Below are 72,089 nucleotides of genomic sequence, written 5' to 3' on the forward strand. Positions count from 1 at the left end.
TTTCAACCGGCTACCTTTATCCTAACAAAAGCATAGTGCAACACCATTCCCTTCTCAACCCCTTGCTTATCCAATCTATAGCATTGCATCATAGCATTGTGTACCCAATCAGTTTAAACGTATGCTTTGTGGCTTGTCGATTTAATCAGACCATGCCCATCCGAAACTTGGACTGATTAGTTATTGCTTTAGCAATTGGGAGAGTTAAGGCGGATTTATCCAACCTAGGATACAACTTGTCATAGACGTTGCATCCAACACAACAACACACGCACTAGATTACATAATTCCACATTTATCAACATTGCATACATAGAACTCAACACCAACTTGTTCAAATGTATGCTATGTGGCTTGTCGAAACAATAAAACCCTGCCCATTAGAAATTTAGACTGGTTGGTTATCGCTTTGGCAAGTGGGAGAGTCAAGTCAAATTTATCCAGCCTAGGCTACAACTTGTCATAGGCATTGCATCTAACACGACACTACACACACTTTACATTATTAGAACACCAAAACCAATCATGATTCTTAATAGTTTGTTTGATCCTATTAAGTAGAGACTGTACGTTGTACAGGCAAAGCAGGTGTCTAATACCTTCCCTCTCTGTAAACATGATCCCTTACTCGAAATCCTCAATCGTAGATCAATGAGTCATTTTAGGACAATAAATTCTCGGATTCTCTCATAATGTTTCTATAAGGACTAACCGACTATAGAATCGAATTAATTAGCTAGTGGTGACTCAAATCAAACATAATAACCCTTTTACACTCAATGAAAAGCCTATAAAAAGATACCAGATGAGAGCGCAATCCACCGCCCACGATCTAACATCCACACACACCATTGGAAATAGCGATGATTGAACGCTCACCAGTAAAAACTTCTCGGGGGCACAAAAGTTTTGGATCAAGGTGATATTTGTATTTTCCCTTCGACCATGTCTATATGGCATGATCAACAAGTTGGATGGCAAATAAACATTACAATGGGCCCTATGAAGTCTATAATGGTCGGCGTTCAATTACCACTATTTTCTTGTAGTTTGGTCCACTTGCGATTTGGATCTTCCTCCTTTTTGGCCTTAAACACTAAAATAATGATCCAAAATAATGGACAACATGGATGAAACATAATATCATTGTAGGACCCATATAACACCATTCAGTAGCCAGGTCGCTACCAGTAGTGTCAATAACAATCCATGTCTGGTACCAGCCAAATATCGCCCTAATGGGAACGTGTATTGCCTACTGAGTAACTTAGTCCGCTATATTTTCCTAAGTAAACTCTATGGGGCCACCGTGATGTATGTCTTATCCACATTATCAATCAGTTATTCCAGCTCATTTTAGGGCATGATCCCATAATTGAAGCATATTCAAAGCTCAAGTAGACCACACTAGCAGAAATAGTGAGAATTAAATGACTACTATTAAAAACTTCTTGGGAGCCACACAATTTTTTGATCAAGCTAATATTTGTTTTTTTCCTTCATTCAGGTCTTTGTAACCTTATGACCAGATTGGATGACAAATAAACATCACTGTTTCAACGGTGGATGTCATTATCTCCATTGTTTCTTGTGGTGTGGTCCACTTGAGCTTTGGATATATATGCTTCAAATTTTGGGCCCCACAAAGTCTACTTAGTATAGTATAACTTATTGAGTTATATGCAATCCATGTCCTCTGTAGAAGTTGATGGTCATACACATTCACCTTTCAATTTGTACATAGAGTATAATGTCTCAAATTAAGTTATCCAAAGTTGATGGCTAGAGTTTATATGGGTCTTAAAAGGATAATTACACAACATATTCTTGTTGTTTAATCCAAACACACAACCACACATGTAGCAAATGACTTGATTTTGATTAAACATGTGTGAAAATGTTAAGTGTCGGACATACTAGAGTTGTAATCGACTCAAATTAAATTGAACATCTTGTGACACTAGGCCCCGAATTAGTCGGGTTAGGATCAAATTTGTGAAGATTGGACTGATTATTCATTACCAATTGTTAGAGTGATCAGCCAATTATGAAAGGGGGTGGGTGGGCGGGTTAGGCCTCCAAATGGATCTTTTTTTCTTGAAAACAATGACTTTTCTTACAACGGTGATAGCTTTAGTTGTGTTTCTCAACAAAATCGATAAAGATAGGAAAGCTGGAAAAAAATGGCTTGGTTGCCAATTTAATTAATATGAAAGTGTAATAGTATAATCCACAAAAATAAAAGTAAATAAGCAAAAAAGATTACTGACGACAGTATGTACTCATGAAATGACCATGGTCTTGACAGTGCTTCGGACTTGGACAATCATAGGAAATACCAAACAATCATGGTGTATGGTTAACAAATCATGACCAAAGAATTACTAAGGAATAATTCAAGAATTTCGGGATCCGGTGACAAGGTCGCGAATATTTACACTAACCGACCGGCATACAGTAGTGGCGAACTATACAGTAAATGAAACTAAGCTACGAAGATAAACTAAACACTTTGAGATTGTTGTAGCATGGCGCTAGATAGAAATGGAGGAAACTAGAATTAAAAATAAAAATAAAAATTGAGAAGATGTCCATAAGGGACAATAAAAATAGGCAACATAGAGTTTAAAGGTTTGTATATGATTATATTGGTGTCAAGCGTCAAGCACTTTTTCATGTGCTGCTTTTATAGGTTTGGAGAGGCAGTGGCCATGCATAAGATTCTGTAGCTTGTGCAGGGGTCCTCCGATTAAGTAGCAACCTTTATGGTAACGTGTCTTATTAGGATCTATAGTCCTTCAGGCACTATGCCACCGTGGGGCCCCACATTTTGAACCTATCAACATCTTATGTGGGGCCCACTAAGTTGTCTAAAAGTAAATACATCTCATCCATATGTTATGTAGTTTTAATTTCATGAGGTTGGCGCAAGTTTGAGGGCAAAACTCATCATAGATGGACCATACAGTAGAAAATAATTTAGAATTAATGCACTTCATTAGTGTAATTGGAAAGATCCTTTCGTGGGTTCATGGCTGTCTGATTAAAATGAATAGATTAAATTGGTTTAAAGGTGGGCCAAATTTTGACTTTGGGTGAGGCTACGTCCCTTTTTAAAAAGACCTTTTGAGAGCATGCCATACCAAGGGCAATTATTGTGAGATCATTTTTGTCATTTGAACAAAAAGTTGAATTCAAGTCTAGAATTCCTTATTTTCATCTGTACAAATCTCTTGCTACAACCATATCATCCTACCAGGCCACTTAGACCAAAAACCCTAACCATTGGCACGTTGGATTCAACGACAGATGGGACTTGCATTACCTAGTCTGGCACGGCCCCACCTACCCTACCGTCATGTATGCGTTAAATAGACACTGTCCATCAATTTTTTCAGATTAGTTTATGGCATGAGTTCGGAAACGATGGAAGCTCGAGTGAACAGCACCACAAAAAACAGTGGGATTGTATGCATTTCATTGAAAATCTCTTGGAACCAAGGAAGTATTGGATCAAAGCTGATATTTGCCCTTTTTCCTTCGTTCAGACCTGTGACACCTTATGAGCAGGTTGGATGGCAAATAAACATCATGGTGGGCCTCAGGAAGGTTTCAGCGATTGACGTCATTGTCTTCATTGCTTTCCGTTGGGTGGTCCATTTGAGCCTTAGCCTTATATCTGCCTCATTTTTTGGATCATGCCATGTGGCAAAATGGATGGACAGTGTGGATATAACACATACATGATGATGGGGCCAACAGAATATTGCCACGTCAACACACCACCAAGGTCGCAATCCCAGTCCCGACAGATGTATTCCAGTAATGAAAGAAATATTAATACGATGATCTTAACCCATTGATTTATGGCCTAGAGATAGATGTTTAAGAAATGAAATATAACAATGGTCTATGTTCATTGAACCAAAGTCTCCAAATTAATCGTTATGATCTTTCAGTCATTGACATTTTTTGGGGAATGGTCAATCAACAGTGGGACCCAACAGATAAATGGTCTGGATTACCAAAACATTGGCACCATTAGTCCTATTAAAAACTTTCATACATTACATGCATATATAGTATTCCTAGTTAATTAAATCTAATGTATAAGGAAAACTATAAAGAAGGGTGGTATTATTGTAGATATTAAAGGCTAAACAGTCCAAAACCTCCTTATATCCAATATAATACCTTTTCATATATAGTGCCTATGTGGCAGCCATATTCCTTATCATTTTCTTTTTCTTTTTTCCCTCTCAATTTTCTATTGCAATCTCTTCCACCCGGGCAGGGGGCCACTGTGGAAAATATATCCCATCCATCCGTTTTGCAAGATTATGTCAGGACATGGCCCCAAAAATGTGCAAATCCAACACTATTATGTCAAGACATGGCCCAAAAATGATGCAAATCCAAAACTCTAGTAAGCTGCCACGTGATAGGAAAAAGTGGGTAGGTAAATACCTACTACTAAAACCTCCTTGAGGTCCACCGTGAAGTTTATATACATCCATACCTTTCGTAAGGTCATTTATATTGGGATGAACTGAAAACACAAAAATTATCTTGATCCAAAAGTTTTTTGGCCCGACGAATGTTTCAACAGTAGATGTTGTTGTGTAGACTTCTTTAAGTTTTGAATTTATGTTTCTTTGGGCTCATGTCCTAACTTGATATGAAAAAAAAACAAAAGAAAAGGATAAACCAAATAAAGTTCTCAAAAACATTATGGTGGCCTTAACTAACTTTCCCATGAGGCAATCACGTGCGGAGCTGCGGGCACTTTTTTCAGGCAATTAATTTCCTAAACTTTGGACGGGGATTGCATCCTACCCAATAATCCCTAGCCACGACTGGGCAGATCGTTAGGGGGCCAACCGTGATGTATCTGTTTATCCTAGCCATTCATCTCTTTTCTCATATCATTTTAAGGTACTAGCCCAAAAATGAGGAAAATCCAACGCTCAAGTGGACTACACCAAATAGTAAACTTGAGTTGCATTTTGCATTAAATGAGAGTCATTTTTGGTGGGGTTCATTTGAGTGTTAAACCTGCTTCATTTTTGTACTCATGCTTTAAAATGTTATGAGAAGGTGATAGATAACGTAGATAAACAGATACATCACATTGCTTTAAAATAATCTCTGTAAGAGGAATTAGAGAATTAAGGTTTGAAAATCAGTAATTATTATTTTTTTAACATGTAATTGGAAGAGAAGGATTTACGAGGTTAGAGGGTTTCGAGAACATAAACACAAATTAGATGGAATTGTACTCGGGGAGGTGGATTAGCTACTGAAGTTGACAGAAGAGGGTGAGGATCACTGAAGCGACATCATCAAGTTCTGTGGCCCCCACCATGATGTATGTATTGTATCCACACCGTCCATCCATTTGTAGAGATTATTTATGATATGAATCCAAGAATAAGGCAGATCCAAATCTCTAGTGGACCCCACCACAGAAAACAGTGGGGATTGAATGCCTACCATTAAAAACTTCATTGGGCCACAAAAATTTTCAATGAAGTTTTTATTTGTGTTTTTCCTTATTCCATGTCTTTGTTAACTTATAAATAAGTTGGATCTCAAATAAACATCATGGTAGCGCTGGGAAGGTTTCAACAACGGGCACCACCTGTCCCCACTGTTCTCTGTGGTGGGGTCCACTTGAACTATCTTCCTGATTCTTTGACTCATGGCATAAAATGATCTCTCCAAATGAATGGATAATGTGGATACAACACATACATCATTCGGGTTCAGTAGCTAATCCGTGTGGTGTACTCAGTAAAATTTGTAGGCCCCACCATTATATATATATATGTGTGTGTGTGTGTGTGTGTGTCTAATCCATACCGTCCATCTATTCTACATGCTCATTTTATGGCATTATTCAAAAAATGAAGAAGATCTAAAGCTCAACCGGACCACACCACAGGAAAAAAAAATGAAAAACTTCAGGCCTATCATTGATAGTTAAAATGAGCCTAGGGCCCCACAGACATGCGTACCTATCATCCAACCTGTTCATCACTTCTCACAAATATATATATATATATATATATATATATATATATATATGGGAAATGGTACTATACGGTCAAGCGCATGCAAGGCTATCGTGAGGTCGAGTCGTGTCTCCTCGTCAGCCATAGGATAACATATTTGAAAATATAAGGGGAAAATATTTGTGCTGTGACATAAGCAAGAAGCGGAAAACCAGGGAAGCGGCTATAAGCAATTGAAATTTGTTAATTAAGTACCCTACTCTTAGTAGGTGTTACCTTATCACATAGGGGCTCACTTTTATGAATTTTTTTATATATCCATGCCGATCAGCCATTTTTTCAGCTCACTTTGGATAGTTATACCAAAACTTAAGCACATCCAAATCTCTTATGTACCACACCACAGGAAAAGATGGCGAATGACCATTAAAATTTTTTTAGGCCACAAAAGTATGGGATCAATCTGATATTTGTATTTTCCCTTCATCCAAGTTTGGTTGACCTTATCAATAGGTGGATGGAAAATAAACATTATGGATATGCTTTCAGTGGGTCTTGGTAAGCTTTTAATAGTGGGGGTTCAATCACTTTTCCTGTAGTGCATTCTACCTGACATTTGGATCTATTTAAATTTTGGTACAACATTCTAAAATAGACTGAAAAAAAGATAGACAGGGTGGATATACAACATATAATTAAGTGAGCCCCATGGTAAGGGTAACATGTGTAATCCGGTAGCACCTAATAGGATGTCCTACTACTCATGCGGATTGCGTGGTGTGCACAAGAGCTTAGTAGTGCTTGGATGTTATCAAGTTTTGTGGACCCACTATGATGCATGTGTTATATTCATACCATTCATCCATTTCACAAGATCAATTTAGCGCATAAGTGAAAAAATTGAGGTAGATCGAAATCTAAGTGAACCAACACCAAAGAAAGGATAAGGGACAATGATGCCTACCTTGAAACCTTCAAAGAGACCAGCAAATAATGTTTATTTGCCATCTAACTCGTTCCTAAGGTCACAAAGACTTGGATGAAAGGACAAAACAAATATGAACTTGATGCAAAACTTCCGTGGCTCCCAAGAAGTCCTCAATACTAAGCGTTCAATCCCCTACTTTCTATGTTGTGGTTAGCTCGAGCCCTGTATCCCCCTCATTATAGGGCTTATGCCCTAAAACGATCTCACAAAATGAATGGACCGTGTGGATATGACACTTATCATAGTCAGCTACACATAACTTACATTAGGCGATTCGTTTTTTATGCCCACATCTTGTCATCCATATTGCCTGCGGTAAGTTAAGTGGTCCACCATGATATTTGTGCAAAATCCACTCCGTCCAACCTTTTTGTCAGGTCATGTTAAGCCATGGGCCCAAATATAATCACATCTAAAACTCAAGTGGGATGTTTGACAAGAAAAAGTAGGTAGGGAAATGCTTACCATTGAAACTATTCTACTGTCCACCAAGATGCTTATATGCCATCCATACCATTCACAAGTTCATTCCTAATGGGACGAACCGAAAACTCAAAAATATCAACCTCATCTAAAGCTTCCGTAGCCCCGCGAAATGTTGAGCAGTGGAGGTTCAATCCTCACTTATTCTGTCATGCGGTCAATTTGATTTCCATTAATTAGACAACTAAGAATGTTAGGTCAGTGTTATTTTTGTATATGATAAATTAAAAATGAGACCCACAATTTGGTTGGTCTGGATAAATGTAAATCAGTGTAACATATGCAAAGAGGAAGACTGAACATTGAAAGTCTACAGGAGTTTACAGTACATGTGCAAACCGCAACCTCATTGGAGTTCTTCAAGTGGGACCCACATATTATTTATGTAAAATCCACCCCAACTATCAGGTGAATTACCTCAACTTAGGCCTCTCACCTAAAAATCAACTTCATTTGTGATTCAGATGGACTACACGGTTGGAAAGTGCATTTGACCATGCTTAACCTCTAAACTCTTTCTATGCCCGCAGCCCACCTGAATCATAGATGGACATGAATTTTGGAACCAGGCATAGGATTTATGTGGAATCTAATGGTTGGAGTAAATTTCATATAATTATTATGGTGGGCCCGTAAAAATCAAGCGTGGATGTTTATGCCAACATTTTTCTGCTTGTGTGACCCATTTGAATCAAAACACATCCGATCATTTGGAAAAGGGTCTAACATGGGATTATGCATATAATGGTTAGATTAGATCTCACACACAAAACTTCAAGAAAATATAATAAAAAATTATACATCCCATAATTTTTGTAGCTTCTTCTTGGAAGCCAATTGTTACCAAGTTTTGTTAATCCACAATTGTACTATATTTTTGAGTTTCAATGCTTGGTAATCAATTCCTATTGCTTCCTATTGTTGAGCTTTGGATCTGCTTCGTTTTTGGGCTCGTAGCCTAGGAACTTAGATGCTGGCAAAGGTAAAGAGGATGATAGAGTCGTACACGACTCTTTTCAATTGGTTACAGCCGTTTTTGCCAGTTTAGCAACTTGATTACACCGAGGGCATTTACACCATATATTTTCAAATATGTTATCTGACGGCTGACGAGGAGACACGACTCGACCTCACAATCGCCTTGCATACGCTCGACCGTATAGTACCATTTCCCATATATATATATATATATATATATATAAAGGGAAATCACAAATATCAGCTTGAGCTTGATCCAAAACTTCTATGGCCCACAAGAAGAATTGAACAGTAAATGTTCAATTCCCTTATTCCTGTGATGTGGTCCACTCTAGCTTCATATCTGCCTCATTTTTTGGTCCATGCGCTAAAATGAGCGGGAAAAATAGATAGACAACGTGGATCAAACATGTATATGATAGTGGGCACTACAGATAATTAGCAGATGAAAATCTGGTTTCCTTCAATTAGTAACTTTTCAAGCTTGTTATAGCTCTATAAGGTAAATACAAAGGTAAGTAATAAATGTACATAAATCGAAAATCAAACACTTCCTAAGGAGTCATTTGAAAGCTAGGAATGCAGGTGACAGAGGATTTGGAGAATTAGGGGTGCTTGGGAGCTTGGAATTAGAGGTGATTGGATAGCGCGTTTATGATCCAAAAAAAAAAAAGAAAAAATAGGCCTTTTGAAATCCTCTCCAAAATCTATGATTCATGCTGGGAAGGAACTGGAATCCTCTGCAATTGTTAGAATTTTTTACCGTTAAGACAGTTTTAAAGGGCATTCTCACCCCCTTTCAACAATATCTCTCCCCCCTTCGCCGGAATCCACAGTTCTCCTACCTACTCCAATGGAAATTTCCCTCTCTCCATGCAGCTCCCCATCGCGAGAATTCTTAGGGTGGCTGGAATCCTCACTCCCTGCGTAGCTTATGGTGGCGTTGATGACACAGGAGCATGCCCCTTCTCGTGAACCTCACGGCCTTAGCAAAAGAGGAGAAAGACCATTGTTGCTCTGGCAGCGGGATGGATGATAGGCAGGCACCTTAAAATTACTTAAAAATCACAAACATTCCATGCAAGCGATTCAAATTAAAGCGTCCAAAATTATGTGATACCTGATTATCATATTGGTGAACATTTTAGATGATTGGTAATGTAAAATATACAACAATCTTATTTCAAAAATCAAGTGTCTGGGAATAAAATATTAAGATTGTTCAACCAATCTTGATTTTGTCTGGGAATAAGCTATTAAGATTGTTCAACCAATCTAGATTTTGGTTGTAACTTTAATACAATATTTTATACAATTTAATCTGTTTAATGTAAGTTAATACATGCCACATGCACATTTTCCACACGCCTGTGTATCAAGCCTCGTAGATGACTTTCCTATAGAAGAAAATTGACCAATTTCATTCTTATAGGTACATTTTCATCCTGCGGCATTAGATTGATGACTTTACAAATGAAAAATGAAGACCAATTCCATCCTTAAAGGGACATTTTCATCATTTCCTGCAAATTGAGCACCTCTCTAAATGAAGATCAGAAAGCGAAACCAGTCATACATGGCCTTTCTCATCATTTTTTTTTCGTGAAGCAGATGAAATTTTTAATAAAGGATGGCGATCGGCTTCATCTGTACAGCTGTAATTTCATCATTTTGTGCTATCTGTACAACTATTGAGAAAAAAACCACCACTGACTTCATTTGTGTAAGGCCATTTTCCCCACTATGTGGAGAACGGATGACATTCAAAATGAAGAACAGAGAACAACTTCATCTACACATTGATATCTCATCATTTCCAGCAAACCAGACAACAAAGAAAAATAACATTCTTCATCCATATAGGAGTGTTTTTGTCATTTTACATTGAACAGAAACCTATTTTGTCCATCAGGTGCATCTTCATCATTTCATGCTCATTGCATGACTTCCTAATTGAAGGTTGACCAATTTCATCTGGCAATGAGTACATCTGCAAATGGGGTCCATGTGCGTGATGCCCATCAAGTGTAGACCTAACATGTGTGTACCCCAGCCCAAAAATCAGGCCAGTTCCTCATCAAGTAGGCCACACCTTATAGTGAATATTGACCAAAAAAAGGCGCATGATAAGGCACAGCATGGATAAGATTTTTTTTTCCTAATGGATATCCAAGTCACCTTTTTTTCTAGTAATTCACCAAAAAAAGTTTATATATATATATATATATATATATATATATAAAAGGAAACTCTTTTAAGTAGTATCCGTTTTAGAGTCTGATGGGGGATAGACTTCCCATAATGCCACTGTAGCATCTTCTGAAGAAGATGCCAATAGCTTACAGTCTGCTGAGAAAGCCACTGCATTACACTGCAGAAGACGAGGAACATGTGTCAATCTATGTAATCCGTGGTGACTCAAATCCAAATTTATAAATAATGATAGTTTGACTTTTGAAGGTGAATTATCAATTTTGGCAGTCTCAAATGCAAAAACACTTCAGATGTCAGAGTGGCCAAGTAGATGAGCATACAAGAAGCACATGAAATGACGATACAACATTTGTAAGAGGCGGTACAACAAAGAAAATAATGGCTTCAGGAAATGGGCATATTTAGAGTGAATACATGAGGTAGAAACAATTAAATAATAGAAAATAATACTTTGTTATGCCAGCATACCATAGCACTGTGATACTTCAGTATTCCAAGAGCATTTCCTTTGCGATAATCATAAATGCGTACCCTTAAAAAGAGAAGAAGAAGAAAACATAAACAATCAGATTGGAAGCAATTTGAAAATTTTCAGCAACGAATAATAAAAATGAAAGTTGATATCGAAACCACAAATGTAGAAGTTGTATGGTGTTGTAAACTTGTATCAAGATAATGTTGTGTGAATTGTGTTGGTAATGTATTAATGAGTTCTCTGGTATTTCGAGCAGCCGACTACTCATGCATGACCTTTCATGTAATGGGTTCTTCGTACTTAGCAATATGCCTGGCAACAGCTCCTCCATGAACCCACTTTGCTTGCTAACCTTAAGAGCTGCCCATGTAATTATAGTTAGGCCAGGGGTTAGGACTGGTCGCGACTGTATTGGCGTGTGAGTGGTGTCAATACGAGCCTCCGCCATTGCCAGTTCCAAGAGCCGTAAAAGAGGAAGGTTTAATGTCTGGTGCATAGCCGATCATGAAACATTTTGCCAATCTACAGTTTAAAAGCCAACCTCATATTGCTTAGAGAAAGGCTAAGATGGAGATGATGATGATCGAGAGAAATCTCTTTAGTTTGACCCAACAACTGTATTAGGTGGGGCCTAACCTTAGTTGGACAAACAATCTATGCAGGTGTTGCTCCTACTTTGCATCACACTATATAGCAGGCTGATCAGTTGACTCTTATTAACCTTCCTTCTTCCAACAAGACAGTTGATCGGTAGTTGAGCTAGGTTTCATTAAACCATGTGACAAGGGTCCAAGTGTGCGTGTAGATGTCATGAATGAATGTGACTCATTTTTCGTATTTGTTATTTGGGTGAGAAAAATTTAACTCGTATATACAAGTTGCTTCAAAACATCTTTACACTTCAACAAGAGGATAAGAGTGTAGGCAAGTATTATTTCATATTGCGGAGTATATGGGAAGAACTCAACTTATACCAACCCCGTCAACTGATTATGAGTTACGAGACCATGAGATGGCAGCAAGAGAAATTTGGTATCGCCAAATTCAAACCTGTGCGAGCTCATATTCTTGGAGGTAAATGAGTTCCACATACTGCAGAGGCATTTGCCTGTGTTTAGCAAGTAGTGATTGTCATGTGATCAATCGGCATTTATTTCTTCCTCTAGTAGGGTGATGGAGGAAGTCGTGATGGCCTAATTGTGGTGGAAGATTGGAAGGTAGACATTCAGGGAGAGGCTGTTTTGGTGGTAGGAATACTTGGGGCAATCATAGGGTAGAATTCAGTGGCAATCGGGGTTGTGATTGTGGAAATTGGTAGTGCTCTCATTGTGAGCATTTTAATCACACAGTTGATACGTGTTGGGACCTCATTGGCAAGCCAACTCGAGCGAATCACATTCGAACTTCTAATGACAGTTCTAAGGGCTATGTAGTCAAGCCCATCTCAATTCATCTCGAATCAAATATGGTATAAGGGTATTTGTTTTTCAATTCTCCCATGTAAATGCATGTAAATGGGTAATGATTAATTACCAATGTAGTTCCTACACTTTTTTCTATGTTGAAAATGACCGTTTGCTTTTTCAACACCAAAACCAAGGGTACGAATTTCATGTGGGGCCCACTGTGATGTGGCTTATCCACGCCGTCCATCCAGTTTACAGGATGATTTTAGGGCATGAATCCAAATTTGAGGTATATCCAAAGCTAAAGTAGACCACACCACACAAAACAGTGGATTAAACGCCTACCATTAAAAACCTTTTTACGAACACGATTTCCTATGGCGTGGATCACTTGAGCTTTAGATCCGCCTCATTTTTGGGCTTATGCCCTAAAATGTTCAGGTAAAATGGATGGACAACATGGATATGTCACATACATCACGATGGACTCCACAAATTTAAATCAACCTTTTCTAGACCAAGTTTCAAGGTGGAAATACCCCTGGAAATCAAACGGACGTAAATAACAATAATGAGCTATTTATAGCTATTTACTGGTATTTACCGAGGAATTGAAAAATCAAACACCCCCTAAGTGATAGTTACATTGTCCAAGAATGAGGATACCAAATTACTAAAAGATCGTTCCAACCCTCCACTACCATTCTTTCTCAATCAGGTATGATATGTCTTGCTTCCTCTAAACATGATCCCTAGATTATTTATTATGGAGCTTTAGACCATATGACTAGTAAGCATAGTTTCTTGTTTCAATTAGATAAGTCTGCTCTCATTTCCTCTGCCACATTAGTTGATGGTACCTCAACACTTGTGTCTAGGTTGAGTATTGTTTATCCTAAACCATCTCTTCCATTTACATCGGTGTTATATATTCCTAAATTTCCTCTGAGTCTAGTGTTAGTAAGTAAGCTAACTAAATCCTCAGACTGTTCTATTACATTCTATCCATAATATTGTGAAGTTCAGGAACTAAACATCAGGATGACGATTGGTGGAGGTCATAAAGTGCATGGTCTTTATTATCTTGATAATAAATTGAGCTGCATTGTGGACATATGTCTCACGTCATCAGTGGCATTGCAGGCTTGCTCATCCTTCACTGAATAGTTTAAAGAGTCTCACTTTTCCGCCTCATGTGAACTTGAGTAATAGTCCTTTTTCTTTAGTACATTCTAATGCATGGGGTCTAGTTCGTACCACTAGTTTCTTCAAGTACTTAATTATTTTTATGGACAATTATTCTCCCATGACTTGGTTATGTTTAGTGAAAGATAGCTCTAAAGTATTTTCCTGCTACATTGTGATTTACTATCCAAAAGAATTCCACATGGAAATGCAAACACAATTTAATGCTACCGTGTGTAGTCTACATTCAAATAATGCTACGGAAAATGCATCCCATGAATTAAATTCATATCTCTCATCTTATGGCATGATTCATCAAACCTCGTGTGCACATAGACCATGAGAAAATACTGTTGTTGAACCTAAAAATTAATACTAAATCGAATATCTCCATTTGTTTTGGATAATAAAACACATTTTTCCGTTTTGTGCTCAGATATTCTTACATTTTGGGTGTATGTGTTTTGTACATCAGTTAGATCATGTTCTTAACAAGTTTGAATGAAAGGCTATGAAGTTTATCTTTCTAAGATACTCACATACACAACAAGGATACATATGCTACCATCCTGTATCTTGCAAACATTGTCTCAATTGATGCCGCGTTCTTTGCGAGTACCTATTTTTATAAAGACAGTAAGTCGTTGTAGTTTGGTGAGATGTTTGCTACTCCTCTCATTGTACCTAACATAGAACTTGCATTGGGAGAAATTTATGTACAACATTCAGTTCTGTCATTGTAAAACTACTCTACACATCCCAGGTGTAGTAATAAAGTTCATCCAATTGTGGATTCCACCAATCCTCCGGTTCTGTCTAAAGATCGTTGTCTTCATGAATCTCTTTTTTTAGCATATAATGAAGACGACTTGCCCATTATTCTTCGCAAAGATATATGTTTCTACATTCAACATTATATTTCTCGTTTTATTTCCTTTGCTAGATTATCTCCTCTTTGCAAATTTGCTTTGCCCTTGTCATTTGTGTTTATTCCTCTTTCTTCTTTTTTTTTCCAGAAAGCTCTCAGTCATGTTGGATGGAAGCAAGCTATGGAAGAAGAGATGATTGTTGTCCATCACAATAAAGCTTCGATCTAGCTGAGTTACCTGTTGAAAAATAGGTGGTTGGATATCAATGGGTGTATACGGTTAAGTACAATCATGGGTGTAGACGGTTAAGTACAATCATGATGGTTCAATGGAATGCTTAAAGGTTGGGTTGATTGTTAAAAGGTGCTCTCAAATCATAGAGTCAACTATTCTAAAGCATTTTCTCCTATGGCAAAGCTTAATTCCGTGCAAGTAATTATTTCAGTTGCCACAAATTTGAATTAGCCCTTATACCAATATGATGTAAAGAATGTGTTTCTTTATGAGGATCTTACCAACCGCCTGTCTTTGTTGCTTTGGGGGAGTCAAATAAAGTGTGCCATATTTTGTTTGAAAGATAATGTGTGCCATATTAAGAAGTCCGTTTATAGTTTAAAATTGTTCTTGAGTGGGATTGTGTGTGTGTGTGTGTGTGTGTGTTTGTGTGTGTGTGTGTGTGTGTGTGTGTGTGTGTGTGTGAGAGAGAGAGAGAGTATGAGAAGCAAGAGAAAAGGAGAGAAGGGCTGAATAAGCTCTCACGCCCCTAGCCTCTCTAATTTTATCATTAGGGCTTTCATGATAAAAGGAGTACAAAAATATCCTACATACTTGAGTTGCGGGATAAAACAAAGCCGATGAACTTAAAACCCTATTATAACACATATCTTAGCCCAATAATAAAGTGAAACACAAGAAACCATATTGCTCAGGTAAAGTGGATCACATATGACCACACGTGAGATTATCAGTCTATCCACACTCCATCTCAAGCTAGAGCATATATCATGAATGCCCAGCTTGAGAAATAGACAACCCAAACACATCCACTAACTGATCTGGAGACTTAACAAAAGGCATGCAAATTTCCTAACAATTTCTCTCTAATGAAACGACAATCAATATAAATGTGCCCACGTGATAAACTAAATTATTAGTATATGGGAGGCAGCTTGATTATTACAATATAGCCTCATGGGAACATCAATCATAAATAGTAGCTCACACATTAACTTCTTTAACCAAACAAGCTCACACGTAGCATGAGCCACCACCATGTACTTTGCCTCTGCACTTGAACGGGGCACCACACTTGCCTTCATATTTCTCCACATAAACAGGTTACCTCCTACAAAGGTACAATAGCACGTACTACATTGTCTATCAAATGGAGAATCAGCCTAGTCTACATTTGAATACCCTTCTACTTGAAAATGGCCATTACACTTATAAAATACCACGACCATGAGCTCCCTTCAAGTACCTGAGTATGTGAAACACAACTTCCATATGAGGAACATAAGATGCCTGCATAAAATGAATAACCACACTTGCAGGAAAAGTAATACCAAGTCGAGTGACTGTTAAGTAGATTAATTTTCCAACAATCGACGATGTCTTTCCAAATCATCAATTAGTTCTCCCTGGATCATCAATCATTTCTCCCTGATCCATACTCAACTTCTGATTTAGGTCCATAGGAAATTCAACTGGCTTGGCCCCCAGAAGAGTTGTTTCGGCCAATAAATCCATCAAATATTTTCATTGCCAATGCCCACATTAGATGTTGCTACCTCAATACCTAAGAAGTATCGAAGACAACCAAGTCCTTTGCATGGACGTACTGATGTAAAAGCTCTTTTACTAGTCAATACCTATGTTGCCGCTCACAGTGATAATGATATCATTCACATACACAACCAAAACAATGACACCTACCTCACTTTGGTTCATAAAGATAAGAGTGGTCAACATGACTACGTTTCATCCCATATTCAAACACCACTTCACTAAATTTGTAAAACCAAGCTCTTGGAGATTGTTGTAGGCAAAAAAATTGACTTCTTATTCCCCCCTAAGTAACAAAGCCGAGCAATCACTCTATATGGACTTCTTTAGTAAGATCCCCATGAAGAAACATATTCTTCACATTAAGCTGGTATAAATAAAGGCCAATAAAAAATTGAGAGCAACATAAACAACAACCTGCACAGAGTTAAGCTTTGCCACAGGAGATAATGTCTCTGAATAGTCGACTCCTAAGGTATGAGAGTATCCTTTAGCAACCAATCAAGCTTTTAATTGATCAACTGAACCATCAATGTGGGGCCCACTGTGTAGTGGATTTCAAAGTCCACGGATATCCCACATGGGACCAAATGCAATTCCATCCCCCCTAATCCCAATCCATCTAGTCCTCCCCGAACGCTAGATCGAATTTGCACGGGACCAAATGCAATTCCATCCCCCCTAATCCCAATCCATCTAGTCCTCCCCGAACGCTAGATCGAATTTGCACGGGACCAAATGCAATTCCATCCCACCCAATCCCATCTAATACCATGCGCCAAACGCCCCTTAAGGGTTCTGTGTCAGGAACAATAGGAAGAATCGCAAAAATCTCTCCAAACTGCAAGGACTTGCTACCTTCAGAAAAATGAGTATGTTCAAAGAATGTGATATGAGCTAATACATGCATCTTTGCAAGACAGGATTATAGTATTTGTATCCTCATTGGATATGTGAGTAACCAAGAAAGATACATTTGATGACCTTCAGTTGAAACTTTTCGAGAACATAATCTAACCGATGTATGAAACACACACAACCGAACACTTTAGGAGGAACAAAAAACATGAAAAAACCAAGACAAAATAGAAAGGGGAATGTACCATCTAAAACAAATGAAGGCATCCAATCTATTAAATCGCATGCAGTTAAGATTGCGTCACTCTAAAATATTTTCAGAACCTTTGTGTTCAATAACAACGCCCTAGCAATCTCAAGTAAATGTTAATTCTTACATTCAACTACATCATTTTGTTGTGACCTATGTGCACACAAGGTTTGATGAATGACATGAGATGAGAGATGAGAATTAAATTCATGAGATACATATTCCCTACCATTATCTGAACATAGAATACACACTCTAGCATTGAATTGTTTTTGCCACTTTCATATAAAATTACTTAAAGCAAGAAAACATTTCAAGTCATTCATTGCATATAACCAAGTAATGCGAGAATAATCGTCCACAAAAATTAAAAAGCTCTTAAGACCAAATAAACTATTTATATGAACCGGACCCAAACATCAAAATGTATTAAAGAGAAAGGACTCACTCCTTTGTCCACACAAGGTGGAAACAAGACTTTCCAATCAAGGTATTCCGTAACAGTTATGGTGGTCGTAACCAGTGTTCGAAATATTGGTATTGCGTTATATATTGCATCCTTGGGATACAGATACGTATTGGTTATCGCACGGGATATATCGTTTGTATCAGGTAATTTATCGTACATCTTGGGAAACATGGGGAAACATTGGGAAAATAATTGAATTTTTCAATGAGACTTCAGGTCTTGTTAAACAAGACCTTAATATATACTTTTAAATTCATAACGTCTTAAAAAATAAGCGCACATAATTGGTTTCCTTTGTATAGGGTCCTAAGTTATGCGATGTCTGATTGAACCAATGCAACTATATTCAAATTGAATGCATTAGAATGTATGTGATGATCATTTCACCAAACACTCCTAAATACTTCAAAATTGGTCTCAATTGGCAGGGTTAAAGGAAAATTTCGAAGAAAAAAATATATTTTAATAAACTTTTATTAATTTTAATTAAAAATAATTTTTTCTGAAATTTGACAGGGACTTCACAAATTATTAGATCAGCCCTCATACATGCTTGATTTCATATTTGGAGTGCAACATTGCAAGCAATTTGGGAGAAATTGGAGAAATTTCAAAATTTCCCCAAATTGGACCACCTATACTCAAATTTCAAAATTAGAGTGTATGTGATGCTCATTTCACCAAACACTCCTAAACACTTCGAAATTAGTCTCAATTGGCAGGGTTAAAGGAAATTTCGAAGAAAAAAATATATTTTAATAAACTTTTATTAATTTTAATTAAAAATATATTTTTTAAAATTTGACAAGGACTTCACAAATTATTAGATCAGCCCTCATACATGCTTGATTTCATATTTGGAGTGCAACATTGCAAGCAATTTGGGAGAAATAGGAGAAATTTCAAATTTTCCCCAAATTGGACCACCTATACTCAAATTTCAAAATTAGAGTGTATGTGATGCTCATTTCATCAAATACACCTAAATACTTCAAAATTAGTCTCAATTGACAGCTGGTTGAAGGAAAATTTTGAGAAAAAAAAAACATGGAGAAGAGCCAATGGATATCGAAATCGAAGCTCCAACTTCATGATTTTTCATGCAAAACATGAAGAAACAATGGATTTATAACAATTTGACACCGATTTAACATAATTTTAACATTTAAAAAAAAAAAAAAAAAGGGGGATTGGAAATTGAAAATGCTCACTAGATCGAACGTGTGGGATATATCGGCACTACCTGTGCATTTCATATTGCATAGGTGGGATACAAGATACATCCTGGAATATATCGGCCGATATCGTCGATATTTAAAACATTGGTCGTAATAGCCACTACCATTACCTTTATGATACGGGTCATAATGGCCGTTACAATCTCTCTCTTCTTCTTCTTCTTCTTTTCGTTTTTAAAAGTGGTCTCTTTTTATTGATTAAAAAACCCCAAAAAACTTGTATCTGCCCCGCAGCGGACAGTTATGGCCTTTGCGGGGGTGTAATGAGTCATTACGGGGGTTATAACAGCGGTTACGAGTTATATTTTCCATTATAGTTGTTACAACCCCGTAACGTGTAACGGTTGCCACGTTACCTTTACGTAATGGCCTTTACGGCTCCGTAAGGACCATTACCGCACACCATGTTTACGATGCTTGCTTAACTCACAAGCTTCATGCTCTAACTCAAACACATAACACAACAACGGAACAAAGCTCCTTAAACTACTCAAAGAAAGGTGACCAGCCTGCAGTGCCACTTACGAGGTGGGATATTTGTCCGTAGTACAGCTCAAATTCCACTGTTGAGATAATAAAGACCATTTGTTTCATGTCCTCCACCAATCATTCATCCCATCTTTAGATCTTGAAATTCATAATATGAAAGATAAAACGTAACACAACAGCTTAAGGATTTGGTTAGCTTACTTACTGATAACAAACTTAGAGGAAATTTAGAAATATATATCACTGATGACAATGGAAGTGATGGAATAGGATAAGCAATGCCTAACCCAGATACAAGAGTTGTAGTGCCGTCAGCTAATGTTTCAGAGGATATAAGAGTAGACTTATCCAATGAGACAAAACATTATGTTTTCTAGGCATATAGTGTGAAGCTCCAAAATCAATAACCCAATGAACACTTTTGGCAGAAGCAAGGCTTGTTATACCTAACCAAAAAAGAGTACCAATGGAGGACACATTGGTGAAACGATATTTTAGCAATTTGGTACACTCATCCTTGAACAATGTAACTGCATCAACTGCAATACTTAATTCATAATAGGTTGAGATGACTCAAAGACATAGCCCTTAAAACCATTATCAAAAGATTGGACCTGATTTACTCAAGCTGGCTTACCAATGAGATCCCAACACGTATTGATAGTTTGGTTTAAAAGGCCACAATGAGAGCACTGTCGATTACCTCATTACCATGACTATGACTGCCACCAAAATTTATACCACAAATTCCCCCAGTAATTCTACATCTAAAACGACCTTTCCTTGAATCTCTACCACCAAATCATCCGCCCAACCACCATGACTTCCTCCATTTCCCCAATGATGAAATAAATGTCAAGAGATCATATGTAAACAAACTACGTATTTATACCAACTGTAAGCTGAACATGAGCAAAGACCTCTATAGCATATGAGATTTCACTACCCCCAAGAATCTACACTTGCACGGGTTCAAACTCAAGACGGAGACCAGAGAGATTTGACAACACGAAATTTCTCTCTATCAACTCATGATCCAATAACCAATTGACAAGGGTTGCATTAACTTCTTCCCACATACCCTATGATGCTAAATAATATTCGCCAACACTCGTCTCCTTCCTGAAGAGAAAAAATGTTTTGAAGCAACTCGTACATATGAGTTAAATTCTTCTCAACTTAATGCATTTCTTTCAAATTTCCCTACACTTCTTTTGTTGTTTTGAAAAAGATAACATTTGCACTAATACATGGTTCCATGCTATTCTTTAATAGAGCTCTAACATGAGCATTTTCTGCCATCTAATCTTCATCATCAATTGAACTTTCAACAAGTTTAGGGGGATGTCGGATGCTTTAATTTTCTTTTTCTTGTATGAAACACTTATAACGATGTGGCCCAATTGTAAATAATTCACATTGTTTAGTCAATGTAATTTAAAAAATTCAACTCAAATGGAGACAAGATTATTTTTAACATCCATATTTAGGGAAGAAAAGAAATCAAACACACAAGGAAGAACTTGAGTTTACCCAACCCTTGCTTCAAGAGAGCATATATCAATAATCCCCAACACTAACATACAAATTGATTGATAACAATACAAAAGGGGGGGGGGGGGGGGTGTGTGTGTTCACATTCATTCACGACCTCTACACCACATTTGATCTTCAAATCCAACCATAGACGACTTCTACAAGCACACTTGATCTTCAAATCTACATGCACGCTTGATCTTCAAATCTGGCCATAGCAAGGTATTCCGTAACGATAACGGTGGTCATAATGGCCGCCACCATTACCTTTCCGATACAGGGTGTAATGACCGTTACAGTCTCTTTTTTTTATTGAAAAAAAATCCAAAAAAACCTGTATTGGCCCCGTAATGGACCATTATGGGGCCTTTATGGGGGGTGTAACGAGCCGTTATGGGGGTTGTAACAGCCTTTACGGGTCATTTTTTTCCGTAACGGCCGTTATGGGGGTTGTAACGGCCTTTACGAGTCATTTTTTCCGTAATAGCTGTTACAACCCCGTAACATGTAACGGTTGCCACCGTTACCTTTACGTAATGGCCTTTACGGCACACCATGGGCCATAGATGCACAATGGTCCACTTTCAACCATCATGAGCAGTTGTATATGGAAGCGAGTCTTAAGTACACTCATGAGACACAACAACCTATCATATGGTGGTTGAACAAAGAGAAAAGGTTGTATAAATCAGCCCCTAAACGATTTAGGAAAGAAAATGAAAAACAGGGAAAATAGCGTACTAATCAATTACTGCTCCAATAACATGTTCTTGAGAGAGAGAGAGAGAGAGAGAGAGAGGAGGAGGAGGAAGAGAATAAGAACCCTCCATAAAGTTATTAAATAAAACAAAGCCCTTGGACTTAAACCCTATTCTAACACATATCTTAGAGCATGAAACACTAGAAACCATAATGCTCATCCCAAGTGAACCACCTACGACCCAACGTGCAATCACCACAGTCTACATGTGAGATCATCACAATCCATCAATACAAACAACCCCCAAGAGCTTAGTTTGACAAATTCAGTAAAGTGGTGTTTAAATATGAGATGAAACAACGCAGGTATCATTGTATCGGTAGTTTATGTGGATGATATCATTGTCACTAGCAGTGATAGTGTGGATGTTGACAAGTTGAAAACATTTTTATAGCAGCACTCATGTACAAAGGACTTGGGGGCTGTCTTTAATACTTCTTAAGCAATGAAGTAGCAAGATCTGAAATGGGCATTAATTTTTCGCAACCAAATTTGTGATAGATTTATTGGCCGAGATTGATCTTCTGAGAGTCAAACCATTCAAAGGTCCTATGGATCCAATTCAGAAGCTTAAGTGTGGACTAGGGAGAGTTGATTGATGATCCAAGAAGATATTGTCAACTAGTTGGAAAATCGATTTACTTAACGATCACTTGACCTAATATCACCTCTCCAATAAGCATGGCCAGTTCGTTTATGTACGCTTCCTGTGTTCCTCATATGGAAGTCATGTGATAGGGACATCATGCACATGCCCCCTCTACGCACGTATTCAAGGAGGAGGCGGACCCCACTTTCGATTTGGATCAATGACGACATCTTTGGAGGGCCTCATAATTAGGGGGTTACATTATGGAGCATTGGAATGGACCTGATCATCACATAGATTCTTCCATCGGATCTCATGATCGTGGTCCACTACTTTAGATGATCTAGGATTTTGAGTTTTGACTATTTTTGTTATTAGAAACATCATGAACGGCCTTGATTGCTTAGATTAGTTATTTTATTTGCTTTAGCTTTGGTATTAGCGCGCACACATGGCACAAGGGTAATTGTCTTTATTAGGTTTAGGGTTTTCTTATAAACAAAGCAATCCCATGTACGTATTCTCAATGATATTTTATGAATAAAAATTCCTCCGTCTTCCTCTCTCTTTGGGTTGAAGAATTGAATTGGGTGCGAAGCCCTCCCTTCCTCGAAGGGCTAACTACCGTGGTGCGAAGCCACATCCGCTCCAAATCATCTCCACCTTCTTACACACCACATCCATCACCCTCTACACCCCTTCCACATTCAAATTCACCCACTTTCGTATCCAAGTTTTCTCTTAAAGCAGTGCACAAACAGATTTTCAGATTCTAGCCCATCTAAGGGGATGAAACTTCGACAGAGTACTACGCACACGCCTTGCGACAAATCAACGCAAAACTTGGTATAGAGGCAACCCATCTCTGGCCGATCCCAGCCTAGAAGTCGGCTTCTGACTTTGTGGGCCCCACACACATGCAGACGAACTGTCACGCATGTGCGTCCAGGCCCATCTGTTGTCCAGTGTGCGTGGCTCATCTCAGGTTCTCTTTTTCTCTATTTCCTTCTCTTTTGAGTAAAACAGCCCCTTAATCTAAATCCCTAACCCTAAAGAGTCCCAAATCCCAATTATCCCCAATTTTCAAACCCTGGATTTTCCCCCAAATTGAAACTTAGTGAATCTCTTTAGTTGGGAACAATCCTTTGCAAGAATGGATGATTCTTACACTCCTCTGGGCTTGTTTGGCTTATAATTTTATTTGATCCAACCTTAAAGTTGTGTAGGCTTGGACCCCCATAGATTCCCCTTTTTGAATGTTTGATAGTATGTAGGATGTGGAATTTTGTGACTATTTAAAATTGGTATAATCACAAGCTTGATTGCTTGCATTCCATATTTAATTTCATGTCCTGCATCATAATGTTTCGTATACTCTGGTTGTGGTATTTTGTATAAGCACAATGGTCATCTTCAAGTAGAAGGATATTCAGATGCATAATGGGCAATCTATTGTAGGCTGTTGTACCTTCGTATGGCTTTTTTTTAAGGTTACCTTCATAGGACGTAACTTGGTCACATGAAGAAGTATGAAGCAAAGTGCGGTGGTATGTTCAAGCGCAGAGGCAGAGTATAGGGCAATGTGTCATGATACGTGTGCCTGTTCAGCTAAAGAAATTGATGAGTGAGTTAGGGTTTATGATTAATGTGCTTATGAAACTATATCATGATAATCAAGCATATTGAAGTTAATTGTCACTTCCATTAGATAAAAAGTTGTAAGGAAATTTACAAGCCACTCGTCAAGTCTCTGAATCAGTTGGTAGATGTGTTCACTAAGGCTCCTGGTTGCACTCAATGAGATCGTCTCTTCGTTAAACTGGATATTCATAATATATATGCTCCAGCTTGAGAGGGAGTGCTGACGAAACGTGATGGATGGTGATGATCTTACGTGTCGCCCACTTCACATGGAAATTATGGTTTCTATTGTTTCTTTTTATTATTCTCCTTTATAGTCCTTGAAGTGATGTGCTACCATAAAGTTTAAACATATGGGCTTTGGTTTATGCTCTAACTTAAGATTAGGGGGGTATTTTTGTACATTTACATACTTTATGAAAGCCCTAATGATAATAAGAGAGGCTAGGAGCATCATTACCTTCTAGGCCTCTCTCTCTCTCTCTCTCTCTCTCTCTCTCTCTCTCTCTCTCTCTCTCTCTCTCTCTCGGTTCTCATATTCTCTCCCTTTCTCCTTCTCAATCTAACTCAAGGAACACTAAAAAAACAACTCAGTTCAATTTCCATTACATACCATTTCGAATTCTAGATGCCAGATGCCAATCGCCCCTACAATTCCAAATGGCATATGCCAATCAGGAAGCTTGCAGTAGTGCCTCTTAGTGGGGATTAAAATAGATGTCCTTTAGTTTCAAAGGTCGCATTCTCAGTTCTCATCATTATTGTAAATATGGGGAAATGCCAGAGTAATGGCACTGATGTCTTCCCTTATTTATTGTTGAGATAGGAGTTTGTGCATGCATGTGTGTGTGTGTGTGTGTTAAGAGATAACAACCATTTTATTAAAAAGTTATTAAAAAGCTCATAGAAAGCAGGAAAAGAATACAAGCCAGCTACAACCAAACAAACCAGCCTAAGCTGATTTGATAACAAAAGCCCAATCCTCTATAAAAACATTCATTCTTCTAATGACCTCGAGATGTGCACAATGATTCCTAAAACAGCGATCATTCCTAGCCCCCCAAATAGACCACATCACCACCATAATTAGGAGCCTCCATCTGGATTTCCCCACCTTGTTTACCCATCGACCATGCCACGCCCAAAGCAACTCCTAGACAGATCTCGGCATCACCCAAGCCGTGTGGAACAAGAAAAAGAAGTGGCTCTTACTGACAAAGGAGCAATGGATAAATAGGTGGTCGATTGAAAACATATTTATGATCCATGCTGAGGAGATTAAATTTTAGAATTCCAGTGAACTGTGGACAATACAAGGTGAGAATTATTTGACCCCGAAGCTTACAAATCCCAATGCAGATTAACTATCTGGAAGATAAAACGGTGATTCAAAAGCCTAATTAAGAATTTAGCTAGTATTTAAAGAGAAGTGTTCTATTGCCCACAGAGCACTATAAGTTACAACACTCCTAGTTGCATTGTCACTTGAAGAGTCTAACAGATCGTACTAACTATACATTAAGCCCAGAACACATTTCATGGGCGACAATGCAAAAATGGCATTGATTGGGCGATCCAATCTATCCTTGATTTGGCATACTTGCTATAGCCATCCTTTTTCCACATCATGGTTGGGATGGTTACAATTGCGTAACAAAACTGATTCTTTAAAATCGTAAGCAATCCATGATGCATCCTAACAAATAGATGGATCAAATTGTTGATTGGGGACCTATTTTTGTGTAAACGAGCTTGACTGTTCATATAAAAAGGCGTTGATGAGTGGTTAATATTTGTCAGATTAGTGTCACATTGGTGTGGTATCCCATCAAATGTGCACTGAACCTAATGAATAGTCTACATCAATATATTAGACTGTCTGTATGTCCAATACAACTAGGAGCACTGGAACATTTCTCTTAGGTACTTAGAAAAAAATGATCTTTTACAGCAGATGATACCATAAAGATCTGATTAATTAGAAAATATTTACCAAGCAGATGATTCCACATGATCTACTAAAAATGGGACGCATTAAAAACATAGACCGAATTACAAACCTGTGATCCCAGCCTGCAGTCGCAACAATTTTGTCGTCTGCTCGTATCGAGGTACCTGCTATGCCAGGTCTCTCTAGATTAATTTCTTTCTTCATCAAACAAGATCCCTATCAAGGAACAGCTGTTGTAATCAGAATGCAGCAAGAAGGGAAAGCTGAAACACTACATTTCCCACTTAAGTTGAACATATATGGTGAGGTCCTGAATGTGGTGTAAGAAATGCACATGGGACATGCAAATCATTTTGGGAAGGCAAATGCATAATTAAAATCTTATCCGCTTTGATAAACATGTTTGGCAAACATAAACCAAAAAGAAGCAGAATATTGCAAAAGAATATAATCATATACTTCCAGAAAATAAAACACGCAAAAAATATATTTCATGTTCGATTTTGTGTTTGGTCACTAAGATTGCAACCGTTTTGGGAAATTTTGGAGAAATTTCAAAAAATTCCCAATTTTCCACAACTCGGCCCATCTCTCTCCCCTAGGGGTGTACATCGAGTCGAACCGAGTCGAGCTGGCCTCAGCTCGACTCGGCTCGGCAACTGGCTGACCTCAGCTCGAACTCGGATCATCTCGGTCCTCGAGCCTGACTGGCCAGCTTGGCTTGGTTCAGTCAGCAGCTCGGGCTGAGTTCGAGCCGAGTTCGCCAGTGAGGCATTTCCAAAAACACCTGAACTGCAACTTCAAAATCCCACTATTTTACAAACAAAGGCAATGATTTCACAGGTATTTTATCAAACACCTTCTAAGCAACATAAAAACCAAGAAAAACAAAGAGAAAAAGGGTATTTGTTTCATGTACATACCTTCTTTGCCACCAGCCACATTTCGTTGGGTCATTTTATCAAACAGTTGGTGAGCAACATCAATGGCAAAGTAACCGAGTCACCGAACTGGTTCGATCCGAGTTCAATTCAAGCTAGATTGGAGCTAGATTCAATCCGAGTCGAGTCAAGCTAGGGCCTGCTCGAACTCGGCTCGAACTCATTTTCGAGCTCAAAAAATCAGCTCGACTCGGCTCGAACTCAGCTTTGAATCGAGTTGAATCGAGCTTTTTCAAGTCAAGTCGAGCGAGCTAAGTGAGCTAACCGAGCTAGCTCGGTTCGTGTACACCCTTACTCTCACCCAAATCTCGAAATCAACGCTCCAAATCCATAATTTTTCATGCAAAACATTAAGAATCATGGATTTCTTACCATTTGACACCATTTACAACATATAAAAACAAATCAAAACTCAAAAACACGCACCTTTTAGAATCCAGCCCAAGAAGCTTCTGATCTCGATTTCAGAGTAATTTCAAAGATTTCTTCCAACAAACCAAAACAGACTACTCGAATTCACCTTTACAATGTACTATGGAGTTCTTTTTGGAAAAAAAAAAGAAAGAAAGAAAAGAAATCAATTTTTGTGAATTTTTTAGGATTTTCCATACAAAACACCATCGGTTTCCTTTTATCCCTTTTGATATCGCACTCAATATTGATATATCACAAGATACATTAAGAATTTATAAAGGGGGGGTATGGATATATCGCACGATATCGCGATCTCCACGGTATATCGCGATATCGTTGGATATATATCACAATGGATATTAATGTTGGGTTTCACATCGTCCAACTGGGATAACAAATATATCATAGGATATATCGATGAGATCGCAAGATACTGAAAACACCATATACAACAAGTCTCCAAGTCTAATATAGGAATCCGGTAAGGGAGCTACTGCTAACCCCTTCGGGCTAACGAATCCTCTACATCACTTCCCTCTAGCCTAACATGATGAAGGTTGAAGAGAAACAATGTGTGAGTTTGGTTACATCAGCTTGGATTCTTCAGGTTTTAGTAGCTTGTTAATCAATTAATTCAAAAAATAATAATAACAATAATGGGTTTTGTGCATGACAGTGAAAAGCATGACATAATACAAGTTCAAAACTCCGCAAGAGAATAATAATCCGTTTTCCCTCTTTTATTAAGTAGAAACGAAAAGAGAAATAAAAATAAATGTAAAAAAAGTCTCCCAAGAACTGAAAATAGCATATCAAACAATATAGGTGCCTATTGGACTACTAGGTATTTGTGTGAGAAAGTGAAATGCACGACATACTATAAGTTTGGAACTCTGTACGAGAATAAAAATCCCTTCTCCCCTTTTTAGTAAGAAAAAAGGAAACGGAGAAAAAAAAAAGTCTCATGAGAATCAGAAACTGTATCAGACCATATCAGCTGCATCAGCCGAATCAGCTAATAGGCAATACACTTCAAACCTCCGAACACATTACAATTAATGATTTGACTAACTTTTACACTCAAGTAGTATAATATAACTCTCCAAGATCCTCACATATTCTACCATTTACAGTCCAAGCTGCGTCCTCATATAACAGATTCAAATATCCACTCTCCTTTAAAAAATCAGATTCATAGCCACTCTCCAATGAGCGTCTTGAAAACAATTAATTGAAGATATGAAAGAAATGTTGGGTGATTTGGCGATGCTAAATCAAGGTATGTAGTGGATGGATAAAAGTATCAAAAGGAAGAACAGGGATATTAGTTTTGAATTTTCATTTCAAAGCAAACAACTATTACATCATGGACATGATCCATGTTTAAGAGAAAAAAATTGCAAATGTGATTCTAGGAAATTATGCCAATGTCATTCATAAATCTCAATCGCTAGTGCTCTATTAGCATTACAACAAATGCTATACAGAAAATGGAAAGTATTATTTGATCTCCAAAATTGGCATAGTAGAGATGGCAGTGCAATTCTTATGTTAACCGAAAGGTAAGTAATTATAATGAGCTAGTAACAAGTATGTAGTGATTTGTCATACTGTCTGATGATCAAGTGTAAATAGCATAATTTTGTGATCTGCAGCTCCAGAGATGCCCCCCATGCATGATCCATCAACAGCTAGGCTTAAAACTGTCAAAGGAAGATGTAAATCATGTAAAATGATTACAAAGAATGAACTAAAGAATCACAGGCTGAAGAACAAAGGATAAATAAACTATTTATAACTGATGCTTTCACATTCTATAAAGAAAGAAATGAAGAATAAGAAGAGCAAGGACTAAACTGTTTAGGACTGACTCCATGAAATCCATAGGACTACATTGCATAGAACACAAGAGATGGGAACTTCAGATGTAGGGTATCTGACCTGGCTCTGAATGAAATTTTACAGTAGATAATGGAATCCCTGGGCTCCGTAAATCCCACCAAAGCATGCTTCCATCTTCATAGCTGTTCCATCAGAGAGAGAGAGTAAATTGAGGATTTTCTCTGACACAGGTTAATATACCATCAACAATAGCACTGTGTAGTTAACAAATGAGTAGCTTCTGTTCTTAGTTCTTAAACAAGGGTACCAATTAAATTGCAAAACTAAAATATCTAAATTGATTTCCTGGATTGGATGCCACGAAGAAAATGCAGTTTTGTGATGTAAGCATAAATGGGCATGCTGGTAGGCAATCAATAATATGTATGTTGTGTTGGCAACTGATAATATTCTTTATATGCAGGCTAAGTCTTTTCACCATATAAATGGTTTTAGACTTCCATTTAGTGAGCACCACTCAACTTCACATCATGTGCTAGTCAGGGTCCCACCAATTGAATTTGTAAGCTTCTTGGCCTTTTTACGTTGTTATCCACGCTGCAACCCACCCAATGGTTGGATTGGCCTAATATTTGGGGCACCCATTTCCATGCTAGGTAAGACCCGTTGGGATGTCATGCACACACCACAACATTTTCATAGTTGCATTTCCCACAAACACATGCGCACGCACACACATGCACGTGTACGCACACACACACATGGGACTGGATCCAATGCCTCCAGAGATATGGGAGGGTTCATGCCTCCATCTCATTCCTGCAAATACAGTATACATGAATCAGATCAAAACAGTTCATTTGATAGGTCAAATGGTTAATGAGCCATAGTACAAAATATTCATTATTTAGATAGCCCAAACCCTTCAGCAGTGGCATAAAAGGGCAATGGCTTACATTTAGTGAGAAAAAGGTCCATTTATTAGATGGTTATGATAGTCCAATAAAAGCAATTTTTAGTTAGTGGCCATTGGCCAATTAATGGTGGAGACTGTAAGTCCCTAGTTTGGCTCATCAAACATGTGCCCCGTGTATGCCTCCCCCACCCCCGCACACGCGCACACACACACACACACAAACGCATAAATGTAGGGGTGAAAATGGGCCGGGTCAACCCAACAGCTCATTGACCAGATCCAAAAATAAACAAGTCTGGATATGTATTTGGACACATACAGGACCTAAAGTTCATCTAACAACTAAATAGGCCAGGCAGGGAACCTCTGAAAATCAACCTGAAGAAACCGCCTTGACCATTTTTTTAGTGTACCCAACGGACCAACCTAAGGTGAACCCAACCTGAACCTAATCCAAGACTGGCCGCAGCCAAGATCTGACTAGTACGTAACCATTAAATTCCAAGGATATTTAGACCTTCCATGGGGATATGTGTATATGACTACCAATGTAAACCATATTTAGACTTTTGACTCCCGTTTACTGTTCATGGATTTTTTATTTTTTATTTAGATTGGTTTGTTGAAGACAATATACACATGGATTTTCTCATAAGTATCTTCTCAACTTTTGTCAAGAATGGATTGTTTGATAGCACTAAGATCCCACTGATGTAGGACAATTAACCACTTACTCTAAAAGCTCGAACTGATAGAGCATGGCGAATCAATCCCTTTATCTCATAGCCCATGCCCTACATCCCATGGGTTAGGACCTCGGCCGAACCACCCTCGTGGGCCCTACATCATATGGGTACCACCTCACACGGGCCGCCCACCCCAAGTGTGCCCCTGCATCCCATAGGCCACCCCACTTGAGCCCGGTGTGAAAATGCCCCTGCATTAATCACCCCTAGTGAGGAGTCTCAAATACGAGACCTCCCACTCTAATACCACTTCGATGTAGGACAATTAACCACTTGCTCTAAAAGCTCGAACTGATAAAGCATGGCAAATCAATCCCTTTATCTCATAGCCCAAGCCCCACATCCCATGGGTTAGGACCTCGGCCAAACCCCCTAGTGGACCCCACATCACATGGGTACCACCTCACACGGGCCGCCCACCTCGAGTGTGCCCCTGCATCTTATAGGCCACCCCACTCAAGCCCGATGTGAAAATGCCCCTACATTACCCTAGTGGCATAAAGATTATTCACTATGGAATCTTGTTGCACAAGCCTCTTGTAACAAGGTGATGGTCCCTCTCCAGAGTGACTCCCACTTGATGATAATTGCTAACATTTTAAAAGACGCTTCTGCACTCCCGCACCCAAGTCTTTGAAATGCTCATGCACTAGTCATGTTGCCTCCAATTACTCAATTGCCTAGGTCCCAAGGAGAAGGGAGTCGCCTTCTATCCAGATGAAAAGTCAGATATCCCATCTGCATTAAGACCATCTTAAGAGGTCTATCTTCTACAATGGAAACATAGCGATACCAATGGAGTTGTTCACCTCATGGAACAAGCCCTGAAAACCAAAAGACCCTAAATACCTAGTATTAAGCTTAAGTCCTTGTCACGGAAATTCAATTGGAAATGTTGGAAGCACTTGCACCAATATGAGACTCAAAAATGTTTTAGAAATTGAACCATTTTGTGTTAACTTTGACGTAGAGACTCAGCACAAATCAGGCCTCATAAGACGTAAGATAAATGTGTCCCTCTAGCATCATAGAAAATGTATCAATCTCTCCATAAAGAATTGTTACACAAAGCACTAAGGGGACATCATCACCAAAATGAACATTTTCAAATCTCACAACAACAAATTAGAACAAGTTTCTCACATTTTTACCTTTAAATGATAACTGTTATGAGATGAAACCAAAACCAAGACAAAACAACAAGAATTTCTTATTACAAAAAAATAGCAGCATGTGCAAAAACATCACAAAAATAGTACGGGGATTAAGTTGCAAGGTGAACATCAAGAATAAAACAAACCTGGCCAGGACATTTAGGAAGCCATGTGTAGATAGGTAAAATGCTTGAACAGCCATACACAATCCTACCATGAAAGCATAATATACGTCAACTCATGTGTGAGAAGGAATTGGAATTTGAAAAGGGTAACCTTAACCTTCATCACAAATTTATACATCGACGCAAGTTGTTACACAAATATGAGAACAACTTTTGAGTACTTTTTGAACAATTTCTTTTTTTATAATTCAAGTACAATTTTGAAGTACATAATAGGCATCTAGTAGTCGTAGAAAATGTTGATGTGGTAAATAAGACACAAAAACACACAATGACTGAGCAAACGATGATGAGAAATCATCCTCACCCTCTGGAATGCAGAAGAAAAACACCAAACAAGAACAGCCCCCTCAAAAAGCAAGGAGAATGGCTGGCCAGCAACACGAAGTAATGAATTCAAATCGCATATAATATGGAGAAGGATAACTCTCTGAACTTTGGACCCAGCATGCCTAATAGATCACAATGCACAGAATCATAAAGGATAATTTTTCAGCATAGCCTCTTTGCTAAACATATATTGATAATTATTAGTTTCTGATCTTTGTTCGGCTCCTTCCTATCAAACCATTCGGGATATGATGTGGACACAATCGACATGAGGCACCTTCTCATACTAATGAAGTATCAAAAAAAAAAAAAAAAAAATCCTACAACAATCACTTGAGGCCTGTGGTAGACCTGAGTGGAATTCCAAGGATTCCACCCAAGAGTAGTTTCTTCAGGTAAATTGCTTCAATGGCTAGACCATATCCTAGTCATCATCTTTACTGTGTGGTTGATACTGAAGTCATCCTCTCTTGAATTTTTCTCATATTAGTTTGGTTCCCTTTGGCAATGGTTATACAATCACATATACACATAGTAGGAGAAGATACTGTCTTGGCCAGAAACTAAGATATAAGGCCTGCGGCTGCCCCATTGATAACTATCCTGAACGACCATCATGTCACATCTCCCTTCGATTATCTTAGACTAGAGGAAATGCCAGAGAACACTCGTATTTCTCTCTTTCCATACAACACATATTACATAAGGGAACAGTAATTCATGGGAGGCATTTCATTCTGATATTACCTATGAGGTGGCCTGCCAAGTACAAAGATATGCAAAAAGATACAAAGTAGTAAAACTAAAATAACTAAAACAAACTCAAAGAGAAGGCCCAAAACTGTGAAGAACGAACCCATACCTGTAACTAGCATACCAGTAGGGCTGTCAATGGGCCAGGCGTGGGGTTGGCTTTGGCCCGGATTTTGAATTGCTCAAGCTGGGACTATTCAAAATTTTGCTTTTTTCCAGGCCCAAGCCTGGCCCATTGATAACCCCACATACCAGCAAACTAAGTAAGAAACCAGGAAACTGAGATCAATGTCTCAATTCCTCTATGTAGAACCATCAGAATAGCAAATATGTCCAATCATAAGAAATAATAGACACTGATGCTCATTTATTGGGGAGAATATAGGTGATCAAGGTGTAAGCGACACTAATCTGATAACAACAAAGAAACAAAGGGTTCGTTTGGATGCAGGCAAAGTTTTGTTCCGGACAGACTACACCGGTCATGCTGTCTTGGGTAGGCTATCTAGGTTAGGTTGTCTTGGACTAGCTATTCTATTCTCTATTTGTCAAACACCCTAAAACAGGAGTAAAATGGAGTGTGGTTCCTGTGGGCTTGTGGAGAGCTTAAGATGGATGGTAGTTCATGTAGCACTAATGGTGCATCACATTGACACCGTGGCATATGTAGGGTGCTTGAAGATTAATAGTGGCACATATGGCACATGTGGGACAGGACACTGGAATGTGCAGTCAGACATTTGGTGCGTTTGGCACATGTGATGCATGTGCATGGAACATTTTGCTCCCTTGTGACTGAACCGCATATAAGCTTTCTTCAGCTTCACCTTTTCAAGAGACAGGTTATCCACACTTTTGTCACGCCCCAAACTCGGAAACCGGGCTCACAAAATTCCCGATCACCGAATCCGGTGCCGACAGCCTCCGTAGTACCCCATTCTCGGCTCCCAGCGTCCATACGCCAGGTTCCGATCCTGGGATCCTACAAGGAGGATTTTCCAATGTACATTTATCTTGTAAGAAGCATAACTGCAAGTTTACCCAAATCACAAAAGCAACATCATCATCAAATATCCACTAATATAATCATTTGAATACAGTACTGAAAGGGAAATACATATGTTTCAAAATTAAAGCTCCAGAAGTCCGTTGCACGCTCCAAGCTCAACGTTGCTGCAACCTAACGCTACCTGCACGCATCTATTGTGCATAAGCTTATAGAAAGCTTAGAGGGTGGTGTAAGTGTGTGCGTAAGGCAAGCGCTAAGTGTACAATATCAGAGTAATGCGGAAATATGCGGTAAGTCCATGAATGCTATCAGCTGTACCCAAGCTATATGATGCAAGACATGAATGCCATCGGTCATACCAAGGCCATGCGATGCAAGGCCTATGTAGCCAAATGTCATATGCGAGATGCAAAGCAAGCATGCCAGTCCTCATCAAGTACACATATCAGTACGATTCTTCTCTGGATATCACCGGGGTCTAATACACTTCACACTGACTGCCTCCTCCCTAGCTGCACAGCCAAGCAAGTAGAATAGACCTCACTATCCGCCTGACTAGTAGTCTGCCAATACCTACCCGGCTCGTCGATAGCGAACTCATTTGCAAGCTGGTCAAACTTAGCCTAGCTTATAGCCCCCTCACTCGGGCGGATAAGGCCACACCCCCTTCCAACCGACCACGACACAGTGGGAGACGCGGCCTACTGGTATTCGGCACTCGGGCACTCGTGTATCCACTCGGTCTAGACGTTGGAGCATCTCCTGGTACCAAAAAGGTTCTGGGACTTTCACCCAAGGACATCCTAAGTGCCCACAGTGCTAAAACCAAGTATTTCCGGTATCCGATACGTCCATCCATGATGTGCCTATAGAGCTACGGTCCTGATGTCGCTAGGGCATACAATGATCATGACACACAAATGCAAGATGCATGAATCACACCGTCAAATCATGCAGCAATCCAACGCGTACCGCACGATCATGTGAGGCACTCCATCTCATAAGGAGTCCCGTAAATGTCTCAGCTTAACTGGCTTATGCTATGATCAAACATTCCTCATATCAAGCATACAAATGATGCGTATGGGCATGAGTCGTGGAGTTACACTAAGCATGTTATAAGGTGATGAACTATACTCACAACGAAGGTGGGCCTAGATAGCCTACGCACAACAAGTATGGGCCTATCAATGGACCCTAGGGAGATTTATAATGCGGACATTAAACCAACATTATTCTTACAATGTGGACGTCAAACCAACATTGCTCCCAAGGCATGGCCCGCCATAAAACATCATTACACAAACCGAGGAATCACATATTGCAATGGACCCTAAGGACATCCCGTTGGGCCTCGACCCATGGGCCTCAAATACATCAAATGGGCCGCCTCATATGGTCCTTATATAAATCAAGTGGGCCGCATCAATGGGCCTTATGTACATTGCAATGGGCCATATCCCATGGGCCTTTGAATACATCACAATGGGCCTCGTAACATGGGCCTCAAATATATTAAAGTGGGCCTCAACAATGGGCCACAAATACATCAAGACGGGCTTAATCACATGGGCCTTATGTATATCAGATGGGCCTCACCAACGGACCCTATATGTACATCAAATGGGCCACAACCAAATAAGAGTGGTGATAATGATTTCCACCATTTAAAGTTCCTAAGGCCCATCATAACATATGTTTCCCATCCAACCTGTTCATAGGTTATCATAGTGATAGATGAAGTGGAAACAAATATCAGCTTAATAGGGAACTACTATGGCCCTTAGAAATTTTGAATGTTGGACATCATTGTCCACTACATTAAATGTTGGGGTCCACTTGAAACTCTAGATCTGACTTATTTTTAGTCCCAAGCTTGTTAAGACAAGCTCGGCAAGTGGTTGGACGGTTTGGATGCAACACATGCATCAAGGGTGGGGTCCACTGAACTATGGATCTGACTCATTCTTTAGCTCATGCCAAAATATGAGCTTTCAAGTGGCTGGACAGTTTGGATGCAGAACATGCATCATGGTGGGTCCCACCGTCCAAGTGTGGACGGTGTGGATAAAATACATAAATCAGGGTGGTTTCCACTGTCCACTGCTGTGGACGGTGTGACTAGAACACATACATCATAGTGGGTTCCACCGGCCACTGCTGTGGATGGTGTGGATAGAATACATGCATCTTAGGGTCCCACGTGGGGCCCACCATAATGTTATATGCCGTCCAACCTGCTGACAAGGTCACACTGACTTGGATGGAAGGAAAAACAAATTTCATATTGGCCCAAAACTGCTGTGAAGACTCAAATGGGTTTCAATGGCAGACAGTTCAACCCCACTGTTTCTTATGATGTGGGCCACCTGAGCTTTAGATGGGGCTGATATTTGGGTGGGGCCTACTTCAGGAAGGGGCCCACCTAATGAACGGGTTGGATGACGAACAAACATCATGGTGGGGCCCACAGCTGGGACCGTGGGTCCCTGCCCGTTTCACGGTGAGGCCAGCAGCGTCCTGCTACATAGCAGCAGCAGGCACTGCACCTAATTTTATTTTTTTTTTTTGAAATCTCGTTTTTTGAGGTTTTTCGTGTGTGGGGCCTGCATCGGAAGAATCCATCCCATCCACTGCTTCCCATAGCCCAAGACAAGCTAAACAGCCCAATATTCAATATATTTTGGGGTGTGGAAACGTCATGTGAATTTTTAACGGTGACAGACACCGTTTTCTATGTTATGGCCCAACAGAAAGTCGGATTGGCCCCATTTTTCGACTCAACACCTAAAATAGTCTGGGGAAAGGGATGGACGGTGTGGATTGGGTGCATACATCAAGCTGGGGCCTACACAAGTGGTCCACTCAAAAGCTTGTTGAATCAAGCTTACATTTGGTTTCATTTCACGTCCAGCGTCTCTAGACGCTTGACGACTTGGCCATAACACATGCATTTAAGGTGGGCCTTGCTCAGGTGGGCCACCAAATGCACGGATGGTGTGGATACAACATATATATGAAGTGGGCCCCGCCTTCAAATGGCTTGGCTAAAATACATGCTTCATGGTGGGGTCCATCCGAGTGGGCCACACGGCCACATCATCACATGAAAAGAAATGAAAAAGAGAGGGAGAGAGAGAGTGGGACACGTGTGATGGAGGGCTCCGCCACTATGAGCCCTCCCTTGCAAACAATCATACATCAAGTGGGTCCCATTACACGTGGGCCCATTAAACAGAAAATCAACGGTGGAGATCCTTCCTGCACCAAATGTAAGGTCTAGATAACCCTATCCATACAAGGAAAATAAACATCATGATGGGGTCCATGGAGAATGGCCCCATCATGGAATGATCATGAGGATCAAGGTGGGCCATCGGCCACATCTTAGGGTCCAAAGTGAGATCCATACCATCGATCGGTAGGCCTCACTTGGCCCATCATAAAACCATGAAACTAGCCTATAGAAGCACCCACCGTTCGATCTTCTTGGTCTGTTGGAAAGTCGATCTCCTTGTGTTCCTCTTTGATGAGAGTTGAAGGGTTAGGATGATGGGTTTTGGGATGGGAAAGTGGGCCACACAACTCTTTTTTTTTCTCCATAGAAATGCATGGACGTGTGGTTTTTTTGTTACTTGGAATTGTGTGTTGAGAAAGAGAGAGAGAAGGGGTTGTAAGGAGAGAGAGTGAGAGATGGGTGATGGATGTGAGTGATGGGTGAGGTGATGGTGTACTTGACATGTATGGTGTGTAAGAAAGAGGGTGAGAGAGTTGACTTGGTGGTTGCTTGACTTGTGGAGAAAGAAAGCATGGGTGTGTGTACTTGACATGAGGTGATTGATTGATTGATTGATGGGACATGTTGTAGAGATTCTCTTGGGATTGCAAACGTGCGGCGTTTTCTTCGATATAAACGTCGGCCCACATCTTCCTGCCAGGGTATTGGATCGATATGCAAGACGCGGTGTTAGAACCGCGGCGACGATGCGGTCGCAATGGTACAAGTCTCGGATTAAGCCGACTCAAATCTACGAGATACGACTTAGGGTCGTGCGCAAACGTCGATTATAAGTCACAGGTTGCCGGAATTCAACGGGAAGGATCGCGGCAGTCGACGGAACAGTACGAACTAGGATACAGGTCTTACAACTTTAATCCACCTTTTAGGGATAGTATTTTTTTTTTTTTTAATTCCTGTAACAAAACATGGACAAGGGATATCTGCCTTGGACAGCTTTTGCCAGAAACAACTTTGCTTGCATCGAATGGCCCCAAAGTGAAGAACAAATAATTTGTTGAAAGATACAAATGACTTGTCGGTCAGAGAACGTTGGCATGAAATAAAACTTAATACAGCACAAATCTATTATAGGCCTCATGACAAATACAAATATGAAAATAGAAAAAACTTAAGACTCATGATATTTAAAATTAGTAAGAGATCCAATACTTAGTATGGCATTGGCCAGCAAAAGATGAGGCAGAAGTATCTATAAGTTGAAGCTGGCATCAAATCACAAACACACCTCGTGACTTTGTCGAGTGTTCAGCGGACCTTCCTTCGCAATTCTGAGGCAAGGATGCTAACCTTTTAGCAGTATTGAGATCCCAAATTTGAACCTATTTAAAAATCAGATCATATATGGTTCCAGGCAATAATATGAGTACGCCTTTTATATATTGTTTAAACTAATATGAGCAAGTCCTAACAATAAAAACCACGAAAAGATATGTATTCACCTCAGAAGCTCGGTCGCCAGCAAGAGCCATCAATTTTGGTCCTTCAGTGGTCACGAAATCTGAGAATTGAGTTACCAAAATATCAATCTTACAGAAAATATTAAAAAGTTATGTCGTAAGTATCATCAAGTATTTGTTTAGGTACTGAAATTTTTAACAATACCATACAAATCAAACCAGCAAACATACCACATGGCCAGCCAATTAAATAAACTGATCATACTCACTGGTTGAGCTAGATGTGTCCAAAAAAAACAAGATCACTAACAATGAAATTGACAAGAAAGATATGAATTAAATATTTAAGATCATTTTGTAGCAGTTAGGCACATCCATCATCCAGAAAGCATAATGCAATTTGCAAATATCAAACAACAAGGCGTTCAATATAGACCAAAAGCCTACTGTCAGGCATCAATAAAGAACACTGTATTTATTGCAAGTTCAGGCTTCTTTTTGAGGGATAAACGTTGTTAACAAAAAGAACAGGAATAAATAGATCATGATAGCCATAGTATCTCCAATACAAACACATCGAAATGCAAGTGGAAGAAATTTCCAAAATCAAAAATCAAAACCCTCAGACAGAAAAGGCCATTAGAACCAACAAACTTTAATTTGGTAAATTTAATAAATAAATAAATAAATATAAAAATAAAAATCAAACCCAACCCAACCTAATAGGCCAACAGTTCATATTATCATGTTTCCACCTCCACTTTATAGAACCAGTAAATCAACCAAACCATACAAACCCCTTCGTGTCAAGTACATGAACTACGACAATCCCATCCAACTGGTGTCATTAGATCAAAAGTACTCCCCCTCTTTCAGACTAAGTGTGCTTTTGCATGTTAAGCAACATTTTCAAAGTCGATAAAAGGATAATAACTTGACCAAACTAAAAAATAGGGAGACAGTTCATTCAAGAAGCATCTAGAGTTCACCCACAAGGAAACTTGACAGAGTGAGCTGAAATACAACAGAAATAGTGTCGATGCATCCAAATAACAATATTGAGACAAATAAAAAGAGAATTGGATAAATATAAATTTAAACAAATAAACAAACCTTCTGTTTGGATCAAACTCTCTCTTGGATCTCTCTGATCCTTTTCTATGCTCGTTCCACCTCCATCTAACATTTCCACTGTAGAGTGATCCCCTTCCTCCAGATCATAATTATCTGAAGGTTCTTTTAGTTCAACAGCTAAAGACCCCCCCTGCTCGATAGATTCATCGAGATAAGAAGTATGTCTGGCCTGTGCCAGACAAGTAGATGGCTTAGCTACTGAAAGCTTGCAAAAATGGTAAGAGTTTGTCTTGAAAGTAAGCAAAGGCTTCCTGGTCAAAAGACAGGGAAAAAACATCATATCAACGTACTTGGAGTCTCATCTCAAACCAAAACACAATGAGTAGACTGCAATTGATTGGAAAACTTTAAAATAAATAAATTCAAAAGGAGCTATGTTAATACTAAAAAGCATTCTCTAAAATAAAATTAATAACCTTGCTAGAACTCAAGCCGCTAAGTTGTTGCCAGCACAACAAAAAACCATCATTGCAAACAAAATGTTACAACCCACTTGGACACACCTTTGGCCACAATAACAAGCCAATATAATGGACAATAGCAACTAAAGCAGATATAAATATGGATCACTGAACTAGAAATGTTGTGTGAATGTGGTGAATATGTGTGCGTGGATGTGGATGGTGGAGGTACTCGTATATAAGTGCAAGGATGCCATATCATTTGGTTTTGCTCTTCTCCTTTACTGAGGGTACTTGATGCGGGACAATTAACCACTTGCCCTAAAAGCTTGAACTGTTAGAGCATGGCGAATCAATCCCTTTATCTCATAGCTCAGGCCCCACATCTCATGGGTTAGGACCTCAGCCGAACCCCCCTCGTGGGCCCCAAATCACATGGGTACCGCCTCATACGAGTCGCCCGCCTCGCACGGGCCGCCCGCCCCAAGTGTGCCCCTACATCCTAAAGGCAACCCCACTCGAGCCCAATGTGAAAATGCCCCTGCATTAGTACTTCTGTAATTTTACTTGATTCTATAAATATTATTAACAAAAAAAGTCATTAGTTGTCTAAGATAATTCATTGGTGGTCAGTAAATGAAGAGATAACTTCACCACAAATGCATGTATAGTAAATAATATAAGAAGCAGAAAGCAGTAAACTGGAGATTCAGATATGTTTTTTTCAGGAAGACAATGTGATGCAGGACAATTAACCACTTGCTCTAAAAGCTCAAACTGCTAGAGTATGGCGAATTAATCCCTTTATCTCATAGCCCAGGCCCCAAATCTCATGGGTTAGGACCTCGGCCGAACCCCACTCGTGGGCCCCAAATCACATGGGTACCGCCTCACACGGGCCGCCCACCTCGAGTGTGTCCCCGCATCCCACAGGTTAACCCACTCGAGCCCGATGTGAAATGCGCATTAATCACCCCTGGTGAAGAGTCTTGAACACGAGACCTCCCCCCGTGGGCCCCGCCCACCCCGAGTGTGCCCCTGCATCCCACAGGTGACCCCACTCGAGCTTGGTGTGAAAATGTCCCTGCATTACAATGAGAAACTTGATTTACCTAGTTCAGGGCCAAGGTTAGATTTCCCGTATGTTCATCACAGAATATTTCGAGGACCCAATACACCCAACACCAGATAGCTACTAAGAAGTTAATGAGGACATGGACGACCTAATATTGATGAATCAGGCTGATTTGCTTGCCGATGAGTTTTGGCATGGATTGGGGCGTGGAAAGGTGCCCAAATACTATACCCATCAATGGACCACACATTATGGCACCCATGGTACACTTTTGGGTCCACAAAAGTGTTTTTTGGTGGCATTTTCCTAAAGTTACGATTTTTACTTTATTTTTGGATGAATTTTAGTTTATTTTGCTTTGCTTAGATAAGGGCATTTTAGTCTTTTCATTTAAAATAAGATTGTAGAGTTGAGAGATTATAGCATCCAACCCATAGCTTATGCTTGATGCAAGGCCCAGATTAGTTCTAGGGCTTTTCTTTTGTTCCCTTTCATATAAAACTCAATAACAAAAATTATTTAGCAACTTTTGGGACATTTACTTATCTTTTCTACAAGGCTTGGGCCAGGATTTGTGCAATTGAATGTTTGCACACGTGAGGCATATTATTCGTTGGTTATTGCATTTTTTCCTTTCGTTTCTAGTAGAAGAATCTATTTTACTAGATTAAGTGCGTTTGGGCATGATTTGGTCATAAGGTTTGATACAACCGCGTGTGGTTGACGATTCTCATCCGTTAGCTACACTAGAAGCACAAGCCATAGAACATAATATGAGCCCCAGCAACACCTTCGTAACTCCAAATACCCGGATTCATTATGTCCTGTTCCTGTTCAGTCCCCTTCATTGAAGTTGTTTGTATATCTACATCGAAATGGTAACTCCAATTTCTTTGTCCTCAACACCCTCTATTTCTAAGATTAGTCACTTTAACGATCTTCAATGGTTATACTGGTATCTGAAGTACAAACAAGATGGATGTTTATTATCCCAACCATTCTTGTTAGTCCCTCGCTTAATGGATAACCATTTCCTACCAATGGAGAATTATTTATGGTGGAATGGTAGACATGCGAGACTCAAAATCTCGACGAAGTGAGCAAGTGACCCAATGTGAGGAATGAGAGCGAAGGGGTTCCTGGTGAGGCGAAGCCCAAGCGAATGTTGCTCTTGCCATATCGAGTAAAAATGCAAATCTATAGTTGCAAAACCAATTCTTGACTAGAAGGGACACCAAAGGCCTCTGCCCTTCCATCCCTTCGATAGAGAGAGAGAGAGAGAGAGAGAGAGAGAGAGAGAGAGAGAGAGAGAGGACAGAGCTTTTGGCCTTGAATGGATTAAGGGTTCAAGGCTAAATCGACAATCAATGACATCTGAGAAGCATATCAAGAAGAGGATAATGTTCTATGTTGCATAGTTTCTCTTAATCGCAGCTCACCATCAGCAGGACTACATCACTAGACATCCACCGACTCAAATTGGAGTATATTGGTAGACAACGGATTACAAGTTATTTCTATTTACAAATCTTTTTCCTCGTCTTGTTTTGAAGATGTGTGCCAGAAGACGAGCATGCTAACAGGCATCTTCTGGGTTGAGGTATCTTCAAAAAAAAATTTCTTTTTTGGGAAGTACAAGCGCACACTTTTAATTATCTCAATAGAGGATAGGTGGGGAGAAAATTTACATTCCTCTAGAATCTAGATAACTAATGTTTTAGAGATGGTACCATTTTTTCTTTGCTAGTCAATTAGAACTACCAACTACACTAAGAAAAGCTAGAGCATCTTCTGATTACCCACTTTGTTAGCTTTTAACTTCTTCGTATGTCCTTTCTTACTGCCCTTAGCTCTACACACATTCCAAATATAGTGGAAGTTGTGTCACTAATTGAATGTAGGAAATCCATGGTTGAGGAAATGACAACCCAGGAAAGAAATGATACATGGGAACTTCTAATCTTCCTAAAGAGAAGAAACCATTAAACCGTAAGTGGGTCTACACCATCAAATATAGAGAACATATCATTTGATAGACAATACAAGGCTTGAGTAGTAGCTCGTGAGTTTAAACAAACCCATGGCATTGATTATCTAGAGACGTTCACACCTGTAGCTAAAATGAATTCCATTCAGGTGATTCTCTAAATCACATCTTATAAATCTTGGGATCTTCATCAATTTGATCTTAAAAATGCATTTTTACATGGTGACATGCAAGAATTCTACGAGCGCATTTGGATTGTAAGTTGTTTTGCTCCAGCTACTAATGCGAGTTATAAACTTATAGTGCCCGCCCACAACAGTTATAAATAAAAAAATATGCAGTTGCAGTAGCATCCTTGGCCATTGTCTCCCACGTATGCAATTGCAAACCCCCCCCCCCCCCCCCCCCCCCAAAAAAAAAAAAAAACCAAAAAGCAACTAACAATCGAGAACCATTGGATGTAGCATCGATAGCCTTAGCAAACCCTCCTAAAAAGGGAGGGGAGAATAGGGGTAGTGAGTTTTTTTTTTTTTTTTTCAAGAAACGGCTCTCTCTCTCTCTCTCTCTCTCTCTCTCTCTCTCACAAAAGTGAAAAAAGCAACTTTTTTTTTACTTAAGGTCGTAAGCCATCTTACGGTGTTCGACAACTCATAAAAAGTATTTTACCAAACTATCTTTTGTCACATAAGCTATTGATTTTTGTTGTAAGCCCAATAAGTAGCTTATCAACGTATATCCAAACACGGCCTAAATGTCTCTTCCTCCAAGCTTTTGTCAGCTTAGGGAGAGGTAGGTATGTCAGTTCAAAAGCACGATAATGTCCAAAGTAGTCGCCCTCGGACTTGGTTTAATAGATTTTGTAAAGCTATGACTGGATTGATTCTCATAGGTGTCATTCTGATCATTTCATATTTTATTTATGAAGAGATGGAAAAAGTTACTATTCTTCCTATGTATGTTCAACATAGTTTGGAAATTATGAAAATCCATGCGTGAATCAAGAAGATTTTGGGATAAAAGTTTCACAAGGATTTGGGTTAGTGGAGATATTTCTTGGGGATTGGAGTAGCAAGTTTAGAGGGGGGGATTTATATCTGTCACGGAAAACATACCCCAAATTTGTTCTGTAAGACTGATCTCTTAGGCAGTATACCAGCTTATTTTCCTCCAAAAGTTAATCATCAGTTAACTCCAAGTGAGGGGGAGCCTATTACGGATGTGGTTATTATCATAGATTGGTTGGTCATTTATTTGATGATCATTGGCTATAACATTTAAAATGTTCTAAGGATAATGCCAATTGCGCGCAGGGGGGGGGGGGGGGTTGGGGGGTGTCCCAGGATCATGGTATTTTTTATGCTTCTCATGGTCCGATTATCTTCATATTCTTGCATTCTCTAATTTTCATTGGTTTTTCATGTTTTCAAATAGTTGAAAAATGAAAATAGATGGCAAGTGCTTGATCAAATTGATTAGGTCATGTAGGAACAAAGTACAAATCTTTTAGTCCATAGGCTGCCTCAATTGCATACATCACATCACTTCCACCTGACACCTATTGCAATGATAGACAGCCCATCTTGTTGTGATCTTATCTTGGATTCTCAAGACTTCTATCGCGCCATCACTAGAGGGCCGGAAAACTTGTCGGTATCTCGTTTGTGCTACCGGAGGCTCTGGGAAATCGAAATAGGAGACCAGTCATCTTGGGCTGGCCTTACTACTTGGATGCTATCAACTCTTATCCACTCTAGGTTTGGTGATGTTCACGGTCAATAATTGATATCTGGTGATTACCCTTTTATTGAAGGAACTTGGTCAAAAGTAAGATCTATCAATCATGGAAACAAAGTCCCACGTTATGGCACGTGCTACCGGAGTGCTTATTTGGCGTTAGTGATTGATTAAAGAGCTAGATTTCAAATCTTTTCCATGTCACCTAGTGCGATAATCAAACGGCTCTACATATTGCTTCAAATTCGTATTTTCATGAAAGACCAAGCATATTGAAGTAGATTGTCAGTAAGTTCCAGAGAAAAAAGTAATCAGATCCATATTCCATAAGTTAAATCTGATACTTAAGTTGCTAATTTGTTTACCAAAGCCATTTGCAGGTTATGACCTTTTCAATTCTTCAACAAGCTAGGACTTGTGATCATTAATTCTTTACATGCCAGCACAAGTGGGAGTATCAGAGATGCATACGTGTGACTTTGTGTATTTATGTTTGTGTATATGAGTGTATGGTGGGGGTACTTACATAAGTGAACGAGTGTGATATTCTTTGGTTTTGAGATTGCTCCTTTAATAAAGGTACTTTTGCAATTTTCACTTGGTTCTATTGATACGTTAAACCAAAAGTGGTTAGGGTTGTCTCACCCTAATCAAATGATCTTCCTCTCACATGTTTTCTTCTAGTTGCTTATTTGCTCTTCTTTTTATACTCCTCTTCCAATTCGCACAAAGCATGATGGATCAACACCAGAATCTCTTGAGTAGGCCAGGTTCAGCTAAACAAGAGACATTTCGTTTATGAGGAATGAAAGGCACGGTCTCTATCAGCTCATAAAGAGTAACCTAAGTATTTTGTAACATGAGAAGCTTTTTTTATGTTTCCTTAGCTTTAAATTATTCAACAAAATCATATATTCTTACATGAGGCTTGCCGAAATCAATCAGGTTAAGGCATAGAGTGAGCATCATATTGGATTTTATCTCTAGAAATTTTCATTAGTATTGCCAATGCCATGGAATGAACTTACCTTTCTTAAATTCTTAAGAAAAATTAGAGATGTCGGTGACCATCATACATGATAAATTACCTTTGGAGAGAAAAGGATAACAAAGGCAGTGTTTTCAGTATCGGTATCAATAGGTGGCACCCTTGGGATGCGAAAACATATTGGATATCGCACGGGAATATCAGATGTATTACCTAATGTATCGTTGTTTTTAGGAAACATGGGGAAAATGGTCAAATTTTTCAATGGAACTTCAGGGGATGTTAAAAAAGACATCATTACTCACTTTGAAATCAAAAGATACAAAAAACAAGTGGACACGATAAATTTCCTTCATATAGTGTCCTAAACTATGGGTTGTCTGACAGAAGTAATGCAACTATATTCAAAATCAATTCATATCATTTATAAATCTAAGAATTGTCATAATAGGTATCTCATATTTTGTAGAACAGTGTAGGGGAAATTATAGATGAAGCCCCAAGAATAGGGTGTGGGCAGCTTGGGATCTCAGATGCCCTACACCCTGGCGAGGGCTGAACCAAAACCCAATTCGAAGACCTGACCCGATCAAGTAGGGTATTTTTGGGTATTTCTATGTACAGGGGCGTATTTTTTAGTATTTATATGTACAAGAGTGTATATATTCTCTGTGAGAGTCGAATTTGGGTGCAAGGGAAACTCTTTCTTGATTTTGGGCGCTAGAAAGCAAATGCATTTTTTTCAATTTTTACAGTTTCTTTTTTCCAAAAGGGGGATGTGTTGCCTAGGTATCAATGATACATATCAATAGTATTGTCAATACCAAGAAGTATATAATGGTGATATCTAGAAAATATGACTCAATACCACTAAGTATATAATGGTGATATCTAAAAAATATCACAATGTATTGATATATCGTTGATACATTGCATTGTGATAATTATCGATATTTTGCACGATACCTGGAAGTTTGGTAACTTCCAAGCTGTTTCGTATTTAACTTGTGACACCGATACTGCAAACGCTGAACAAAGGAAACATGGAATCACATATCAATCATGTGTATAAACACTCTTAACAATAACAACCTTGTAACCAACATGAAGTGTGCCCTTTCATTTTACAACTTCAAGAATTAACCAGCAATGTTGTGGGTCTGAGATAGCCATTCTTTATCAATAAAGTTTTGTGCAGCACAGGGTTGGAAGGATAATCCATTTCCGTAAAGCAACAAGATCATAACAATTGCTCAAAAAACAATCATAGACCACAAACCATTCACCAAAGAGAAAACAGGGAAAGAAACTAACAAAGCAGAAATGTAAAACTAAGTACCTGGACAAGCCACCACCTTCAATGTCCCAGCATTTCACAGTTCCATCTCTACCCTGGCTACATGCATCAAAACATAGGAAACTAAAAATAGCAACCTCAAAAAATATAAGACTTCCACTTCTTAATGTTGTCTTACAAAAGAATGACCCCAAAAAAATGCGAACTTGCATAAAGTCCATATGGAAAAATAAATTGAAAGGACATTTTTACCAGATATCCAAATTCATACATATAGAATCTCAAAACCAGACTTTTCAATTCAGCTAATCTTAAAAGGCAAAAAAGCACCTTACAACTTTATTTCCAATCAAAGGACTCGTAGCAACACAAATGATCCCAGCCCCGGCAGCATGGACCCTACATTGCACCACCATGGGTTGCTCCGTAATCAGCACATATCCATTAGACCATCATCATCAGTTAAGGACATTTGAGAAGCATACCAAGAAGAGGATAATGTTCTATGCTGGAGAGTGTCCCATATTCGTAGCTCACCATCAGCAGCACTGCATCATCCAATCATCCATTGACTCAAATAGTATCTAGAGATAAGGAATTACAGATTATTTACATTCAATTTTTTTTTAGGCTGTATGCCTAAAGACATGAGCATTCCAAGGAACATATGTTGTGTTGTGACTTGTGAGGAATCTTTAATTTTTCTTCTTTTTTATTTCTTTTGTACTTGAGAAGTATATAGGCATTTTTTTTCTCTTGACAAAATCGGGTGGTGGCAAAGATACTTAAATTTCTCTAGATATTTGATCTCATAAGCATGGTTCGAAATATCAATGTCAGAACATGAATCAGCCCAGATGATACTCATGACGCATCATCTATGTCAACGTGAAATTTGACCAACGCACCATCATAGCAACGATACAGACAGCAAGCATGCATTATACCTTTTGGGTAAGAAACCAACATGTGTAAGGTGATACGAGCTGTAATGGATGACATACAAAACCATATGTAGATGCAAGAGAAACAAGCTTATTTTCAGGTGCCCGTGTAACTGGTTTAGGAAATACTAGCAAAGACAGCACATGCACATGCAGAGACAAGATGATTTGCAAATAGTGAGAGAGAGGGGAGGGGAAGAGGTTGTAAGAAGTAGGTTTCTTTTGTGAGCTAGACACCTATGAATAGTTCACCACCATTTTAAAATGGCGGAGACTCTTCAACCATGCACCTGGCATCACTGTAGGGCAATCCAGACCACTCAAATCGCTGACCTAATAGTCAGTGGACCATGGCCTAAAACCACATTGAAAACATGATAATTACCTTCTGATTATGCCCTTCAGATTCAAGCCACTCCCTATTTTACTTCTAACCATCCATTTGATAGCCAGGAATTGGATGGTTAGGATTGCCTGATCCGTGTGACTTGGAGATGCCCCCCACCAGTAATGCGCCCCACAATTAGGGTGGTGTGGATGGACGTACATGAGTGCCACGTCTAAGGAGACGAGTCCACCGACATTTTCAAAATGGTGGTGAACTATAGTCTAGCCCCATGGAGAAAGAATGTCGATTGGATGGAAGCACACAGCTTCGCCTTAATTACAAAAATGCAGCTTTATTTTTCAATAAAGCCCTTCCTACGCTCCTTGATATTGCCCAGTTTAATCATGTTGAAAATTTAATAAGATTTTCTGCCTCCTACAACCCACGTTTTCGCAGCAAACATGAAATGATATAAAGCAGGAGAGCATGGTCACCTACAGGCAATGTCATCAATGGACACTTGTGTAGGACATCCCTACCATGAAAACGGTAGGTGATACCATGAAGTCACATGCCACGAAAAATCAGGCCGGTCCAACAGCTACAACATTGGAATCAATGAGCAACCAAAGATCAAACTCAGCATGCAGGTAGAATCCCACCTATTGAACGAATCAGCCCATTTTTCAAATAGGGAAATCTTTATGGTGGGGCCTAAAATTTCCATGGTATGGATATCCTGCACAAGCAGCAGGTCAGCAGGAAAGATGGCATGAGGTCACCAGAAGCAGTGTTGTTGCCTTGTAAATTAGATGATGGAATTGAAAAGAGACATACCCCGTGTAGAGTAAAGGCTCGGAGGGATGGAAGCAAGCGTCCATAACAGAAGCGCGATGACCCCTTAAAACAGCGACGGGATCGGGCGGCGGTTTGCCACGCTTCTTGTTCATCATCAGATGCGAATGAGTGTTCCAGAAATGCAAACTAGTATAGAATTTCAACGCAGAAGCGGAAGCAGAAAGCCGGGAACTGGAAATTTGAAAGGGATTGTTTTTACTAAAGAACACCCAGCTTTTCAGCTCAGACGGACGAAGGTTCGAGGAGAAGAAAAAACGGACGCTTTCTGAAGAACACGTGGCTTTTAAAAAGGGGCTTTCGTTTGGATGCATTAAAGTGCTTAGGGGTCGTTTGCATGTAAATTTTTTTAGCCGTAAACACATTACACCTTAGAAGAGTTTAACGTGTAATCAGTTAACGTGCTATTTTGTTTGGCTTTTTAGTGATAATTTGTTTACACTGGATAGATGATGTGTTTGGCTAGCCAGTAAAGTGTTTATAATTAATAAAGCAAGTATTCGGTATATTAGAGCTTGGGCCGTAAACCTTCCAAAATCTACGAATCGTGTAAGAAATACTTGATTTTTTTAGTGCTATGAGAGAGCATTAAACTATACACGCACAAAATGAATTAGATATCTTCTACTTATCATAGTAGGCCCCAAATGTAATATAGAAGTTTTTATTAGTAGATGTTGGGGGGAAAATATAGTAAGTCCAATAAGTCGGCTTATATAGAAGTGACATGGCCCAGATTCACTAGGCGTTGAGCCTGACCAAAGCCTACATGTCTAGTGCCATAAGGCGAGACCTCTAAGGAGGCCAAAGTACCTTAAGGATCCTTAAGGGGATTCCCAAGGACCAATCCATGCCGACCCATTTCATAGATCGGTCATTATTCAGGCATAAGCCGACCTAGTTTTGGCCCAACCTCAGTCCAACCTACCTTTTAAGTCGGACAATAGGGCGGCCATCAGCCAACAATAAGTCGATTATGAATCAACCATGTCTAATTAAGAGTCAGCCAAATGGTAGAGAAAGAGAGTCGACCAGTGCGAATCATCTGAGAACGTCGATTCTCTGATGTCGGCCAATGGCCTGCCGAGCCACGTCATTTATTCTTAACTAGAGGCTCATCATCGGATCTCGCCATAAGCCAAGCCAAGAATCGGCCAAGAGTCGGCCTGTATTAAAAATCTTCCTCCGAGATCTTTGGAAGATAATCTCCAATCCTGAGAATCCAGGGAATCGAGGATCTCGAGATCATCCAAGATAACGATCAATCTCATTTAGGGAAGATCCTGAAGTTACACGGGATTGTTTCTCCTCTACAAATAGAGACGTAGAAAGGTGAAAGGTACAGACACATTCTCACCCCTAAGCTATTATCATACCCTTAGACTCAGATTTCAGGCCTGACTTTGGTATTGGAGGGTCCCTGAATAAGTCAGGGTCTCCTTTGTCTTCTTCCTATGGGGGTGTCCGAGTAGCGGAAAGGGGGTGAGCAGAAAACAGCATCAACGGTTTGGCGTTGTCTGAGGGAATCCGACATTATAAGTCGTTTTCGCTATACCAAGAACACTGCACAACCTGCCATGGCGAGAGGTAAAAAGAAAGTTCCAACCCCTTCTGAGGTAACTCCGATTGCAACCTTGCCAGCAGTCGGTCAAGCCCCATGACCCGTGGACCATCCAACGCGACCGGAGACTAACCAGGGCTCTCCAGCCCACCAAGCAACCTCCGATTCAACTAGGCGTACTCAACGGAACCAAGGAAATGGCCGGTGTGATGCGTGGGAAAAAGACATCAAATCCAACCTGGATTACATGAGGCACATGTTGGAACAGATGCAGTCTCGTAGGAACCTGATTAGAGGGAAGGTCGATCGACTGGCGTCTGCCAATCCAACCTACAGCCTTCTGCCCCACAAGCATTTCCTCAGCTGAGCTAATGCAGGACCCACTGAGCTGACCCCGACTCATGTATCGGGGACTGTCTATTTGCCCGCTTCCGACCTTCGCCATGAGATAGATCGGAGGAGGCGCAACTAACCCTCAGCCTAGGGAACTGCAGAGAGCGAGGAACCTTGGAAGATTGAGATCCAAAACCTGCATAAACAAATTGCGGATATGAAGCAAAATTAGTCGGTCAACCCTTCCAAAAAAGAGGAGGCAGAATCCCCATTCGTAGCTGACGTACTATGAGCTCAATTGCCAGAAAGGTTCCGCTTGCCGCAGATCACGCTCTACATCGGAAAGGTCGACCCAACTGAGCATGTAGAATCCTTCCAGAACTACATGGAGTTGCACGATGCCTCATACGCAGTCATGTGCCGAGCTTTTTCACTTACGCTATCTGACGCTGTCAGGCTCTGGTTCAAACAATTAAAACCGAAGCTGAACAACATAGTTCAAAAAGAAGGGGAACTCCTCAAGGACTACATCAGACGCTTCAATCTCGAAGCCCTATAGGTCCGAAAGCACTCGGATGAAAACGACCTTGAATGCCATTATGCAAGGGCTAAGAGATAAGCCCTTTCTCTTCTCCTTAGACAAGAACCCCCCCCCCCCCCCCCTTTTCTGTCTACATTGGCCGAGTTCATGAATCGGTCGCAGAAATATGCAGACACAAAGGAATCTAGGATCCTGCGAGAGGTGACCCAAAACAGAAATGCCTCGGCAAAAAGAATCAACGAAAAAGGAGACTGACTCGACCAACAAGAAACGAAAAGACGAACGGCCTCGGGACGAACGCAGGTCGGGAAAGCGACCCAAAAACAAGTTCACGATGTACACCCCGCTTAATAAACCTCAGGAGCAAGTCCTGATGGAATTAAAAGGGCGAGAACTTCATCAACTAGCCAAACAAACTGTGAGGCAATCCCGATCAGCGAAACAGGAACAAGTATTGTCATTTCCATCGTGATCATGGACACAATACGAGTGACTGTTACAACCTGAAGCAGGAAATTGAAAGGCTCATCTGAGAAGGTCATCTCGGTGAACACATGCATTAAGGGGTCGATAAAATCGTGACTGCGGAAGAGTGCCTGAATGATAACCTACCAACGGAGAAAATTCGAACCATCGTCGGTGGTCACAAAGGCGGAGGCGACTCAAACAATGCTCGAAAAACCCATGCGAGGAGCATTAGTCGGCCTAAGTCCGAGATCATGATTGTGGCTCAGCCCTTGAAGGAGAGAAAGCTGGAAAAATATAATGTGACGTTCACCGAAGAGGACACTCGAGGCATCCACCACCCGCACGACGACGCTTTAGTCATTACTGTCACTATAGCAACCCACAGGGTCTTCAGGGTCACAAGCTCGTCTACAGACATGTTGTTCACCCAAGCTTTCGACAAGATGGGCATCGAACGGTCGGCACTGCAGCCTGTGAGAACTCCTTTGATCGGCTTCTTGGGCGGACAAGTCCTCCCTGAGGGAACCATTCAGCTCCCCCTCACCGCCGGGGACGCACCATATCAAGCGACGATCATGATCGACTTCCTCATAGTCAACCAATTTTCAGTCTACAACACAATTCTCGGCCAACCCTCGTTGTGCCTTCTCCTAGCCATAGTCTCCACATACCATCTCTCCATGAAGTTCCCGACCGAATTGGGAGTCGGGATCGTCAAAGGAGATCAGCACGACGCTCAACGATGTTATGTCATAGCTCTGAAAGCTTCATCCGAAGTGGCAACGATCAAGTCCCTGGACCCTCGCGACAAATCTCCTGAGCGAGGTCAGCCGATTGAAGAGCTCATCCAAGTCCCACTTGATGAATCTGACCCATCTAAGATAGTACAAATAGGGTCGTCTTTGACATCTCCACTAAAGGATAATCTCGTCGCTTTGTTGCGATGATACTTCGATGTTTTTGCATGGTCTCATGAAGACATGCCTGGCATTGACTCATCAGTAATCACTCATCGCCTCAATATCAATCTGACCTACAAGCCGGTCCGACAGAAGAGGTGTGCTCTCGACCCTAAAAGATATGCAATAATAGAGGAAGAAGTGAGAAAACTTCTAAAAGCCAAGTTTGTCGAGGAGGTGTACTATCCCGATTGGATAGCCAACATCATCCTGGTCAAAAAAGCCAATAGGAAGTGGCGGATCTGCGTGGACTGCACCGACCTAAACAAAGCCTGCCCAAAAGATAGTTTTCCCCTTCCTAGGAGCGACTAGTTGGTCGACAGCACCGCGGGGCACGAGTTACTTAGTTTTATATACGCTTATTCAGGCTATAACCAAATTGTAATGCATTCGAGTGATAAATCAAAAACCACCTTTGTCACCGACAAAGGCCTTAATTGTCACCGAGTGATGCTGTTTGGGTTGAAGAATGCAAGAGCGACCTACCAAAGGTTGGTGAACAAGATGTTAGACTGTCAAATAGGGTGAAAAATGGACATGTATATCGATGATATGCTGGTCAAGAGCATCCGAGCAACAGATCACGTAGTGGATCTTGAGGAAATGTTTCTTGTCCTTTGGCAATACCAAATGAAACTGAATCCGAGCAAATGCGCCTTTGGTGTAAGCTCGGGTAAGTTCCTCGGTTTCCTGGTCAACCAGAAAGGGATCAAAACAAATCCTAAGAAGATCAAAGCCTTGCTCGACATGGAATCACCTAAGACGATCAAAGACATCCAGAGGCTAACTGGAAGGTTGCAGCACTCAATCGCTTCGTGTCCCGAGCCACAGACAGATGTCTTCCCTTCTTTAAATAGTTGAAGGGTTGGCAGATAGTCGATTGGACAGAAGAATGCGAAACACCCTTCTAACAGCTTAAAGAATACTTGGAGTAGCCGCCCTTACTCTCCAAGCCCGAGCCAGGCGAAACACTGCTAATATACTTAGCAGTTTCTTATGCTGTCATAAGGTCGGCCTTAATCCGCGAGCACGAGGGAAAGAAGTTTTCGGTTTATTACATAAGCAAAGCTCTCGTCCCGACAGAAACGAGGTATCCGACCTTGAAAAAAGTGGCCCTAGCGTTGGTTGTCTCATCCTGACGCCTGCGGCCCTACTTCTAAGCTCATTCGATTATCGTTCTAACCGACCAACCACTGCATCAGATACTCTAAAAACCGAAAGCTTCAGGACAATTCACAACATGGGCAATCGAGCTGAGTGAGTTTGACATCCATTATAAGCCTAGACTCGCCATCAAGGGTCAGGTAGTGGCTGACTTCATCGTTGAAGTAGTGCAGCAATCTGAGTCAACTTCAGCCGAGTTAGTGTAACGTCTCGAAAAAATCCATACAAGGACCCGAGTACCACCTCAGGCAGAAATCACCCAGGATCAAAACCTTTAGAAAATTAGGGTTATGTTAGCAAGTGCTAAACTAGAGTGCTTATGAAATTAGCACTAATCACCTTAAATATGATCTGCAAGACCAAAAACGTGTAGAATCATTAACGCTACATTACCCTAAAATCTAGAATCCATCTCAAAACCCAGTTGCTCTCGGGAGCACACCGAAACTCCGTATCGGACCTAGACCGCACGTTGAAAGTCCGATTACCACAAAACTATACAGTTAAGATCACATTATTGGACTTGATAACTCCCTCGAAAATCAAGTCTTAATTGTTTATAGAACTACACAACTTGAGCTTGGAGCAAAGAGTGTGAGAAACGTGAAAATACTTAGAAATAAAATCTGAATTTAAGTAATCTGAGTCGTGTCTCTTGCGGGCCAAATATAAGGATTCGGACCGTCAGAATTTGACCCAAATACACCTTCGGATCAGGGAAAATGTCCCACACATGTCGATGTACTTGTGGCCCTAATCGAGTGACCGTGACCGTTGAACTGAAACTAGTCCGCCACGGCTGATCTGTAAATTCAATCGGGACGAAAACTCAGCCTGACCTAGATCCATGGTCAGGGAGCTTAAGTCCGACCGCACGTGGAAAAGGGGCCACTAAAAGTGCTCCGTTGGACCGGAACGGCCCATATTTGGATATAACCTAAGTATACCTTGGCCCTGGGGCCATTGCCATCAAACCTAGGCCTATATAAGGACCTTAAACACCCTCTCTCATATGCCATACGAATTTGCAAACCCTAAGGGAAAGAAGAGAAAAGAGAAGAAGCAAGTGAGGAAGAGAGAGAGAGAGAGTGAGAGAGATAGAGGTTGGGATCTTTCCCTGACGCTCCACGTGCTTAGTCACCACTCCTGTGTCGCTATACGGGCGATACCAATCCCGTTCTTAGGTAAGAAAATCTAACCCTAATTTGTTTTAGGGTTTCAGATAGTGCAAGTTATGAAATAGCTAACCTAATTTATGCTATAGGTTGTCAATCTGCCGTAGACAAAGACTTAGCTTTAAAATTGAGTTCGTTATAAGTCTACCAGCGAAGGGTACGGACTATAAACATATAGGTTATGGTTTTCAAGGCTTTCAATGTCGGTGAATGGTTTATTATTGATGTGGGTGCAATTTCACATGCAAAATGCGATGTTTGTATTGCGTTTCTGATATATATGAGCTATATTGAGTTTTGTGTATTCCATGTATATGTAGAAAGTATCGTATACGTATGAAATATGAACATGTGTTTGCCATGATTAATTGTCATGTGTTTGTACTAGTTGTATGTGTAACAACTCCTTGGCGAAAGGATTTGTCCTAATATGTGCTATCACCAACATACATCATGTATCTTGGAATATGTAGTCTAAGTGTTTGTAAAAATGTCTAAATGAGCAAGTGTGTAATAAATTGTACTTTATATGAGCGTTGAGAAGAGATTCTCAACTACCTTAACGATGTGTATGATTTCCTCCATGCAACTTACATTCTTTGTCTATTTAACTTAGACACTGCTTATGTGTGAATTCATGTTTAAGTTGAAATCCATCAAATGCTCACATGCTTATATGATTGGAATTGTTGATCCATTACTGTTCTGATTTGCTTGTATGAGTATCTGTTGAGGGTCAAATATTGCATATTAGACCCCAGTTATTGCTTAGATTTACGAACATGATACCGTTTAATGGCCCGCTTTAATTATGTTTGTGATGCAGAGTGTATTTACTAGCATGGACTGAAAAGGGAGCTTAAAGCATGGATTTAACACTCTTAAGACACTAAAAGCAAGGGACGGACTCCAGGGGACCAGGATTGACAGAATTACACACCAAAGATCCGAGAAAATCGGGAAACTGAAGCTTAAGTGGCCCAAAAATCATCCAGAATGCAAGATCACGGGGTTCCCACCATTCCTCCAGCTCGAAACTCCATACATGTCCTGAGGACCATAAATTAACCGTACACGTCAATTTTCAACCCTCAGTTCCCTGTATAAGCGGCCTAACGGACAGATCAGCCCATAAGCCATTGATTTGAGGCCCACCTGATATTCGAATATGCTTCAAACTCGGGTTCGACGCATTAAATAAGATGAGAAAACGGATGGACGGATCGAATTTCTCTAAACATCAAAATGGACCCAACTTACCTGGTGCGTGTGCACAGAACACGCATAGGCGCCGTGCACCGAACAAAGTAAAGTCGGTTAGCATTGTGCTGACCGACGATTTCCCTCAAACAAACCAAAGACGCAATAGCGTCTTTGCTGCCGACGCCGGGTCTTGATTGTGGGCCCCACTAGTCATCCTTTTCAAAGATCGGATCTGTCCATTGCATTCAGAATGGGGGGTTTTACGCAGCCTAGATGACCTTTTGGCATCATGCAAGTTTCTTCACGTTCCCAACCGTTAAACGTAAGATGGATGGCGGAGTAGATAATATCATAGGCCACACCGATTTCACTCCAAAAATACTCATCCATGTATGGTTCTTCGTTCTGAATCTAATGAGTGGTGTGGATCTTCCACCTGACAGCAATAAACGGGCCAACGCAATTAATAGAGTCGACTTGCGTCGACTTTGTTTCGCAACAGAGGTCGCGGTTGATCTCTGCGTGCTACCATCATGGCCCATATGATGAATCTGGACCGTCTGTCAGGCTTTAGAAGGCCCTATAAACATGGCCTAGGTGACTAAATCTTAGAAGACAGTGGAGATCAGTCTCCATTCATCCAAATAGAAGACTGATGGTGTAACGAAAAATCTCTATGGGCCACACCGAATGCAAGCCATACCACATCATTTCTAACTGATTTTTCGTTCTTCATCCAATGAACGGATTGGATCTTATGACCAACACCAAGAAATGGGCCCCACCAACGTCCAGCGTCAGTCCGATGGCGCTGCTTATGCACTTCCGAAAATCACGGCGCAAAACAGGGAGCTATCTTGACTGCGTAAAAGCCTTCGCAGGCAGTTTCTAAAGAGGACACAACTGACTTCTCCAGGGCCCTGGACAACTATAAGAAAGAGAGAAAGAACGGGAGGTGGGGGACGGAAGGATCTTGGCTCGATCGGACGTGCATCAAAAGGAGGAGGGAGAGTAGAAGAGTTAGAAGTTTTCTTATTTTACTGTTTGTTTTTATTCAAGTTCTAGCCCGTTCATGGCTGGCTCAACCTCTTAGCTAAGGCTAAGAGGTGAAGCTTATGGCATGATGGAAAGACTCTATGGCTTTGATTCATTACTAAACTGATGTTGATCTTGGGTTGATTTTAAGGATTACCTTTAGTTTTTAATGGTTTGTTGTGACTGAAATTACAATAGATCTGCGATGGCTTTGTGTATTTCCTTTCATTATTGTGATTATGCAGTTAGGAAACCTTGTTGTTCACCATCGCCCATTGGACATGGTTGGATGACGGAACCCTTCCTAACATTCATACATCACTCAAATTGGCTGTGGATTGGTTTAATTCTGTTGTTTGCTTTGTCTTGTGGGCATGGTTTTGTGATGGAATCCATTCTAATTTACATCTGTCTTGTCTCTTGGAAACTGGATCAACAACAGTTCAGATTCGATTTTAGTGATATATCTTCCAACTGGATGAAGATGGGACTCGAAGTCTAGTTGAGTTCGTGAATCAAGCGTAGACTTCCCTGATATCTACAAGTGGATCCTCTGAATCCCTAGTTTCCTTCCTCTGAATTCTTTAAGTTTTAGATTAATATTTCACTATTATTCCCTCAAATTCAGTCGATTTAGATTTCATCTTAATCTAGTTCTAGTTCTAGTGAGTTTCAGATTATGCACAGGTTTCAGTCCCTTGGGATTCGACCTCGGTCTTACCGAGTTTAATACTACATCACAACCCTATACTTGGGGAGTGAACAAGTTTTTGTCGCCGTTGCCGAGGATTGACGGTTACGATTCTTTGAAATTAATTAGTTTTATAATTAGTTTGAGATTAGGATTTTACTAACTTTAGTTTTAGATTTTTATTTCTATTTGATTTCTATAACTAACTTCTTTCCTATTTTATAGGATTCTGAGATAGGTTTCTAAATTGGTAATTTCTTTCTTAATTTCTTCCTTGCTATTTCTAAATTAGGATTTATTTTAACAAGTTTATAATTCTAACTCTTTTAGAATCTAACTTTGTTTCATAATTTATTTTTAGAAATTTTCTACTTATAGATTTTTTTTAGAAACTAACCTTCCTATTTTGTAGGCTTTTAAGATAGAAATTTCTAATTTGATAAGCTCTTTCTCTACTTTCTATTTTTCAGATCTCTTTTTAACTTACTTTCTAGTTTAGGACTTTCCTAATTTATTTTAGAAATTTTCACTTTCCTTTAGGAAATTCTTCTTTTAGAAACTAGTTTACTTCTATCTTTCTTTTTAAGGATTTTCTAATTTTAGACATTCTCTTTAGAAACTGACTTGTTTTGTTTTCTTTTGAAGGTTTTTAACTTAGAGACTCCAATTTGGTAACTTCTTTCCAACCCTCTCTTTCTTTCTAGATTTTCTTTTCCTTTCTTAGGATTAGGTTTCGAATTTGATTAAGGGATGTGAGTGTTTCATGCCTAAGTGGGCCTGTGACAACACTCGACGTCTCTTGACTGAAAGAGGATTGGTTGAGGGGTTAACTATCCATCGCAGGACTAAACACCACTCAAAATCCCCTGAGTTAATTGAAGTGATGGCTGAGAACCAACCTCTTCTACCTCAACCAAGGGTGGAGGACATTCAGGATGAGAATGAGGTGCATCAAGCACCCTCGCCTCGTACTTTACGAGATTATTTACAACCAGCGGGGGTGAGTACGCACTCATGCATGATTTTTCCTGAAAATACAGGACATATGGACATCAAACCAGGGGTTATCTAACTCCTTCCTAAGTTCCATGGGCTTGAATCTGAAGAACCATTTCTACATTTGAAAGAGTTTGATGAGATCATAGCCACTTTATATTTTCAAAATGTGTCTGAGGACACAGTCAGGCTGAGACTCTTTCCTTTTTCCTTAAAGAAGAAGGCTAAGACGTGGTTACATTCACTACGTCCTAGATCCATTGGCACATGGAATGATATGCAAAGAGAATTTATAAAGAAATTTTTTCCACATCATAAAACGATTACCCATAGAAAAGCAATCATGAACTTCACCCAAAAGGAGGATGAAACATTTTACCAATGTTGGGAAAGGTTCAAGGATTTGGTCAGTTCATGCCCACAACACGGCTTTGAAACATGGTGCATTACAAATTTTTTCTACGATGGACTGACATCTTCCATGCGCCAAATGGTCGAGACAATATGTAATGGAGAATTCATTAATCAAAATGTTGACGAGGTATGGGATTACCTCGATAGTCTTGGTGAAAAAATACAATCATGGGACTATTACCCAAAATCGAACAACACGTCTAGGCCGACTCAATCTAAGGAGAAAGGTGGATTGTATCTCTTGAAAGAAGAGGATGATCTCAAGTATAAAGTGACTACGCTCATAAGAAAAGTTGAGGCCATGGAAGGAAAGAAGGATGAGGTTAATGAAAGTGTTTGCGGCATCTGTGATTGCAACATTCATACAACTGAAAATTGTCCTATGATACCCGCCTTTCGAGAAGTGTTGAATGAACAATTCAATGCCGTAAATACTTATCAAAGACCTTTCAATGGACCGACCTCTAATACGTACAATCCTGGTTGGAAAAATCATCCAAACTTTAGTTGGAGAAATGGACAAACTGCTACTCCTCAAAATTTCTTCAATCAAAATCCAAATCAGGGGAAACCTCAAGAAGAACCGATTTAAAATTCTATGCAAGAGCTGACCCAGGCAATGCGAAATTTTATGCAAAAGATGGATTCACGTATGACGGTTATAGAAAAGGGGATGCTTCTTGCACAACCGCTCCCTAATCCTAAACCGCAATACAAGATAAGTAATCACAGCTCTTCAAATCAAATGGAGCACGCTAAATCCATCATCACTCTTAGGAGTGAGAAGATCATTAATAAAACCCCTCCGGTTATGCCCGAAAAGTCTCAAGAACCAGAAGAGGACAACAATGATGGATCTAGTGACGCCTCATAGAGGTTAGAACCGGAACTTCTAGAAAAGCCAGTTGCTCCATTTCCCCAACAGTTGGTCTCACCAAAACCTCTCTCTAACTCTCAGGATATCCTAGAGGTGTTGAAATAAGTGAAAGTCAACATTCCTCTACTTGGTGTCGTAAAACAGATACCTTCATATGCCAAATTCCTGAAAGACTTATGCACGACCAAACGATGGCAGAGTATTCAAAAGAAGATCTTCTTGATCGAGAAAGTGAGTACCATCCTAAAGTAAGACGTGCCACAGAAATTCAAAGATCCCGGTAGCCCAACCATATCATGTGTAATCGGGGACCACCGAATTGATCATGCACTTCTTGACTTAGGAGCTAGCGTCAATATGATTCCCTACTCGGTATACAAACAGTTAGGTTTTGATGAATTAAAACTCACTCTAACCACACTACAACTTGCTGATCGCTCTGTTCGTGTACCAAGAGGGATAATTAAGGATGTGTTGGTCCAAGTTGATAGATTTTACTACTCTGTAGATTTTATCATCCTAGACACCGAACCCATCAATAACATGAACATTCAGATCCCTGTCATTCTTGGTCACCCATTCCTTGCCACTTTAAACGTAATTATTAATTGCAAGAATGGTGCCATGACTATGTCTTTTGGAAATATGACATTAGAGTCAAACATCTTTTTCAATAACGGTAGAAACTTAGAGGATGATGACGATTTTCACGACATTAACATGATTGACTATTTAGTGGAAGATACGACACCTTTAACCTTATCCTTTGACCCTCTAGAGACGTGTCTGGCCCACTCCCATGATTTTGATGATGACATGATTAGGGAGACATCTGTCTTGCTTGATACTGCATCGATACTTGAAGTTAACCGGTGGAGGCCACAATTTGAAGAGTTTCCCCAAACTGATGTAGTGCCTCTACCGTCTAACCTCAAGCCGCAGAAGCTTAACCTAAAACCTTTGCCCTCTAATTTGAAATATGTCTATTTAGGTCAAGATGAGACATATCCGGTGGTGATCTCTGCCCACCTGGAGAAAGAACAGGAGAGTATGCTTATATCTACTCTCATTGAGCATAAGGGAGCCATTGGATGGACGATAGCGGACCTCAAGGGGATCGACCCCTCGATTTATACTCACCGCATATATCTTGAGGATAATGCGAAGACCGCTCTGCAATCACAACGTAGACTAAATCCAAACATGAGGGAAGTGGTTAAGGCCGAGGTTCTTAAACTATTAGATGTGGGTATCATATACCCCATATCCGATAGTCAATGGGTGAGTCCAACTCAGGTGGTTCCTAAGAAGTCCGGGATCACCATCGTAGCCAATGCCAATAATGAACTCGTGCCAACAAGATTTACTACTGGTTGGAGAATGTGCATTAACTATAGGAAGCTGAATACCGTCACGAGGAAGGACCACCTCCCTTTGCCCTTCATTGATCAAATCTTGGAAAGGCTAGCTGGTCATTCCTATTACTGTTTCCTTGACGGGTATTCGGGCTACAATCGATTGAAATCGCCCCTGATGACCAAGAAAAGACCGCATTTACATGTCCCTACGGCACCTTTGCCTACAGAAGGATGTCATTTGGATTATGTAATGCCCCTGCTACCTTTCAGCGATGTATGATGAGTATCTTTTCTGACATGGTGGGGAAATATCTAGAGGTCTTCATGGACGATTTTTCTGTTTTCGGTTCATCTTTCAGCAAGTGCTTAGAGAGTCTTAAATGTGTGCTGAAAAGATGTGAAGAAAAGAACTTAGTACTTAATTGGGAGAAGTGTCATTTCATGGTTCATAAGGGAATTATCCTTAGACTTATTATCTCGTCCAAAGGAATCGAGGTGGATAAGCCAAAAATTGATCTTATCTCTAACCTACCTCTACCCAAGAACATACGGGACGTGCGATCCTTCTTAGGACACGCTGGGTTTTACAGAAGATTCATAAAGGACTTTAGTCTCACCTCTCGTCCTTTATGTAATCTACTTCAAAAGGATGCACCATACGAGTGGACTGAGCCATGTCAGGAAGCTTTCACCAAGCTTAAGGGCATGTTGACTAGTACACCCATCATACAATCACCCGACTAGAGCATTCCTTTTGAACTTATGTGCGACCTTCTGATTATACTCTTGGAGCGGTTCTAGGTCAGAGAAAAGATAAGAGGCCTTACGTCATTCATTACACGAGTAGGACTTTAAATCCTGCCCAAGTGAACTACTCGACTACGAAAAAGGAACTCTTAGCCGTAGTGTTCGCCTTGGACAAATTTAGGTCCTACTTGATCGGATCCAAGATCATTATCTACACAGATCATGTGACACTTAAGTATCTTCTTTCTAAGAATGATTCTAAGCCCCGCCTGATACGATGGATCCTTCTACTCTAAGGGTTTGATTTGGAGATTAAAGATAAAAAGGGGGTAGAGAACGTAGTAGCCGATCACCTTTCTCACCTTAATACCTCTGATTCCCTTGAGCGACCCATATCAATGACATGTTCCCTGATGAACAACTATTTAAAGTCTCGCATTCACCTAGGTTCGCTAATATTGCTAATTATCTTACCACAGGTTCTATACCGACACAGTGGACTGCACAAGATAAAAAGAAATTCTTTACCGAGGTGCGCAACTTTTTCTGGGACGATCCATATTTATTTAAATATTACTCAGACAAGATCCGAAGGAGATGTGTGCCAGACAATGAGCATCAGAGTGTCATCTCTTTCTGTCATTCACAGGCCTGTGGTGGTCACTTTTCTGCCAAAAAGACCACAACCAAGATTTTGCAGTGTGGCTTTTACTGGCTCACTATGTTCAGGGACACTCGTGAGTTTTGCAAAGCTTATGAGCGTTGTCAGAAATTGGGAGCGTTGTCCCGTCGAAATATGATGCCCTTGAGTCTCATTCTTATCATCGAGGCATTTGATTGCTGGGGCATTGATTTCATGGGACCATTCCCCCAATCTTTTGGAAATCTATATATTTTGCTCGCTGTAGACTATGTCACTAAATGGGTTGAAGCAATTCCATGTCGGAATAATGACCATCGCAAGGTCATTAAATTCCTAAAAGAGAACATCCTTTCCCAATTCAGAACACCTCGAGCTATCATTAGTGATGGGGGCTCACACTTTTGTAATAGGCCATTCGAGAGTTTAATGAAAAAATACGGTATCTCTCATAAGGTGAGCACCCCATATCACCCACAGACAAGTGGGCAAGTTGAGATTTCTAATAGGGAGATCAAACACATTTTGGAGAAAACGGTTAACCCTGACCGTAAGGATTGGTCAATCCGATTGACCGATGCCTTATGGGCTTACCGTACTGCGTTTAAAACTCCTATTGGAATGTCTCCCTTTAGACTTGTCTATGGGAAGGCTTACCACTTGCCTGTGGAGTTGGAACATAGAGCCTACTAGGCAATCAAAAAATTGAATTTTAATATGGATAACGCTGGCTCGCTACGCAAACTTTAGTTGAATGAACTCGAAGAAATCGGGAACGACGCATACGAGAACTCGAGAATTTACAAAGACAGAATGAAGGCGTTTCATGACCAACGTATTCTACGAAAATGATTCATACCTGGTCAGAAAGTCCTTTTGTATAAATCTCGATTACATCTCTTTCCAGGTAAGCTTCGATCTCGTTGGACTGGCCCTTACAGTGTGGTTACTGCGTATCCTCATGGGGCCGTTGAGATAAGAGATCCTGACAATGGCAAGGAGTTTAAAGTAAATAGACATCGCTTAAAGCCATTTGTCGAGAAATTTGATTTAGAGGACATGTCCATACCTCTGACTGATCCTGTTTACCAGGATTGATCTCCTAGTCTAATGGAGGTATAGGTAGGTTTCCTGTTTTTATAGGACTAGGGTAGTTTCCTTTATGCTGTTTTAGGATAGACAGTGAACTTAGCGCTCTTGGGAGCCAACCCAGCTTTTCATTCCGTTTCATTTTCCTAGTTAGTTAGTTCAATGTTTGTGGGTAACATTGCTGCAAACCCTCATGAGACTACAACTCGTCTACTAGGGGCAACCTAGGGGTTTAAAGGCTTGTTGCATATGCTAAATGCAATCGAGAGCACCTGCAAAAGTGGTGTAAGTAAGATTTTATTTTTGTTATTTTTATTTTACTTCTGTTGATTTCTCTCTTGTGCTGACCCACTCTTACGTAGATATCTTTGGAAAGCCTCTTGATTCTTTCGTCCAGGTACTATCTTTTCATCACTCCTCTTATATTTTCGTTGTCCCATGTGCATTGCATGCTTATTTCTTTTACATTGAGGACAATGTAGATTTTAGGTTGGGGGTGAGAGATTAGGTTTCCTAATCAGTGTTTTCTTGGTCTTGAGTAAAAAATTGTGAAATTTTTTTTTTTGGAATTTCGTATGAATTCGAAGTGATTTTGACGACCATCTTGGATTTAGAATTACAAGATAAGTGATGTTGAAAATTTATGACTCTTGGATTCAGCTATTTGTTAGATTTCATAGTTAAGTTCGAACTATTAATCCATGGTTAGAGGTTTTTAATATTGATTGAGTCATGATTTCACAAAACACATCTCACTTGCACATTAAGGGTTCAGTTCGATATTGAAGGATTAACTTGGTAATCACTAAACATGAAAGGAACCAACCTGAGAAAATTGAATGGATTGGGCGAACAGTCTTTACCATAGGTTTGCTCCCTATAAGTGAGGATTCGATTCCCCATGGATGATATTTGAAAAAGAGTTGGGTGTACAGTCTTTACTATAGGTTTGCTCCCTATAGGTGAGGATTTGATTCCCCTTCTTGGTGTTACTTTTAATGGAAGAAAATCAAAAATTAAAAGAAAGAAAAGATGATGTGTGAAGTAAATTTTGGTTATCATGAATTCTCTTGTTGGCTACCAATGATATCCTGAAATAGAGAAGTGAGTTTCATGTTGCTAAGCGGAGATTATACTATACACCCATGAAACTAAATGTTTAGAATTATTCTAATTGATGGATTAATAATTCGAACTTGATTATGACGTTTATCGTGTGCTTGAATCTAGGAGAAAGTTATGCCTAACATTCATGAACCTTAGGATTCTAGAATTTGGATAGTTTTTCAAAAATCAGTTGAGAAATTCCCCTATGATTCTCAACTTAATTTTCGCATATTTTGCTCGGGACTAGCAAAATGCTAGTTATGGGTTAACATGTGCAATGTACACACCTCACATACGGGCCCCATTGTGATGTGTTTCAAAAATCTGATCCATCCATTCATTCAGAATGGGGGGTTTTACGTAGCCTAGATGACCTTTTGGCATCATGCAAGTTTCTTCACGTTCCCAACCGTTAAACGCAAGATGGACGACGGAGTAGATAATATCATAGGCCACACCGATTTCACTCCAAAAATACTCATCCCTGAATGGTTCTTCGTTCTGAATCTAATGAGCGGTGTGGATCTTCCACCTGATAGCAATAAACAGGCCAACGCAATTAACAGAGTCGACTTGCGTCGACTCTGTTTCGCAATAGAGGTCGCGGTTGATCTCTGTGTGCCACCATCATGGCCCATATGATGAATCTGGACCATCTGTCAGGCTTTAGAAGACCCTATAAACATGGCCTAGGTGACCGAATCTTAGAAGACAATGGAGATCAGTCTTCATTCGTCCAAATAGAAGACTGACGGTGCAACAAAAAATCTCTGTGGGCCACACCGAACACCGAATGCAAGCCATACCATGTCATTTCTAACTGATTTTTCGTTCTTCATCCAATGAACGGATTGGATTTTACGACCAACACCAAGAAATGGGCCCCACCAACATCCAGCGTCAGTCCGATGGCGCTGCTTATGCACTTCCAAAAATCACAGCGCAAAACAGGGAGCTATCTTGACTGCGTAAAAGCCTTCGCAGGCAGTTTCTAAAGAGGACACAACTGACTTCTCCAGGGCCCTGGACAACTATAAGAAAGAGAGAAAGAACGGGAGGTGGGGGACAGAAGGATCTTGGCTCGATCGGACGTGCATCAAAAGGAGGAGGGAGAGTAGAAGAGTTAGAGGTTTTCTTATTTTACTATTTTGTTTTTATTCAAGTTCTAGCCCATTCATGGCTGGCTAAACCTCTTAGCTAGGGCTAAGAGGTGAAGCTTGTGGCATGATGGGAAGACTCTATGGCTTTGATTCATTACTAAACTGATGTTGATCTTGGGTTGATTTTAAGGATTACCTTTAGTTTTTAATGATTTGTTGTGAATGAAATTACAATAGATCTGCGATGGGTTTGTGTATTTCCTTTCATTATTGTGATTATGCAGTTAGGAAACCTTGTTGTTCACCATCGCCCCCTGGACATGGTTGGATGACGGAACCCTTCCTAACTTTCATACATCACTCAGATTGGTTGTGGATTGGTTTAATTCTGTTGTTTGCTTTGTCTCGTGGGCATGGTTTTGTGATGGAATCCATTCTAATTTACATCTGTCTTGTCTCTTGGAAACTGGATCAAAAACAGTTCAGATTCGATTTTAGTGATATATCTTCCAACTGGATGAAGATGGGACTCGAAGTCCAGTTGAGTTCGTGAATCAAGCGTAGACTTCCCTGATATCTACAAGTGGATCCTCTGAATCCTTAGTTTCCTTCCTTTGAATTCTTTAAGTTTTAGATTAATATTTCACCATTATTCCCTCAAATTCATTCGATTTAGATTTCATCTTAATCTAATTCTAGTTCTAGTGAGTTTCATATTATACACAGGTTTCAGTCCCTTGGGATTCGACCTCGGTCTTACCGAGTTTATTACTACATCACAACCCTATACTTGGGGAGTGAACAGTGATGTATTCATACTTTGGAGACCGATCGTGATCTTTTTGGTTCATACACATTTATATACATTTTTCAGTCTTCCGCTTGCGTTATATGAATTGATCTGGAGTATGAATTACTATTTTGGTATAATCTCACTCATGATTAATGCACTAACACAGATAACATTTAATCATCATTATTTATGTTGCATAAGTGATGCGTTGGAACTCGTGGATTGAGTTTATGCTTGACCCCCGATTTTCAGGGCGTTACAAGTTGGTATCAGAGCATGATTTGGATTAAACCGGACCTGGGTTATGGTTACATGATGTACGCTGACGTTTTGCAACATAGTTGGGTGCGAGAGAAATCTAGAAACAAGCCTAGGATTCCCCGATTTCGCCAATTGGCAAAGTTCACCGAGATCGGGTCTGTACACATCCGTGATCGCTTGAGTCAACCCCGGATCATCCCTAGACAATTAATCAACGAGTTTAGACCGTGATTTACCCAATCCCAACCTTCAACAATAGAGGAAAGATGAGGTTACATCAGAAAGTGTTCAAAATGACCCAAAACAAGTCAAAACGGAGTCGGGGGCCAAACGACACACTTTCAGGGGGACCTAGGGTGGGACCCACATCTTTTTGGGACCCAGGGGGTAGGAGGACCTCGCCCAAAGGACGAGCCCTGGCCGAAAAGTCTAGTGGCTGGCGAGGACCTCGCCGCCAAACGGGCCTGGCCGGCGGGCCGGCATGGGCCGATCGGTCCTGGGTGTAGTGGGGCCCACGCACGCGTGTGAGATCAGTTATAACCCCTTTTATACCACCTCTCCTTCACAAACCACCACCCCAAGCTTTCCTTTCCTCCAAAAATTTCAGATTTTTCACTCAAATCCCTCCTTCAAGCACTCCCTTTCTCATTTTCATGCAACCCTTGCACCGCCCCTTCAAAAACCCTCTACCACCGCTACCAACCCCTTTCCATTCTCTTATTTGAGCTCTTAAACCCTCCATTTGAGTCTCAAATTCGTGTAAGCTCACTAACCTACTTGGTTTCATCATTTTCCCTCTTTATTTCCCTTTCATTTGAGCCTACACATCCCCTTTTTGTAGCTCAAGATTTCAAAACCCAACAATACCTCTTCGAATCTTCCTTATTACTTCAACTTTTTTCATTCCTTCTCTTTTTGGAGCACACAACTATCATTGTGTGCTTCAACAATCTTGTGAGCCCATAATCCATCTTATACCCACTTTTCCTTCTAGTTCAATGGCTCTTTTGAGCTTGTGGCGACTATTTTCTCACTTTCCGCCCTTCTTTCTCTCATGGAAAAGAAAAGAGCTCCTGTGGAAGAAGCTGGGCCTAGTCGCCCTACTCGCTCGAGGAGACCGAGAGGTGCCGCTGCAAGTACAAGCGTCACTCGGGAGTTTTAGACTAAACGGAATCTTAATCCCCAGGCTCCCATTGGAAGGACTCTGTTGGCGGAGCTGTCGCATGGAGTTTATGAGGGCCGTAGAGTCCTTTTTGAAGCTCATGTGGATGCAAGGCTATTTGGGGAATACCTCTTGCTCGAGCACTTGGAAGAGGCTGGGTGGGGTCCGCTATTTAAGGGCGAGTACCGCGCAAATGTGGGCACTGTCCGAGCTTTCTATGCCCACATTCGAGAGCTTACGCTGGAGCCCTTGCAGTTCAAGATCCCTTGTGGAAGAAATTGGGAAGCCACCATCGACGTTGGTTTAGTATCTCGGCTTATGAATGTGCCTCTTGGCGAGGTACATGCAATTGAGAAGAATCTGAGGAGTGTACGTGAAAGAGATCGTCACACACGGGCCCTTTGTGGCCAACTGGTTCAGTGGCAATCCAACAATAGTCTTCTAGCGACCCATATGTCTGGCGACTTCTGTCTGCTTCATCATATCTTCACGTTCAATGTCTACCCCAGGTGGAGCAACCGCAGCAAGTGCACGCACCTGATGGTAGATTTCCTGTATCAAGTGGGGTAGGGAGAGAAGCTGTGTGTGCCCATTTATGTTCTGCGATAGATAATTCTCACCGCACGCTCTAACAGAAGGTCAGATTCGCTCCCATTCGGCCAACTCATATGCAAGATTGCACATGAGTTTGGCTACAGGCTTGGGGCGGAAAAGCTGGTGCTGATCCATTACATCAATGAAGCGACTCTCAATCAGATGGGAATCGGGCCGCGGCAACGACAAGCCTGACTTGAAGAGAGTGAGGATGAGACAGAGAGCAAAGAGGAAGTGAGTGAGGAAGAAGAGGGAGCTGAAATAGAAGAAGAGCAGAGCGAGGAAGACGAGGAGGCCCAGGATACGGATGAGAACTCCCCTCTTGCGGAACTGGAACATGGCACTGTTCAAGCTCGCTTAGTTCAACTTGAAGAAGGTCAGGCTGTCCTACAATAGGATATAATGGATCTTCGGGGCCTCGTGAAACATAAGTTTAAGAAGGTGACTCATACTTTGAAATCCATCCTTTGCTGTCTGCAGGATAAGGATGCACCTCCTCCGTCGCCTAACTTGGATGCCTAGTCATCCAAGTCGTTGCCCCGTAGCTTATTTTGTTGCTATCTTAGAATGTTTGTGCTTCAATGATTAAGAGCTTAGTAGCATCGTGGGTAGATAGTGTGTTTGTGGTTAGCAGTGGCTCTACGTTAGTAGTCTTGCTTTGTAATAGCTTTCATGCGTTTCCTATCATGATTCATGTAATGTGTATTTCATGTATTGTGACAATTTTGGAAAATGAAATGCATGCAGTCTCTTTTGCTAAGAAGTTGTGTGGAATGCTTAAAGGATTGTGTATTGCTATGCTACATCTTACGTAAGTGAACCCTATTTCATATAGGGAATGCCACCTAAGGTCAGGCGGAGCACAGCACGCCTCACACTTATTGATTCGATGGACCAGGCCCCTCCCCAGAGTGATGGTCGTACGGACCCTGGTTTGGGCCTGGTTCGTGAGACTATACCTGAGCCTTAGCCTTCTACTGGTCTTATGGTTAGGCCGCCACCTTACACACCACCGATCCGTGAGCAAAACCATGCGTCTTCTTTGACACAGCATGAGCCTCAGTCAGCCCCACCTACTGATAGGTTGGAGCAATTGATGATGATGATGCACTAGCAGCACCAGCAGCTCTTGACCACGATTGCAGGGGCCCTAGCTCAGGGTGGAAGTGCGACTCCAACTTCACCATCTGTACGCCCTGCTGAGACTGTAGGGCCTTCCGCTCAAGATGAGGGTGTGCCTTCACCTGCACCTGTTATGTACCCTACGGGGAACTTGGGTATGAGTGGCCTCTTCGAGCGATTCCAGCGCTTGCGGCCTTCTACATTTACGGGTTCTTACAGACCCGAGGAGGCCGAATATTGGCTAGACCGCATCTCTAAGATGCTGAGGATGCTACATTGTACAGAGCCGAAGCAGGTTGAGTTGGCCACCTATATGTTTGAAAAGGAGGCCAGCTTATGGTGGGATAGTGTCCTACGGACCGTTGCAGTTGACTATGTATGGACGCGGGCAGCTTTTGAGTTCCGCTTCCATGAGAAGTATTATCCCCAGATGTACTGGCACGAGAAGGAGAATGAGTTATTGCACCTCAAATAGGGAGGCATGTCGGTGACAGAGTACGAGCACCAGTTTACGGAGTTGGGCAGGTACGTCCCTACAGTACTTGCCGACGCGCAGATGCGGATGCGGCATTTTTCAGAGGGCCTGTGACCTGATATTCGCTCGAAGATATGCTGTGCTAACATACTCTCCTATGCTGAGTTAGTACACATGTCTATGCGGGCAGAGCAGGATGGGGATCGATTGTCACGTTCTCGTGGGCCTATGATCCCTAAGCCACAACCAGATATGCCGAGCAGGCCATTCCTCGGCAAGAGATCCCATACCGACTCCCCTCCTAGGATCGCGGTG

The 72,089-nt window shown here is 40.4% G+C and overlaps 1 protein-coding gene and 1 non-coding gene across 3 annotated transcripts; both read right to left on the minus strand.

Moving 5' to 3' along the window:
• Positions 1-10,709: 10,709 nt before the first annotated feature.
• On the minus strand, positions 10,710-50,218 carry LOC131237423 (protein DECREASED SIZE EXCLUSION LIMIT 1). Of its 2 annotated transcripts, none has more exons than XM_058235171.1 (13): positions 49,892-50,218; positions 48,268-48,330; positions 48,113-48,181; positions 47,825-47,881; positions 40,280-40,551; positions 39,209-39,267; positions 38,995-39,088; positions 32,338-32,401; positions 29,475-29,557; positions 29,145-29,236; positions 26,288-26,394; positions 11,146-11,209; positions 10,710-10,834 (listed from the first exon to the last, which is right to left on the minus strand). In XM_058235171.1, exons 1-13 carry the CDS (start codon positions 50,005-50,007, stop codon positions 10,718-10,720), a joined length of 1,257 nt encoding a protein of 418 aa, XP_058091154.1. In that variant the 5' UTR covers positions 50,008-50,218; the 3' UTR covers positions 10,710-10,717. The 2 variants fall into 2 exon arrangements, with proteins under 2 accessions (XP_058091154.1, XP_058091153.1); XM_058235170.1 differs by having other exon boundaries at positions 47,825-47,905.
• A 10,142-nt stretch (positions 50,219-60,360) lies between these two features.
• On the minus strand, positions 60,361-60,467 carry LOC131238316 (small nucleolar RNA R71). Its single transcript, XR_009167719.1, has one exon. It is a non-coding gene; the product is annotated as a small nucleolar RNA R71 (small nucleolar RNA).
• Between the last annotated feature and the right edge of the window lie 11,622 nt (positions 60,468-72,089).

This window comes from Magnolia sinica, chromosome 2 (genome assembly GCF_029962835.1).
Source record: "Magnolia sinica isolate HGM2019 chromosome 2, MsV1, whole genome shotgun sequence".
Classification (NCBI taxonomy): domain Eukaryota; kingdom Viridiplantae; phylum Streptophyta; class Magnoliopsida; order Magnoliales; family Magnoliaceae; genus Magnolia; species Magnolia sinica.

Excerpts from the sequence above, each read along its gene's own strand:
- LOC131237423 (XM_058235170.1), bottom strand. The coding sequence starts at position 50,007 with ATGATGAACAAGAAGCGTGGCAAACCGCCGCCCGATCCCGTCGCTGTT. Across the intron at positions 48,331-49,891 it reads GAGCCTTTACTCTACACGGG|TGCTGCTGATGGTGAGCTAC; the intron begins GTATGTCTCTTT and ends TGGATGATGCAG. Across the intron at positions 29,558-32,337 it reads TTCCTAAATGTCCTGGCCAG|CTATGAAGATGGAAGCATGC; the intron begins GTTTGTTTTATT and ends CTGATGGAACAG.